Source organism: Drosophila sechellia, chromosome X, assembly GCF_004382195.2.
Source record: "Drosophila sechellia strain sech25 chromosome X, ASM438219v1, whole genome shotgun sequence".
Classification (NCBI taxonomy): domain Eukaryota; kingdom Metazoa; phylum Arthropoda; class Insecta; order Diptera; family Drosophilidae; genus Drosophila; species Drosophila sechellia.
This window is the reverse complement of record NC_045954.1, coordinates 135723-207811: the sequence shown is the minus strand read 5'-3', so window position 1 is coordinate 207811 and position 72089 is coordinate 135723. Positions and strand designations below refer to the sequence as shown.

At 32.9% G+C, this 72089-nt stretch overlaps 1 protein-coding gene across 3 annotated transcripts; it reads right to left on the bottom strand.

Moving 5' to 3' along the window:
• Nucleotides 1-37146: 37146 nt before the first annotated feature.
• Nucleotides 37147-58969, bottom strand: LOC6620585. 3 transcript variants are annotated; one of them, XM_002044755.2, is made up of 8 exons: nucleotides 58640-58967; nucleotides 48706-48746; nucleotides 38510-39650; nucleotides 38275-38450; nucleotides 37939-38212; nucleotides 37581-37875; nucleotides 37379-37494; nucleotides 37147-37318 (listed from the first exon to the last, which is right to left on the bottom strand). In XM_002044755.2, exons 3-8 carry the CDS (start codon nucleotides 39642-39644, stop codon nucleotides 37167-37169), a joined length of 2148 nt encoding a protein of 715 aa, XP_002044791.1. In that variant the 5' UTR covers nucleotides 39645-39650; nucleotides 48706-48746; nucleotides 58640-58967; the 3' UTR covers nucleotides 37147-37166. The 3 variants fall into 3 exon arrangements, with proteins under 3 accessions (XP_002044791.1, XP_032582236.1, XP_032582237.1); XM_032726345.1 differs by having other exon boundaries at nucleotides 37147-37494; nucleotides 58640-58969; XM_032726346.1 differs by having other exon boundaries at nucleotides 37147-37494; nucleotides 48706-48743; nucleotides 58640-58969.
• Between the last annotated feature and the right edge of the window lie 13120 nt (nucleotides 58970-72089).

The window sequence follows — 72089 nt, the reverse complement described above, 5'->3', positions numbered from 1 at the left end:
AAACGGAAAAAAAGTTTCAAAAAATCGGATATTTACAAACGGGGTTTTCTCCATAACTTGGCCAAAAAAGATATTACCGCTAAAGTGAAGACTGATTTGTACTGCCAATAAACATATCTAAGTATCCCTATCACTATTTTTAGAATTTTCAAAAATAAAAATTTTAACACATTTTCGGATTTTTGATAAGGGGTACCATCATTAAAATTTGCGAAAATGGCAAAAAATTTTAATTTCCATTTTTGAATACAGGTCGATAGAGAATTTTGTTACGAATTCAACGAGGTATGGCATTTCACTTTTGGACAACTATTCTTAATGCTATTAAGAAAATACAGATTATTTTTTACTAAAAATAAACAGAAAAAAATTTGCCAAAAATCTGATATTTACAAACGGAGTTTTCTCCATAACTTGGCCAAAAAAGATATTACCGCTAAAGTGAAGACTGATTTGTACTGCCAATAAACATGGCTAACTACCCCTATCACTATTTTTATTATTATCAAAAATAAAAATTGTAGCACATTTTCGCATTTTTGATAAGGGGTACCATCATTAAAATTTGCGAAAAATGGCAAAAAATTTTAATTACCATTTTTGAATACAGGTTGATAGAGAATTTTGTTACGAATTCAACGAGGTATGGCATTTCACTTTTGGACAACTATTCTTAATGCTATTAAGAAAATACAGATTCTTTTTTACTAAAAATAAACGGAAAAAAAGTTTCCAAAAATCGGATATTTACAAACGGGGTTTTCTCCATAACTTGGCCAAAAAAGATATTACCGCTAAAGTGAAGACTGATTTGTACTGCCAATAAACATGGCTAACTATCCCTATCACTATTTTTATTATTATCAAAATAAAAATGTTAGCACATTTTCGCATTTTTGATAAGGGGTACCATCATTAAAATTTGCGAAAAATGGCAAAAAATTTTAATTTCCATTTTTGAATACAGGTCGATAGAGAATTTTGTTACGAATTCAACGAGGTATGGCATTTCACTGTTGGACACCAATTTTTTATGCTATTGAGAAAATACAGATTCCTTTTTACTAAAAATAAACGGAAAAAAAGTTTCAAAAAATCGGATATTTACAAACGGGGTTTTCTCCATAACTTGGCCAAAAAAGATATTACCGCTAAAGTGAAGACTGATTTGTACTGCCAATAAACATATCTAAGTATCCCTATCACTATTTTTAGAATTTTCAAATATAAAAATTTTAACACATTTTCGGATTTTTGATAAGGGGTACCATCATTAAAATTTGCGAAAATGGCAAAAAATTTTAATTTCCATTTTTGAATACAGGTCGATAGAGAATTTTGTTACGAATTCAACGAGGTATGGCATTTCACTTTTGGACAACTATTCTTAATGCTATTAAGAAAATACAGATTCTTTTTTACTAAAAATAAACGGAAAAAAAGTTTCCAAAAATCGGATATTTACAAACGGGGTTTTCTCCATAACTTGGCCAAAAAAGATATTACCGCTAAAGTGAAGACTGATTTGTACTGCCAATAAACATAACTAACTATCCCTATCACTATTTTTATTATTATCAAAAATAAAAATGTTAGCACATTTTCGCATTTTTGATAAGGGGTACCATCATTAAAATTTGCGAAAAATGGCAAAAAATTTTAATTTCCATTTTTGAATACAGGTCGATAGAGAATTTTGTTACGAATTCAACGAGGTATGGCATTTCACTGTTGGACACCAATTTTTTATGCTATTGAGAAAATACAGATTCCTTTTTACTAAAAATAAACGGAAAAAAAGTTTCAAAAAATCGGATATTTACAAACGGGGTTTTCTCCATAACTTGGCCAAAAAAGATATTACCGCTAAAGTGAAGACTGATTTGTACTGCCAATAAACATATCTAAGTATCCCTATCACTATTTTTAGAATTTTCAAATATAAAAATTTTAACACATTTTCGGATTTTTGATAAGGGGTACCATCATTAAAATTTGCGAAAATGGCAAAAAATTTTAATTTCCATTTTTGAATACAGGTCGATAGAGAATTTTGTTACGAATTCAACGAGGTATGGCATTTCACTTTTGGACAACTATTCTTAATGCTATTAAGAAAATACAGATTATTTTTTACTAAAAATAAACAGAAAAAAATTTGCCAAAAATCTGATATTTACAAACGGAGTTTTCTCCATAACTTGGCCAAAAAAGATATTACCGCTAAAGTGAAGACTGATTTGTACTGCCAATAAACATAACTAACTATCCCTATCACTATTTTTATTATTATCAAAAATAAAAATTTTAGCACATTTTCGCATTTTTGATAAGGGGTATCATCATTAAAATTTGCAAAAATCGGATATTTACAAACGGGGTTTTCTCCATAACTTGGCCAAAAAAGATATTACCGCTAAAGTGAAGACTGATTTGTACTGCCAATAAACATGGCTAACTACCCCTATCACTATTTTTATTATTATCAAAAATAAAAATTGTAGCACATTTTCGCATTTTTGATAAGGGGTACCATCATTAAAATTTGCGAAAAATGGCAAAAAATTTTAATTACCATTTTTGAATACAGGTTGATAGAGAATTTTGTTACGAATTCAACGAGGTATGGCATTTCACTTTTGGACAACTATTCTTAATGCTATTAAGAAAATACAGATTCTTTTTTACTAAAAATAAACGGAAAAAAAGTTTCCAAAAATCTGATATTTACAAACGGGGTTTTCTCCATAACTTGGCCAAAAAAGATATTACCGCTAAAGTGAAGACTGATTTGTACTGCCAATAAACATATCTAAGTATCCCTATCACTATTTTTAGAATTTTCAAAAATAAAAATTTTAGCACATTTTCGCATTTTTGATAAGGGGTACCATCATTAAAATTTGCGAAAAATGGCAACAAATTTTAATTTCCATTTTTGAATACAGGTCGATAGAGAATTTTGTTACGAATTCAACGAGGTATGGCATTTCACTTTTGGACAACTATTCTTAATGCTATTAAGAAAATATAGATTATTTTTTACTAAAAATAAACAGAAAAAAATTTGACAAAAATCTGATATTTACAAACGGGGTTTTCTCCATAACTTGGACAAAATAGATATTACCGCTAAAATTAAGACTGATTTGTTCTGCCAATAAACATAACTAACTATCCCTATCACTATTTTTATTATTATCAAAAATAAAAATTTTAGCACATTTTCGCATTTTTGATAAGGGGTACCATCATTAAAATTTGCGAAAAATGGCAAAAAATTTTAATTTCCATTTTTGAATACAGGTCGATAGAGAATTTTGTTACGAATTCAACGAGGTATGGCATTTCACTGTTGGACACCAATTTTTTATGCTATTGAGAAAATACAGATTCTTTTTTACTAAAAATAAACGGAAAAAAGTTTCCAAAAATCGGATATTTACAAACGGGGTTTTCTCCATAACTTGGCCAAAAAAGATATTACCGCTAAAATGAAGACTGATTTGTACTGCCAATTAACATAACTAACTATCCCTATCACTATTTTTATTATTATCAAAAATAAAAATGTTAGCACATTTTCGCATTTTTGATAAGGCGTACCATCATTAAAATTTGCGAAAATGGCAAAAAATTTTAATTACCATTTTTGAATACAGGTCGATAGAGAATTTTGTTACGAATTCAACGAGGTATGGCATTTCACTGTTGGACACCAATTTTTTATGCTATTGAGAAAATACAGATTCTTTTTTACTAAAAATAAACGGAAAAAAAGTTTCCAAAAATCGGATATTTACAAACGGGGTTTTCTCCATAACTTGGCCAAAAAAGATATTACCGCTAAAATGAAGACTGATTTGTACTGTCAATTAACATAACTAACTATCCCTATCACTATTTTTATTATTATCAAAAATAAAAATTTTAGCACATTTTCGCATTTTTGATAAGGGGTACCATCATTAAAATTTGCGAAAAATGGCAAAAAATTTTAATTTCCATTTTTGAATACAGGTCGATAGAGAATTTTGTTACGAATTCAACGAGGTATGGCATTTCACTTTTGGACAACTATTCTTAATGCTATTAAGAAAATACAGATTCTTTTTTACTAAAAATAAACAGAAAAAAATTTGACAAAAATCTGATATTTACAAACGGGGTTTTCTCCATAACTTGGACAAAAAAGATATTACCGCTAAAATTAAGACTGATTTGTACTGCCAATAAACATAACTAACTATCCCTATCACTATTTTTATTATTATCAAAAATAAAAATTTTAGCACATTTTCGCATTTTTGATAAGGGGTACCATCATTAAAATTTGCGAAAAATGGCAAAAAATTTTAATTTCCATTTTTGAATACAGGTCGATAGAGAATTTTGTTACGAATTCAACGAGGTATGGCATTTCACTTTTGGACAACTATTCTTAATGCTATTAAGAAAATATAGATTATTTTTTACTAAAAATAAACAGAAAAAAATTTGACAAAAATCTGATATTTACAAACGGGGTTTTCTCCATAACTTGGACAAAAAAGATATTACCGCTAAAATTAAGACTGATTTGTACTGCCAATAAACATAACTAACTATCCCTATCACTATTTTTATTATTATCAAAAATAAAAATTTAGCACATTTTCGCATTTTTGATAAGGGGTACCATCATTAAAATTTGCGAAAAATGGCAAAAAATTTTAATTTCCATTTTTGAATACAGGTCGATAGGGAATTTTGTTACGAATTCAACGAGGTATTGCATTTCACTGTTTTACACCAATTTTTTATGATATTGAGAAAATACAGATTCTTTTTTACTAAAAATAAACGGAAAAAAAGTTTCCAAAAATCAGATATTTACAAACGGGGTTTTTTCCATAACTTGGCCAAAAAAGATATTACCGCTAAAATGAAGACTGATTTGTACTGCCAATAAACATAACTAACTATCCCTATCACTATTTTTATTATTATCAAAAATAAAAATTTTAGCACATTTTCGCATTTTTGATAAAGGGTACCATCATTAAAATTTGCGAAAAATGCAAAAAAATTTTAATTTCCATTTTTGAATACAGGTCGATGGGAATTTTGTTACGAATTCAACGAGGTATGGCATTTCACTTTTGGACAACTATTCTTAATGCTATTAAGAAAATACAGATTATTTTTTACTAAAAATAAACAGAAAAAAATTTGCCAAAAATCTGATATTTACAAACGGAGTTTTCTCCATAACTTGGCCAAAAAAGATATTACCGCTTAAGTGAAGACTGATTTGTACTGCCAATAAACATAACTGACTATCCCTATCACTATTTTTATTATTATCAAAAATAAAAATTTTAGCACATTTTCGCAGTTTTGATAAAGGGTACCATCATTAAAATTTGCGAAAAATGCAAAAAAATTTTAATTTCCATTTTTGAATACAGGTCGATGGGAATTTTGTTACGAATTCAACGAGGTATGGCATTTCACTTTTGGACAACTATTCTTAATGCTATTAAGAAAATACAGATTATTATTTACTAAAAATAAACAAAAAAAAAAATATGCCAAAAATCTGATATTTACAAACGGAGTTTTCTCCATAACTTGGCCAAAAAAGATATTACCGCTTAAGTGAAGACTGATTTGTACTGCCAATAAACATAACTGACTATCCCTATCACTATTTTTGGAATTATCAAAAATAAAAATTTTAACACATTTTCGTATTTTTGATATGGGCTACCATCATTAAAATTTGCGAAAAATGGCAAAAAATTTTAATTTCCATTTTTGAATACAGGTCGATGGGAATTTTGTTACGAATTCAACGAGGTATGGCATTTCACTTTTGGACAACTATTCTTAATGCTATTGAGAAAATACAGATTCTTTTTTACTAAAAATAAACGGAAAAAAAGGTTCCAAAAATCGGATATTTACAAACGGGGTTTTCTCCATAACTTGGCCAAAAAAGATATTACCGCTAAAATGAAGACTGATTTGTACTTCCAATAAACATGGCTAACTATCCCTATCACTATTTTTATTATTATCAAAAATAAAAATTTTAACACATTTTCGGATTTTTGATAAGGGGTACCATCATTAAAATTTGCGAAAAATGGCAAAAAAATTTTAATTTCCATTTTTGAATACAGGTCGATGGGAATTTTGTTACGAATTCAACGAGGTATGGCATTTCACTTTTGGACAACTATTCTTAATGCTATTGAGAAAATACAGATTCTTTTTTACTAAAAATAAACGGAAAAAAAGGTTCCAAAAATCGGATATTTACAAACGGGGTTTTCTCCATAACTTGGCCAAAAAAGATATTACCGCTAAAATGAAGACTGATTTGTACTGCCAATAAACATAACTAACTATCCCTATCACTATTTTTATTATTATCAAAAATAAAAATTTTAACACATTTTCGGATTTTTGATAAGGGGTACCATCATTAAAATTTGCGAAAAATGGCAAAAAATTTGAATTACCATTTTTGAATACAGGTTGATAGAGAATTTTGTTACGAATTCAACGAGGTATGGCATTTCACTTTTGGACAACTATTCTTAATGCTATTAAGAAAATACAGATTCTTTTTTACTAAAAATAAACGGAAAAAAAGTTTCCAAAAATCGGATATTTACAAACGGGGTTTTCTCCATAACTTGGCCAAAAAAGATATTACCGCTAAAGTGAAGACTGATTTGTACTGCCAATAAACATGGCTAACTATCCCTATCACTATTTTTATTATTATCAAAAATAAAAATGTTAGCACATTTTCGCATTTTTTTATTAAATTAAAAGTTGCGAAAAATGGCAACAAATTTTAATTTCCATTTTTGAATACAGGTCGATAGGGAATTTTGTTACGAATTCAACGAGGCATGGCATTTCACTTTTGGACAACTATTCTTAATGCTATTAAGAAAATATAGATTATTTTTTACTAAAAATAAACAGAAAAAAATTTGACAAAAATCTGATATTTACAAACGGGGTTTTCTCCATAACTTGGACAAAAAAGATATTACCGCTAAAGTGAAGACTGATATGTACTGCCAATAAACATGGCTAACTACCCCTATCACTATTTTTATTATTATCAAAAATAAAAATTGTAGCACATTTTCGCATTTTTGATAAGGGGTACCATCATTAAAATTTGCGAAAAATGGCAAAAAATTTTAATTACCATTTTTGAATACAGGTTGATAGAGAATTTTGTTACGAATTCAACGAGGTATGGCATTTCACTTTTGGACAACTATTCTTAATGCTATTAAGAAAATACAGATTCTTTTTTACTAAAAATAAACGGAAAAAAAGTTTCCAAAAATCGGATATTTACAAACGGGGTTTTCTCCATAACTTGGCCAAAAAAGATATTACCGCTAAAGTGAAGACTGATTTGTACTGCCAATAAACATGGCTAACTATCCCTATCACTATTTTTATTATTATCAAAAATAAAAATGTTAGCACATTTTCGCATTTTTGATAAGGCGTACCATTATTAAAATTTGCAAAAATGGCAAAAAATTTTAATTACCATTTTTGAATACAGGTCGATGGGAATTTTGTTACGAATTCAACGAGGTATTGCATTTCACTGTTTTACACCAATTTTTTATGATATTGAGAAAATACAGATTCTTTTTTACTAAAAATAAACGGAAAAAAAGGTTCCAAAAATCGGATATTTACAAACGGGGTTTTCTCCATAACTTGGCCAAAAAAGATATTACCGCTAAAATGAAGACTGATTTGTACTGCCAATAAACATAACTAACTATCCCTATCACTATTTTTATTATTATCAAAAATAAAAATTTTAGCACATTTTCGCATTTTTGATAAGGGGTATCATCATTAAAATTTGCAAAAATCGGATATTTACAAACGGGGTTTTCTCCATAACTTGGCCAAAAAAGATATTACCGCTAAAGTGCAGACTGATTTGTACTGCCAATAAACATGGCTAACTATCCCTATCACTATTTTTATTATTATCAAAAATAAAAATGTTAGCACATTTTCGCATTTTTTTATTAAATTAAAATTTGCGAAAAATGGCAACAAATTTTAATTTCCATTTTTGAATACAGGTCGATAGAGAATTTTGTTACGAATTCAACGAGGTATGGCATTTCACTTTTGGACAACTATTCTTAATGCTATTAAGAAAATATAGATTATTTTTTACTAAAAATAAACAGAAAAAAATTTGACAAAAATCTGATATTTGCAAACGGGGTTTTCTCCATAACTTGGACAAAAAAGATATTACCGCTAAAATTAAGACTGATTTGTACTGCCAATTAACATAACTAACTATCCCTATCACTATTTTTATTATTATCAAAAATAAAAATGTTAGCACATTTTCGCATTTTTGATAAGGGGTACCATCATTAAAATTTGCGAAAAATGGCAAAAAAATTTTAATTTCCATTTTTGAATACAGGTCGATGGGAATTTTGTTACGAATTCAATTATCAAAAACAGAAATTTTAACACATTTTCGCATTTTTGATAAGGGGTACCATCATTAAAATTTGCGAAAAATGGCAAAAAAATTTAATTACCATTTTTGAATACAGGTTGATAGAGAATTTTGTTACGAATTCAACGAGGTATGGCATTTCACTTTTGGACAACTATTCTTAATGCTATTAAGAAAATACAGATTCTTTTTTACTAAAAATAAACGGAAAAAAAGTTTCCAAAAATCGGATATTTACAAACGGGGTTTTCTCCATAACTTGGCCAAAAAAGATATTACCGCTAAAGTGAAGACTGATTTGTACTGCCAATAAACATGGCTAACTATCCCTATCACTATTTTTATTATTATTAAAAATAAAAATTTTAGCACATTTTCGCATTTTGATAAGGGGTACGTACCATCATTAAAATTTGCGAAAAATGGAAAAAAATTTTAATTTCCATTTTTGAATACAGGTCGATAGAGAATTTTGTTACGAATTCAACGAGGTATGGCATTTCACTTTTGGACAACTATTCTTAATGCTATTAAGAAAATATAGATTATTTTTTACTAAAAATAAACAGAAAAAAATTTGACAAAAATCTGATATTTACAAACGGGGTTTTCTCCATAACTTGGACAAAAAAGATATTACCGCTAAAATTAAGACTGATTTGTACTGCCAATAAACATAACTAACTATCCCTATCACTATTTTTATTATTATCAAAAATAAAAATTTTAGCACATTTTCGCATTTTTGATAAGGGGTACCATCATTAAAATTTGCGAAAAATGGCAAAAAATTTTAATTTCCATTTTTGAATACAGGTCGATAGGGAATTTTGTTACGAATTCAACGAGGTATGGCATTTCACTGTTGGACACCAATTTTTTATGCTATTGAGAAAATACAGATTCTTTTTTACTAAAAATAAACGGAAAAAAAGTTTCAAAAAATCGGATATTTACAAACGGGGTTTTCTCCATAACTTGGCCAAAAAAGATATTACCGCTAAAGTGAAGACTGATTTGTACTGCCAATAAACATGGCTAACTATCCCTATCACTATTTTTATTATTATCAAAAATAAAAATTTTAGCACATTTTCGCATTTTTGATAAGGGGTACGTACCATCATTAAAATTTGCGAAAAATGGAAAAAAATTTTAATTTCCATTTTTGAATACAGGTCGATAGAGAATTTTGTTACGAATTCAACGAGGTATGGCATTTCACTTTTGGACAACTATTCTTAATGCTATTAAGAAAATATAGATTATTTTTTACTAAAAATAAACAGAAAAAAATTTGACAAAAATCTGATATTTACAAACGGGGTTTTCTCCATAACTTGGACAAAAAAGATATTACCGCTAAAATTAAGACTGATTTGTACTGCCAATAAACATAACTAACTATCCCTATCACTATTTTTATTATTATCAAAAATAAAAATTTTAGCACATTTTCGCATTTTTGATAAGGGGTACCATCATTAAAATTTGCGAAAAATGGCAAAAAATTTTAATTTCCATTTTTGACTACAGGTCGATAGGGAATTTTGTTACGAATTCAACGAGGTATTGCATTTCACTGTTTTACACCAATTTTTTATGATATTGAGAAAATACAGATTCTTTTTTACTAAAAATAAACGGAAAAAAAGTTTCCAAAAATCAGATATTTACAAACGGGGTTTTTTCCATAACTTGGCCAAAAAAGATATTACCGCTAAAATGAAGACTGATTTGTACTGCCAATAAACATAACTAACTATCCCTATCACTATTTTTATTATTATCAAAAATAAAAATTTTAGCACATTTTCGCATTTTTGATAAAGGGTACCATCATTAAAATTTGCGAAAAATGCAAAAAAATTTTAATTTCCATTTTTGAATACAGGTCGATGGGAATTTTGTTACGAATTCAACGAGGTATGGCATTTCACTTTTGGACAACTATTCTTAATGCTATTAAGAAAATACAGATTATTTTTTACTAAAAATAAACAGAAAAAAATTTGCCAAAAATCTGATATTTACAAACGGAGTTTTCTCCATAACTTGGCCAAAAAAGATATTACCGCTAAAGTGAAGACTGATTTGTACTGCCAATAAACATAACTGACTATCCCTATCACTATTTTTATTATTATCAAAAATAAAAATGTTAGCACATTTTCGCATTTTTGATAAAGGGTACCATCATTAAAATTTGCGAAAAATGCAAAAAAATTTTAATTTCCATTTTTGAATACAGGTCGATGGGAATTTTGTTACGAATTCAACGAGGTATGGCATTTCACTTTTGGACAACTATTCTTAATGCTATTAAGAAAATACAGATTATTATTTACTAAAAATAACCAAAAAAAAAAATATGCCAAAAATCTGATATTTACAAACGGAGTTTTCTCCATAACTTGGCCAAAAAAGATATTACCGCTTAAGTGAAGACTGATTTGTACTGCCAATAAACATAACTGACTATCCCTATCACTATTTTTAGAATTATCAAAAATAAAAATTTTAACACATTTTCGTATTTTTGATATGGGGTACCATCATTAAAATTTGCGAAAAATGGCAAAAAATTTTAATTTCCATTTTTGAATACAGGTCGATGGGAATTTTGTTACGAATTCAACGAGGTATGCCATTTCACTTTTGGACAACTATTCTTAATGCTATTGAGAAAATACAGATTCTTTTTTACTAAAAATAAACGGAAAAAAAGTTTCCAAAAATCGGATATTTACAAACGGGGTTTTCTCCATAACTTGGCCAAAAAAGATATTACCGCTAAAGTGAAGACTGATTTGTACTGCCAATAAACATGGATAAGTATCCCTATCACTATTTTTATTATTATCAAAAATAAAAATTTTAGCACATTTTCGCATTTTTGATAAGGGGTACCATCATTAAAATTTGCGAAAAATGGCAAAAAATTTTAATTTCCATTTTTGAATACAGGTCGATAGAGAATTTTGTTACGAATTCAACGAGGTATGGCATTTCACTGTTGGACACCAATTTTTTATGCTATTGAGAAAATACAGATTCTTTTTTACTAACAATAAACGGAAAAAAAGTTTCCAAAAATCGGATATTTACAAATGGGGTTTTCTCCATAACTTGGCCAAAAAAGATATTACCGCTAATATGAAGACTGATTTGTACTGCCAATTAACATAACTAACTATCCCTATCACTATTTTTATTATTATCAAAAATAAAAATTTTAGCACATTTTCGCATTTTTGATAAGGCGTCCCATCATTAAAATTTGCGAAAAATGGCAAAAAATTTTAATTACGATTTTTGAATACAGGTCGATAGAGAATTTTGTTACGAATTCAACGAGGTATGGCATTTCACTGTTGGAAACCAATTTTTTATGCTATTGAGAAAATACAGATTCTTTTTTACTAAAAATAAACGGAAAAAAAGTTCCAAAAAATCGGATATTTACAAACGGGGTTTTCTCCATAACTTGGCCAAAAAAGATACTACCGCTAAAGTGAAGACTGATTTGTACTGCCAATAAACATAACTAACTATCCCTATCACTATTTTTATTATTATCAAAAATAAAAATTGTAGCACATTTTCGCATTTTTGATAAGGGGTACCATCATTAAAATTTGCGAAAAATGGCAAAAAATTTTAATTTCCATTTTTGAATACAGGTCGATGGGAATTTTGTTACGAATTCAACGAGGTATGGCATTTCACTGTTTTACACCAATTTTTTATGCTATTGAGAAAATACAGATTCTTTTTTACTAAAAATAAACGGAAAAAAAGTTTCCAAAAATCAGATATTTACAAACGGGGTTTTTTCCATAACTTGGACAAAAAAGATATTACCGCTAAAATTAAGACTGATTTGTTCTGCCAATAAACATAACTAACTATCCCTATCACTATTTTTATTATTATCAAAAATAAAAATTTTAGCACATTTTCGCATTTTTGATAAGGGGTACCATCATTAAAATTGGCGAAAAATGGCAAAAAATTTTAATTTCCATTTTTGAATACAGGTCGATAGAGAATTTTGTTACGAATTCAACGAGGTATGGCATTTCACTGTTGGACACCAATTTTTTATGCTATTGAGAAAATACAGATTCTTTTTTACTAACAATAAACGGAAAAAAAGTTTCCAAAAATCGGATATTTACAAACGGGGTTTTCTCCATAACTTGGCCAAAAAAGATATTACCGCTAATATGAAGACTGATTTGTACTGCCAATTAACATAACTAACTATCCCTATCACTATTTTTATTATTATCAAAAATAAAAATTTTAGCACATTTTCGCATTTTTGATAAGGCGTCCCATCATTAAAATTTGCGAAAAATGGCAACAAATTTTAATTACCATTTTTGAATACAGGTCGATAGAGAATTTTGTTACGAATTCAACGAGGTATGGCATTTCACTGTTGGAAACCAATTTTTTATGCTATTGAGAAAATACAGATTCTTTTTTACTAAAAATAAACGGAAAAAAAGTTTCAAAAAATCGGATATTTACAAACGGGGTTTTCTCCATAACTTGGCCAAAAAAGATATTACCGCTAAAGTGAAGACTGATTTGTACTGCCAATAAACATAACTAACTATCCCTATCACTATTTTTATTATTATCAAAAATAAAAATTTTAGCACATTTTCGCATTTTTGATAAGGGTTACCATCATTAAAATTTGCGAAAAATGGCAAAAAATTTTAATTTCCATTTTTGAATACAGGTCGATGGGAATTTTGTTACGAATTCAACGAGGTATGGCATTTCACTGTTTTACACCAATTTTTTATGCTATTGAGAAAATACAGATTCTTTTTTACTAAAAATAAACGGAAAAAAAGTTTCCAAAAATCAGATATTTACAAACGGGGTTTTTTCCATAACTTGGCCAAAAAAGATATTACCGCTAAAATGAAGACTGATTTGTACTGCCAATAAACATAACTAACTATCCCTATCACTATTTTTATTATTATCAAAAATAAAAATTTTAGCACATTTTCGCATTTTTGATAAAGGGTACCATCATTAAAATTTGCGAAAAATGCAAAAAAATTTTAATTTCCATTTTTGAATACAGGTCGATAGAGAATTTTGTTACGAATTCAACGAGGTATGGCATTTCACTGTTGGACACCAATTTTTTATGCTATTGAGAAAATACAGATTCTTTTTTACTAAAAATAAACGGAAAAAAAGTTTCAAAAAATCAGATATTTACAAACGGAGTTTTCTCCATAACTTGGCCAAAAAAGATATTACCGCTTAGGTGAAGACTGATTTGTACTGCCAATAAACATAACTGACTATCCCTATCACTATTTTTATTATTATCAAAAATAAAAATGTTAGCACATTTTCGCATTTTTGATAAAGGGTACCATCATTAAAATTTGCGAAAAATGCAAAAAAATTTTAATTTCCATTTTTGAATACAGGTCGATGGGAATTTTGTTACGAATTCAACGAGGTATGGCATTTCACTTTTGGACAACTATTCTAAATGCTATTAAGAAAATACAGATTATTATTTACTAAAAATAAACAGAAAAAAATTTGCCAAAAATCTGATATTTACAAACGGAGTTTTCTCCATAACTTGGCCAAAAAAGATATTACCGCTTAAGTGAAGACTGATTTGTACTGCCAATAAACATAACTGACTATCCCTATCACTATTTTTAGAATTATGAAAAATAAAAATTTTAACACATTTTCGTATTTTTGATATGGGGTACCATCATTAAAATTTGCGAAAAATGGCAAAAAATTTTAATTTCCATTTTTGAATACAGGTCGATGGGAATTTTGTTACGAATTCAACGAGGTATGGCATTTCACTTTTGGACAACTATTCTTAATGCTATTGAGAAAATACAGATTCTTTTTTACTAAAAATAAACGGAAAAAAAGGTTCCAAAAATCGGATATTTACAAACGGGGTTTTCTCCATAACTTGGCCAAAAAAGATATTACCGCTAAAATGAAGACTGATTTGTACTGCCAATAAACATGGCTAACTATCCCTATCACTATTTTTATTATTATCAAAAATAAAAATTTTAACACATTTTCGGATTTTTGATAAGGGGTACCATCATTAAAATTTGCGAAAAATGGCAAACAAATTTTAATTTCCATTTTTGAATACAGGTCGATGGGAATTTTGTTACGAATTCAACGAGGTATGGCATTTCACTTTTGGACAACTATTCTAAATGCTATTAAGAAAATACAGATTATTATTTACTAAAAATAAACAGAAAAAAATTTGCCAAAAATCTGATATTTACAAACGGAGTTTTCTCCATAACTTGGCCAAAAAAGATATTACCGCTTAAGTGAAGACTGATTTGTACTGCCAATAAACATAACTGACTATCCCTATCACTATTTTTAGAATTATCAAAAATAAAAATTTTAACACATTTTCGTATTTTTGATATGGGGTACCATCATTAAAATTTGCGAAAAATGGCAAAAAATTTTAATTTCCATTTTTGAATACAGGTCGATGGGAATTTTGTTACGAATTCAACGAGGTATGGCATTTCACTTTTGGACAACTATTCTTAATGCTATTGAGAAAATACAGATTCTTTTTTACTAAAAATAAACGGAAAAAAAGGTTCCAAAAATCGGATATTTACAAACGGGGTTTTCTCCATAACTTGGCCAAAAAAGATATTACCGCTAAAATGAAGACTGATTTGTACTGCCAATAAACATGGCTAACTATCCCTATCACTATTTTTATTATTATCAAAAATAAAAATTTTAACACATTTTCGGATTTTTGATAAGGGGTACCATCATTAAAATTTGCGAAAAATGGCAAACAAATTTTAATTTCCATTTTTGAATACAGGTCGATGGGAATTTTGTTACGAATTCAACGAGGTATGGCATTTCACTTTTGGACAACTATTCTTAATGCTATTGAGAAAATACAGATTCTTTTTTACTAAAAATAAACGGAAAAAAAGTTTCCAAAAATCGGATATTTACAAACGGGGTTTTCTCCATAACTTGGCCAAAAAAGATATTACCGCTAAACTGAAGACTGATTTGTACTGCCAATAAACATAGCTAACTATCCCTATCACTATTTTTATAATTATCAAAAACAAAAATTTTAACACATTTTCGCATTTTTGATATTTCAAATAAATTTCATTAAAATTTGCGAAAAATGGAAAAAAATTTTAATTTCCATTTTTGAATACAGGTCAATAGGAAATTTTGTTACGAATTCAACGAGGTATGGCATTTCACTGTTTTACACCAATTTTTTATGCTATTGAGAAAATACAGATTCTTTTTTACTAACAATAAACGGAAAAAAAGTTTCCAAAAATCGGATATTTACAAACGGGGTTTTCTCCATAATTTGGCCAAAACAGATATTACCGCTAAAGTGAAGACTGATTTGTACTGCCAATAAACATAGCTAACCATCCCTATCACTATTTTTAGAATTATCAAAAACAAAAATTTTAACACATTTTCGCATTTTTGATAAAGGGTACCATCATTAAAATTTGCGAAAAATGCAAAAAAATTTTAATTTCCATTTTTGAATACAGGTCGATGGGAATTTTGTTACGAATTCAACGAGGTATGGCATTTCACTTTTGGACAACTATTCTTAATGCTATTAAGAAAATACAGATTATTTTTTACTAAAAATAAACAGAAAAAATTTGCCAAAAATCTGATATTTACAAACGGAGTTTTCTCCATAACTTGGCCAAAAAAGATATTACCGCTAAAGTGAAGACTGATTTGTACTGCCAATAAACATAACTGACTATCCCTATCACTATTTTTATTAATTTCAAAAATAAAAATTTTAGCACATTTTCGCATTTTTGATAAAGGGTACCATCATTAAAATTTGCGAAAAATTGCAAAAAATTTTAATTTCCATTTTTGAATACAGGTCAATAGGAAATTTTGTTACGAATTCAACGAGGTATGGCATTTCACTTTTGGACACCAATTTTTTATGCTATTGAGAAAATACAGATTCTTTTTTACTAAAAATAAACCGAAAAAAAGTTTCAAAAAATCAGATATTTACAAACGGAGTTTTCTCCATAACTTGGCCAAAAAAGATATTACCGCTTAAGTGAAGACTGATTTGTACTGCCAATAAACATAACTAACTATCACTATTTTTATTATTATCAAAAAAAAAATTTTAGCACATTTTCGCATTTTTGATAAGGGGTACCATCCTTAAAATTTTCTAAAATGGCAAAAAATTTTAATTTCCATTTTTGAATACAGGTCTATAGGGAATTTTGTTACGAATTCAACGAGGTATGGCATTTCACTGTTGGACTCCAATTTTTTATGCTATTGAGAAAATACAGATTCTTTTTTACTAAAAAAAATTGCCAAAAATCGTATATTTACAAACGGGGTTTTCTCCATAACTTGGCCAAAAAAGATATTACCGCTAAAGTGAAGACTGATTTGTACTGCCAATAAACATGGCTAACTATCCCTATCACTATTTTTATTATTATCAAAAATAAAAATTGTAGCACATTTTCGCATTTTTGATATTTCAAATAAATTTCATTAAAATTTGCGAAAAATGGAAAAAAATTTTAATTTCCATTTTTGAATACAGGTCAATAGGAAATTTTGTTACGAATTCAACGAGGTATGGCATTTCACTGTTTTACACCAATTTTTTATGCTATTGAGAAAATACAGATTCTTTTTTACTAACAATAAACGGAAAAAAAGTTTCCAAAAATCGGATATTTACAAACGGGGTTTTCTCCATAACTTGGCCAAAAAAGATATTACCGCTAAAATGAAGACTGATTTGTACTGCCAATAAACATAACTAACTATCCCTATCACTATTTTTATTATTATCAAAAATAAAAATTGTAGCACATTTTCGCATTTTTGATAAGGGGTACCATCATTAAAATTTGCGAAAAATGGAAAAAAATTTTAATTTCCATTTTTGAATACAGGTCGATGGGAATTTTGTTACGACTTCAACGAGGTATAGCATTTCACTGTTTTACACGAATTTTTTATGCTATTGAGAAAATACAGATTCTTTTTTACTAAAAATAAACGGAAAAAAAGTTTCCAAAAATCGGATATTTACAAACGGGGTTTTCTCCATAACTTGGCCAAAAAAGATATTACCGCTAAAGTGAAGACTGATTTGTACTGCCAATAAACATGGCTAACTATCCCTATCACTATTTTTATTATTATCAAAAATAAAAATTGTAGCACATTTTCGCATTTTTGATAAGGGGTACCATCATTAAAATTTGCGAAAAATGGAAAAAAATTTTAATTTCCATTTTTGAATACAGGTCGATGGGAATTTTGTTACGACTTCAACGAGGTATAGCATTTCACTGTTTTACACGAATTTTTTATGCTATTGAGAAAATACAGATTCTTTTTTACTAAAAATAAACGGAAAAAAAGTTTCCAAAAATCGGATATTTACAAACGGGGTTTTCTCCATAACTTGGCCAAAAAAGATATTACCGCTAAAGTGAAGACTGATTTGTACTGCCAATAAACATGGCTAACTATCCCTATCACTATTTTTATTATTATCAAAAATAAAAATTGTAGCACATTTTCGCATTTTTGATAAGGGGTACCATCATTAAAATTTGCGAAAAATGGAAAAAAATTTTAATTTCCATTTTTGAATACAGGTCAATAGGAAATTTTGTTACGAATTCAACGAGGTATGGCATTTCACTGTTTTACACCAATTTTTTATGCTATTGAGAAAATACAGATTCTTTTTTACTAAAAATAAACGGAAAAAAAGTTTCCAAAAATCGGATATTTACAAACGGGGTTTTCTCCATAACTTGGCCAAAATAGATATTACCGCTAAAATTAAGACTGATTTGTACTGCCAATAAACATAGCTAACCATCCCTATCACTATTTTTAGAATTATCAAAAACAAAAATTTTAACACATTTTCGCATTTTTGATAAAGGGTACCATCATTAAAATTTGCGAAAAATGCAAAAAAATTTTAATTTCCATTTTTGAATACAGGTCGATGGGAATTTTGTTACGAATTCAACGAGGTATGGCATTTCACTTTTGGACAACTATTCTTAATGCTATTGAGAAAATACAGATTCTTTTTTACTAAAAATAAACGGAAAAAAAGGTTCCAAAAATCGGATATTTACAAACGGGGTTTTCTCCATAACTTGGCCAAAAAAGATATTACCGCTAAAATGAAGACTGATTTGTACTGCCAATAAACATGGCTAACTATCCCTATCACTATTTTTATTATTATCAAAAATAAAAATTTTAACACATTTTCGGATTTTTGATAAGGGGTACCATCATTAAAATTTGCGAAAAATGGCAAACAAATTTTAATTTCCATTTTTGAATACAGGTCGATGGGAATTTTGTTACGAATTCAACGAGGTATGGCATTTCACTTTTGGACAACTATTCTAAATGCTATTAAGAAAATACAGATTATTATTTACTAAAAATAAACAGAAAAAAATTTGCCAAAAATCTGATATTTACAAACGGAGTTTTCTCCATAACTTGGCCAAAAAAGATATTACCGCTTAAGTGAAGACTGATTTGTACTGCCAATAAACATAACTGACTATCCCTATCACTATTTTTAGAATTATCAAAAATAAAAATTTTAACACATTTTCGTATTTTTGATATGGGGTACCATCATTAAAATTTGCGAAAAATGGCAAAAAATTTTAATTTCCATTTTTGAATACAGGTCGATGGGAATTTTGTTACGAATTCAACGAGGTATGGCATTTCACTTTTGGACAACTATTCTTAATGCTATTGAGAAAATACAGATTCTTTTTTACTAAAAATAAACGGAAAAAAAGGTTCCAAAAATCGGATATTTACAAACGGGGTTTTCTCCATAACTTGGCCAAAAAAGATATTACCGCTAAAATGAAGACTGATTTGTACTGCCAATAAACATGGCTAACTATCCCTATCACTATTTTTATTATTATCAAAAATAAAAATTTTAACACATTTTCGGATTTTTGATAAGGGGTACCATCATTAAAATTTGCGAAAAATGGCAAACAAATTTTAATTTCCATTTTTGAATACAGGTCGATGGGAATTTTGTTACGAATTCAACGAGGTATGGCATTTCACTTTTGGACAACTATTCTTAATGCTATTGAGAAAATACAGATTCTTTTTTACTAAAAATAAACGGAAAAAAAGTTTCCAAAAATCGGATATTTACAAACGGGGTTTTCTCCATAACTTGGCCAAAAAAGATATTACCGCTAAACTGAAGACTGATTTGTACTGCCAATAAACATAGCTAACTATCCCTATCACTATTTTTATAATTATCAAAAACAAAAATTTTAACACATTTTCGCATTTTTGATATTTCAAATAAATTTCATTAAAATTTGCGAAAAATGGAAAAAAATTTTAATTTCCATTTTTGAATACAGGTCAATAGGAAATTTTGTTACGAATTCAACGAGGTATGGCATTTCACTGTTTTACACCAATTTTTTATGCTATTGAGAAAATACAGATTCTTTTTTACTAACAATAAACGGAAAAAAAGTTTCCAAAAATCGGATATTTACAAACGGGGTTTTCTCCATAATTTGGCCAAAACAGATATTACCGCTAAAGTGAAGACTGATTTGTACTGCCAATAAACATAGCTAACCATCCCTATCACTATTTTTAGAATTATCAAAAACAAAAATTTTAACACATTTTCGCATTTTTGATAAAGGGTACCATCATTAAAATTTGCGAAAAATGCAAAAAAATTTTAATTTCCATTTTTGAATACAGGTCGATGGGAATTTTGTTACGAATTCAACGAGGTATGGCATTTCACTTTTGGACAACTATTCTTAATGCTATTAAGAAAATACACATTATTTTTTACTAAAAATAAACAGAAAAAATTTGCCAAAAATCTGATATTTACAAACGGAGTTTTCTCCATAACTTGGCCAAAAAAGATATTACCGCTAAAGTGAAGACTGATTTGTACTGCCAATAAACATAACTGACTATCCCTATCACTATTTTTATTAATTTCAAAAATAAAAATTTTAGCACATTTTCGCATTTTTGATAAAGGGTACCATCATTAAAATTTGCGAAAAATTGCAAAAAATTTTAATTTCCATTTTTGAATACAGGTCAATAGGAAATTTTGTTACGAATTCAACGAGGTATGGCATTTCACTTTTGGACACCAATTTTTTATGCTATTGAGAAAATACAGATTCTTTTTTACTAAAAATAAACGGAAAAAAAGTTTCAAAAAATCAGATATTTACAAACGGAGTTTTCTCCATAACTTGGCCAAAAAAGATATTACCGCTTAAGTGAAGACTGATTTGTACTGCCAATAAACATAACTGACTATCCCTATCAATATTTTTATTATTATCAAAAATAAAAATGTTAGCACATTTTCGCATTTTTGATAAAGGGTACCATCATTAAAATTTGCGAAAAATGGAAAAAAATTTTAATTTCCATTTTTGAATACAGGTCAATAGGAAATTTTGTTACGAATTCAACGAGGTATGGCATTTCACTGTTTTACACCAATTTTTTATGCTATTGAGAAAATACAGATTCTTTTTTACTAAAAATAAACGGAAAAAAAGTTTCCAAAAATCGGATATTTACAAACGGGGTTTTCTCCATAACTTGGCCAAAATAGATATTACCGCTAAAATTAAGACTGATTTGTTCTGCCAATAAACATAACTAACTATCCCTATCACTATTTTTATTATTATCAAAAATAAAAATTTTAGCACATTTTCGCATTTTTGATATAGGGGAACCATCATTAAAATTTGCGAAAAATGGCAAAAAATTTTAATTTCCATTTTTGAATACAGGTCGATAGAGAATTTTGTTACGAATTCAACGAGGTATGGCATTTCACTGTTGGACACCAATTTTTTATGCTATTGAGAAAATACAGATTCTTTTTTACTAAAAATAAACGGAAAAAAAGTTTCCAAAAATCGGATATTTACAAACGGGGTTTTCTCCATAATTTGGCCAAAACAGATATTACCGCTAAAGTGAAGACTGATTTGTACTGCCAATAAACATAGCTAACCATCCCTATCACTATTTTTAGAATTATCAAAAACAAAAATTTTAACACATTTTCGCATTTTTGATAAGGGGTATCATCATTAAAATTTGCAAAAAATGGCAAAAAATTTTAATTTCCATTTTTGACTACAGGTCGATAGAGAATTTTGGTACGAATTCAACGAGGTATGGCATTTCACTTTTGGACAACTATTCTTAATGCTATTAAGAAAATACAGATAATTTTTTACTAAAAATAAACAGAAAAAAATTTGCCAAAAATCGAATATTTACAAACGGGGTTTTCTCCATAATTGGCCAAAAAAGATATTACCGCTAAAATGAAGACTGATTTGTACTGCCAATAAACATAACTAACTATCCCTATCACTATTTTTATTATTATCAAAAATAAAAATTGTAGCACATTTTCGCATTTTTGATAAGGGGTACCATCATTAAAATTTGCGAAAAATGGAAAAAAATTTTAATTTCCATTTTTGAATACAGGTCGATGGGAATTTTGTTACGACTTCAACGAGGTATAGCATTTCACTGTTTTACACGAATTTTTTATGCTATTGAGAAAATACAGATTCTTTTTTACTAAAAATAAACGGAAAAAAAGTTTCCAAAAATCGGATATTTACAAACGGGGTTTTCTCCATAACTTGGCCAAAAAAGATATTACCGCTAAAGTGAAGACTGATTTGTACTGCCAATAAACATGGCTAACTATCCCTATCACTATTTTTATTATTATCAAAAATAAAAATTGTAGCACATTTTCGCATTTTTGATAAGGGGTACCATCATTAAAATTTGCGAAAAATGGAAAAAAATTTTAATTTCCATTTTTGAATACAGGTCAATAGGAAATTTTGTTACGAATTCAACGAGGTATGGCATTTCACTGTTTTACACCAATTTTTTATGCTATTGAGAAAATACAGATTCTTTTTTACTAAAAATAAACGGAAAAAAAGTTTCCAAAAATCGGATATTTACAAACGGGGTTTTCTCCATAACTTGGCCAAAATAGATATTACCGCTAAAATTAAGACTGATTTGTTCTGCCAATAAACATAACTAACTATCCCTATCACTATTTTTATTATTATCAAAAATAAAAATTTTAGCACATTTTCGCATTTTTGATATAGGGGAACCATCATTAAAATTTGCGAAAAATGGCAAAAAATTTTAATTTCCATTTTTGAATACAGGTCGATAGAGAATTTTGTTACGAATTCAACGAGGTATGGCATTTCACTGTTGGACACCAATTTTTTATGCTATTGAGAAAATACAGATTCTTTTTTACTAAAAATAAACGGAAAAAAAGTTTCCAAAAATCGGATATTTACAAACGGGGTTTTCTCCATAATTTGGCCAAAACAGATATTACCGCTAAAGTGAAGACTGATTTGTACTGCCAATAAACATAGCTAACCATCCCTATCACTATTTTTAGAATTATCAAAAACAAAAATTTTAACACATTTTCGCATTTTTGATAAGGGGTATCATCATTAAAATTTGCAAAAAATGGCAAAAAATTTTAATTTCCATTTTTGACTACAGGTCGATAGAGAATTTTGGTACGAATTCAACGAGGTATGGCATTTCACTTTTGGACAACTATTCTTAATGCTATTAAGAAAATACAGATAATTTTTTACTAAAAATAAACAGAAAAAAATTTGCCAAAAATCGAATATTTACAAACGGGGTTTTCTCCATAATTGGCCAAAAAAGATATTACCGCTAAAATGAAGACTGATTTGTACTGCCAATAAACATAACTAACTATCCCTATCACTATTTTTATTATTATCAAAAATAAAAATTGTAGCACATTTTCGCATTTTTGATAAGGGGTACCATCATTAAAATTTGCGAAAAATGGAAAAAAATTTTAATTTCCATTTTTGAATACAGGTCGATGGGAATTTTGTTACGACTTCAACGAGGTATAGCATTTCACTGTTTTACACGAATTTTTTATGCTATTGAGAAAATACAGATTCTTTTTTACTAAAAATAAACGGAAAAAAAGTTTCCAAAAATCGGATATTTACAAACGGGGTTTTCTCCATAACTTGGCCAAAAAAGATATTACCGCTAAAGTGAAGACTGATTTGTACTGCCAATAAACATGGCTAACTATCCCTATCACTATTTTTATTATTATCAAAAATAAAAATTGTAGCACATTTTCGCATTTTTGATAAGGGGTACCATCATTAAAATTTGCGAAAAATGGAAAAAAATTTTAATTTCCATTTTTGAATACAGGTCGATGGGAATTTTGTTACGACTTCAACGAGGTATAGCATTTCACTGTTTATGGCAAAAAATTTTAATTTCCATTTTTGAATACAGGTCGATAGGGAATTTTGTTACGAATTCAACGAGGTATGGCATTTCACTGGTGGACACCAATTTTTATGCTATTGAGAAAATACAGATTCTTTTTTATTAAAAATAAACAGAAAAAAATTTGCCAAAAATCTGATATTTGCAAACGGGGTTTTCTCCATAACTTATCCAAAAAAGATATTACCGCTAAAATGAAGACTGATTTGTACTGCCAATAAACATAACCAACTATCCCTATCACTATTTTTATTATTATCAAAAATAAAAATTTTAGCACATTTTCGCATTTTTGATAAGGGGTACCATCCTTAAAATTTTCTAAAATGGCAAAAAATTTTAATTTCCATTTTTGAATACAGGTCGATAGAGAATTTTGTTACGAATTCAACGAGGTATGGCATTTCACTTTTGGACACCAATTTTTTATGCTATTGAGAAAATACAGAATCTTTTTTACTAAAAATAAACGGAAAAAAAGTTTCCAAAAATCGGATATTTACAAACGGGGTTTTTTCCATAACTTGGCCAAAAAAGATATTACCGCTAAAATGAAGACTGATTTGTACTGCCAATAAACATAACTAACTATCACTATTTTTATTATTATCAAAAAAAAAATTTTAGCACATTTTCGCATTTTTGATAAGGGGTACCATCCTTAAAATTTTCTAAAATGGCAAAAAATTTTAATTTCCATTTTTGAATACAGGTCTATAGGGAATTTTGTTACGAATTCAACGAGGTATGGCATTTCACTGTTGGACTCCAATTTTTTATGCTATTGAGAAAATACAGATTCTTTTTTACTAAAAAAAATTGCCAAAAATCGTATATTTACAAACGGGGTTTTCTCCATAACTTGGCCAAAAAAGATATTACCGCTAAAGTGAAGACTGATTTGTACTGCCAATAAACATGGCTAACTATCCCTATCACTATTTTTATTATTATCAAAAATAAAAATTGTAGCACATTTTCGCATTTTTGATAAGGGGTACCATCATTAAAATTTGCAAAAAATGGCAAAAACTTTTAATTTCCATTTTTGAATACAGGTCGATAGAGAATTTTGTTACGAATTCAACGAGGTATGGCATTTCACTTTTGGACAACTATTCTTAATGCTATTGAGAAAATACAGATTCTTTTTTACTAAAAATAAACGGAAAAAAATTTGCCAAAAATCTGATATTTACAAACGGGGTTTTCTCCATAACTTGGCCAAAAAAGATAACCATCCCTATCACTATTTTTATAATTATCAAAAACAAAAATTTTAACACATTTTCGCATTTTTGATAAGGGGTACCATCATTAAAATTTGCAAAAAATGGCAAAAAATTTTAATTTCCATTTTTGAATACAGGTCGATAGAGAATTTTGTTACGAATTCAACGAGGTATGGCATTTCACTTTTGGACAACTATTCTTAATGCTATTAAGAAAATACAGATAATTTTTTACTAAAAATAAACAGAAAAAAATTTGCCAAAAATCTGATATTTACAAACGGGGTTTTCTCCATAAGATATTACCGCTAAAGTGAAGACTGATTTGTACTGCCAATAAACATAACTAACTATCCCTATCACTATTTTTATTATTATCAAAAATAAAAATTTTAGCGCATTTTCGCATTTTTGATAAGGGGTACCATCATTAAAATTTGCGAAAAATGGCAAAAAATTTTAATTTCCATTTTTAAATACAGGTCGATAGAGAATTTTGTTACGAATTCAACGAGGTATGGCATTTCACTGTTTTACACCAATTTTTTATGCTATTGAGAAAATACAGATTCTTTTTTACTAAAAATAAACGGAAAAAAATTTGCAAAAAATCTGATATTTACAAACGGGGTTTTTTCCATAACTTGGCCAAAAAAGATTATTAAAATTTGCGAAAAGGTCGATAGGGAATTTTGTTACGAATTCAACGAGGTATGGCAATTCACTGTTTTACACCAATTTTTTATGCTATTGAGAAAATACAGATTCTTTTTTACTAAAAATAAACGGAAAAAAATTTGCAAAAAATCTGATATTTACAAACGGGGTTTTTTCCATAACTTGGCCAAAAAAGATTATTAAAATTTGCGAAAAATGGCAAAAAAATTTTAATTTCCATTTTTGAATACAGGTCGATGGGAATTTTGTTACGAATTCAACGAGGTATGGCATTTCACTTTTGGACAACTATTCTTAATGCTATTGAGAAAATACAGATTCTTTTTTACTAAAAATAAACGGAAAAAAAGTTTCCAAAAATCGGATATTTACAAACGGGGTTTTCTCCATAACTTGGCCAAAAAAGATATTACCGCTAAAGTGAAGACTGATTTGTACTGCCAATAAACATGGCTAACTATCCCTATCACTATTTTTATTATTATCAAAAATAAAAATTGTAGCACATTTTCGCATTTTTGATAAGGGGTACCATCATTAAAATTTGCAAAAAATGGCAAAAACTTTTAATTTCCATTTTTGAATACAGGTCGATAGAGAATTTTGTTACGAATTCAACGAGGTATGGCATTTCACTTTTGGACAACTATTCTTAATGCTATTGAGAAAATACAGATTCTTTTTTACTAAAAATAAACGGAAAAAAATTTGCAAAAAATCTGATATTTACAAACGGGGTTTTTTCCATAACTTGGCCAAAAAAGATTATTAAAATTTGCGAAAAATGGCAAAAAATTTTAATTTCCATTTTTGAATACAGGTCGATAGGGAATTTTGTTACGAATTCAACGAGGTATGGCATTTCACTGGTGGACACCAATTTTTATGCTATTGAGAAAATACAGATTCTTTTTTATTAAAAATAAACAGAAAAAAATTTGCCAAAAATCTGATATTTGCAAACGGGGTTTTCTCCATAACTTATCCAAAAAAGATATTACCGCTAAAATGAAGACTGATTTGTACTGCCAATAAACATAACCAACTATCCCTATCACTATTTTTATTATTATCAAAAATAAAAATTTTAGCACATTTTCGCATTTTTGATAAGGGGTACCATCCTTAAAATTTTCTAAAATGGCAAAAAATTTTAATTTCCATTTTTGAATACAGGTCGATAGAGAATTTTGTTACGAATTCAACGAGGTATGGCATTTCACTTTTGGACACCAATTTTTTATGCTATTGAGAAAATACAGAATCTTTTTTACTAAAAATAAACGGAAAAAAAGTTTCCAAAAATCGGATATTTACAAACGGGGTTTTTTCCATAACTTGGCCAAAAAAGATATTACCGCTAAAATGAAGACTGATTTGTACTGCCAATAAACATAACTAACTATCACTATTTTTATTATTATCAAAAAAAAAATTTTAGCACATTTTCGCATTTTTGATAAGGGGTACCATCCTTAAAATTTTCTAAAATGGCAAAAAATTTTAATTTCCATTTTTGAATACAGGTCTATAGGGAATTTTGTTACGAATTCAACGAGGTATGGCATTTCACTGTTGGACTCCAATTTTTTATGCTATTGAGAAAATACAGATTCTTTTTTACTAAAAAAAATTGCCAAAAATCGTATATTTACAAACGGGGTTTTCTCCATAGCTTGGCCAAAAAAGATATTACCGCTAAAGTGAAGACTGATTTGTACTGCCAATAAACATAGCTAACTATCCCTTTCACTATTTTTAGGGAATTTTGTTACGAATTTAACGAGGTAGGGCATTTCACTTTTGGACACCAATTTTTTACTGAAAAAAATTGCCAAAAATCTGATATTTACAAACGGGGTTTTCTCCATAACTTGGCCAAAAAAGATATTACTATTTTTAGGGAATTTTGTTACGAATTTAACGAGGTAGGGCATTTCACTTTTGGACACCAATTTTTTACTGAAAAAAATTGCCAAAAATCTGATATTTACAAACGGGGTTTTCTCCATAACTTGGCCAAAAAAGATATTACCGCTAAAGTGAAGACTGATTTGTACTGCCAATAAACATAGTTAACTATCACTATTTTTATAATTATGAAAAATAAAAATTTTAACACATTTTCGGATTTTTGATAAGGGTCAAAAATGGCAAAAAATTTTAATTTCCATTTTTGAATACAGGTCGATAGGGAATTTTGTTACGAGGTAGGGCATTTCACTTTTAGACAACTATTCTTAATGCTATTGAGAAAATACAGATTCTTTTTTACTAAAAATAAACAAAAAAAAAATTGCCAAGAATCTGATATTTACAAACGGGGTTTTCTCCATAACTTGGCCAAAAAAGATATTACCGCTAAAGTGAAAACTGATTTGTACTGCCAATAAACATAGCCAACTATCCCTATCACTACTTTTATAATTATCAAAAACAAAAATTTTAACACATTTTCGCATCATTAAAAGTTGCGAAAAATGGCAAAAAATTTTAATTTCCATTTTTGAATACAGGTTGATAGGCAATTTTGTTACGAATTCAACGAGGTATGACATTTTACTTTTGGACATCAATTTTTAATGCTATTGAGAAAATACAGAATCTTTTTTACTAAAAATAAACGGAAAAAAAGTTTCCAAAAATCGGATATTTACAATCGGGGTTTTTTCCATAACTTGGCCAAAAAAGATATTACCGCTAAAATGAAGACTGATTTGTACTGCCAATAAACATAACTAACTATCCCTATCACTATTTTTATTATTATCAAAAAAAAATTTTAGCACATTTTCGCATTTTTGATAAGTACCATCCTTAAAATTTTCTAAAATGGCAAAAAATTTTAATTTCCATTTTTGAATACAGGTCTATAGGGAATTTTGTTACGAATTCAACGAGGTATGGCATTTCACTGTTGGACTCCAATTTTTTATGCTATTGAGAAAATACAGATTCTTTTTTACTAAAAAAAATTGCCAAAAATCGTATATTTACAAACGGGGTTTTCTCCATAGCTTGGCCAAAAAAGATATTACCGCTAAAGTGAAGACTGATTTGTACTGCCAATAAACATAGCTAACTATCCCTTTCACTATTTTTAGGGAATTTTGTTACGAATTTAACGAGGTAGGGCATTTCACTTTCGGACATCAATTTTTAATGCTATTGAGAAAATACAGATTCTTTTTTACTAAAAATAAACAAAAAAAAAAAATTGCCAAAAATCTGATATTTACAAACGGGGTTTTCTCCATAACTTGGCCAAAACAGATATTACCGCTAAAGTGAAGACTGATTTGTACTGCCAATAAACATAGCTAACTATCCCTATCACTATTTTTATTATTATCAAAAATAAAAATTTTAACACATTTTCGCATTTTTGATAAGGGGTACCATCATTAAAATTTGCAAAAATGGCAAAAAATGTTAATTTCCATTTTTGAATACAGGTCAATAGGGAATTTTGTTACGAATTCAACGAGGTATGGCATTTCACTTTTGGACATCAACTTTTAATGCTATTGAGAAAATACAGATTCTTTTTTACTAAAAATAAACAGAAAAAAAATTGCCAAGAATCTGATATTTTCAAACGGGGTTTTCTCCATAACTTGGCCAAAAAAGATATTACCGCTAAAGTGAAAACTGATTTGTACTGCCAATAAACTTAGCTAACTATCCCTTTCACTATTTTTAGGGAATTTTGTTACGAATTTAACGAGGTAGGGCATTTCACTTTTGGACACAAATTTTTTACTGAAAAAAATTGCCAAAAATCTGATATTTACAAACGGGGTTTTCTCCATAACTTGGCCAAAAAAGATATTACCGCTAAAGTGAAGACTGATTTGTACTGCCAATAAACATAGCTAACTATCCCTTTCACTATTTTTAGGGAATTTTGTTACGAATTTAACGAGGTAGGGCATTTCACTTTCGGACATCAATTTTTAATTCTATTGAGAAAATACAGATTCTTTTTTACTAAAAATAAACAAAAAAAAAAAATTGCCAAAAATCTGATATTTACAAACGGGGTTTTCTCCATAACTTGGCCAAAACAGATATTACCGCTAAAGTGAAAACTGATTTGTACTGCCAATAAACATAGCCAACTATCCCTATCACTACTTTTATAATTATCAAAACCAAAAATTTTAACACATTTTCGCATTTTTGATAAGGGGTACCATCATTAAAATTTGCAAAAATGGCAAAAAATGTTAATTTCCATTTTTGAATACAGGTCAATAGGGAATTTTGTTACGAATTCAACGAGGTATGGCATTTCACTTTTGGACATCAACTTTTAATGCTATTGAGAAAATACAGATTCTTTTTTACTAAAAATAAACAGAAAAAAAATTGCCAAGAATCTGATATTTTCAAACGGGGTTTTCTCCATAACTTGGCCAAAAAAGATATTACCGCTAAAGTGAAAACTGATTTGTACTGCCAATAAACTTAGCTAACTATCCCTTTCACTATTTTTAGGGAATTTTGTTACGAATTTAACGAGGTAGGGCATTTCACTTTTGGACACCAATTTTTTACTGAAAAAAATTGCCAAAAATCTGATATTTACAAACGGGGTTTTCTCCATAACTTGGCCAAAAAAGATATTACTATTTTTAGGGAATTTTGTTACGAATTTAACGAGGTAGGGCATTTCACTTTTGGACACCAATTTTTTACTGAAAAAAATTGCCAAAAATCTGATATTTACAAACGGGGTTTTCTCCATAACTTGGCCAAAAAAGATATTACCGCTAAAGTGAAGACTGATTTGTACTGCCAATAAACATAGTTAACTATCACTATTTTTATAATTATGAAAAATAAAAATTTTAACACATTTTCGGATTTTTGATAAGGGTCAAAAATGGCAAAAAATTTTAATTTCCATTTTTGAATACAGGTCTATAGGGAATTTTGTTACGAATTCAACGAGGTATGGCATTTCACTGTTGGACTCCAATTTTTTATGCTATTGAGAAAATACAGATTCTTTTTTACTAAAAAAAATTGCCAAAAATCGTATATTTACAAACGGGGTTTTCTCCATAGCTTGGCCAAAAAAGATATTACCGCTAAAGTGAAGACTGATTTGTACTGCCAATAAACATAGCTAACTATCCCTTTCACTATTTTTAGGGAATTTTGTTACGAATTTAACGAGGTAGGGCATTTCACTTTTGGACACCAATTTTTTACTGAAAAAAATTGCCAAAAATCTGATATTTACAAACGGGGTTTTCTCCATAACTTGGCCAAAAAAGATATTACTATTTTTAGGGAATTTTGTTACGAATTTAACGAGGTAGGGCATTTCACTTTTGGACACCAATTTTTTACTGAAAAAAATTGCCAAAAATCTGATATTTACAAACGGGGTTTTCTCCATAACTTGGCCAAAAAAGATATTACCGCTAAAGTGAAGACTGATTTGTACTGCCAATAAACATAGTTAACTATCACTATTTTTATAATTATGAAAAATAAAAATTTTAACACATTTTCGGATTTTTGATAAGGGTCAAAAATGGCAAAAAATTTTAATTTCCATTTTGAATACAGGTCGATAGGGAATTTTGTTACGAGGTAGGGCATTTCACTTTTAGACAACTATTCTTAATGCTATTGAGAAAATACAGATTCTTTTTTACTAAAAATAAACAAAAAAAAAATTGCCAAGAATCTGATATTTACAAACGGGGTTTTCTCCATAACTTGGCCAAAAAAGATATTACCGCTAAAGTGAAAACTGATTTGTACTGCCAATAAACATAGCCAACTATCCCTATCACTACTTTTATAATTATCAAAAACAAAAATTTTAACACATTTTCGCATCATTAAAAGTTGCGAAAAATGGCAAAAAATTTTAATTTCCATTTTTGAATACAGGTTGATAGGCAATTTTGTTACGAATTCAACGAGGTATGACATTTTACTTTTGGACATCAATTTTTAATGCTATTGAGAAAATACAGAATCTTTTTTACTAAAAATAAACGGAAAAAAAGTTTCCAAAAATCGGATATTTACAATCGGGGTTTTTTCCATAACTTGGCCAAAAAAGATATTACCGCTAAAATGAAGACTGATTTGTACTGCCAATAAACATAACTAACTATCCCTATCACTATTTTTATTATTATCAAAAAAAAATTTTAGCACATTTTCGCATTTTTGATAAGTACCATCCTTAAAATTTTCTAAAATGGCAAAAAATTTTAATTTCCATTTTTGAATACAGGTCTATAGGGAATTTTGTTACGAATTCAACGAGGTATGGCATTTCACTGTTGGACTCCAATTTTTTATGCTATTGAGAAAATACAGATTCTTTTTTACTAAAAAAAATTGCCAAAAATCGTATATTTACAAACGGGGTTTTCTCCATAGCTTGGCCAAAAAAGATATTACCGCTAAAGTGAAGACTGATTTGTACTGCCAATAAACATAGCTAACTATCCCTTTCACTATTTTTAGGGAATTTTGTTACGAATTTAACGAGGTAGGGCATTTCACTTTCGGACATCAATTTTTAATGCTATTGAGAAAATACAGATTCTTTTTTACTAAAAATAAACAAAAAAAAAAAATTGCCAAAAATCTGATATTTACAAACGGGGTTTTCTCCATAACTTGGCCAAAACAGATATTACCGCTAAAGTGAAGACTGATTTGTACTGCCAATAAACATAGCTAACTATCCCTATCACTATTTTTATTATTATCAAAAATAAAAATTTTAACACATTTTCGCATTTTTGATAAGGGGTACCATCATTAAAATTTGCAAAAATGGCAAAAAATGTTAATTTCCATTTTTGAATACAGGTCAATAGGGAATTTTGTTACGAATTCAACGAGGTATGGCATTTCACTTTTGGACATCAACTTTTAATGCTATTGAGAAAATACAGATTCTTTTTTACTAAAAATAAACAGAAAAAAAATTGCCAAGAATCTGATATTTTCAAACGGGGTTTTCTCCATAACTTGGCCAAAAAAGATATTACCGCTAAAGTGAAAACTGATTTGTACTGCCAATAAACTTAGCTAACTATCCCTTTCACTATTTTTAGGGAATTTTGTTACGAATTTAACGAGGTAGGGCATTTCACTTTTGGACACAAATTTTTTACTGAAAAAAATTGCCAAAAATCTGATATTTACAAACGGGGTTTTCTCCATAACTTGGCCAAAAAAGATATTACCGCTAAAGTGAAGACTGATTTGTACTGCCAATAAACATAGCTAACTATCCCTTTCACTATTTTTAGGGAATTTTGTTACGAATTTAACGAGGTAGGGCATTTCACTTTCGGACATCAATTTTTAATTCTATTGAGAAAATACAGATTCTTTTTTACTAAAAATAAACAAAAAAAAAAAATTGCCAAAAATCTGATATTTACAAACGGGGTTTTCTCCATAACTTGGCCAAAACAGATATTACCGCTAAAGTGAAAACTGATTTGTACTGCCAATAAACATAGCCAACTATCCCTATCACTACTTTTATAATTATCAAAACCAAAAATTTTAACACATTTTCGCATTTTTGATAAGGGGTACCATCATTAAAATTTGCAAAAATGGCAAAAAATGTTAATTTCCATTTTTGAATACAGGTCAATAGGGAATTTTGTTACGAATTCAACGAGGTATGGCATTTCACTTTTGGACATCAACTTTTAATGCTATTGAGAAAATACAGATTCTTTTTTACTAAAAATAAACAGAAAAAAAATTGCCAAGAATCTGATATTTTCAAACGGGGTTTTCTCCATAACTTGGCCAAAAAAGATATTACCGCTAAAGTGAAAACTGATTTGTACTGCCAATAAACTTAGCTAACTATCCCTTTCACTATTTTTAGGGAATTTTGTTACGAATTTAACGAGGTAGGGCATTTCACTTTTGGACACAAATTTTTTACTGAAAAAAATTGCCAAAAATCTGATATTTACAAACGGGGTTTTCTCCATAACTTGGCCAAAAAAGATATTACCGCTAAAGTGAAGACTGATTTGTACTGCCAATAAACATAGCTAACTATCCCTTTCACTATTTTTAGGGAATTTTGTTACGAATTTAACGAGGTAGGGCATTTCACTTTCGGACATCAATTTTTAATTCTATTGAGAAAATACAGATTCTTTTTTACTAAAAATAAACAAAAAAAAAAAATTGCCAAAAATCTGATATTTACAAACGGGGTTTTCTCCATAACTTGGCCAAAACAGATATTACCGCTAAAGTGAAAACTGATTTGTACTGCCAATAAACATAGCCAACTATCCCTATCACTACTTTTATAATTATCAAAACCAAAAATTTTAACACATTTTCGCATCATTAAAAGTTGCGAAAAATGGCAAAAAATTTTAATTTCCATTTTTGAATACAGGTCGATAGGCAATTTTGTTACGAATTCAACGAGGTATGACATTTTACTTTTGGACATCAATTTTTAATGCTATTGAGAAAATACAGAATCTTTTTTACTAAAAATAAACGGAAAAAAAGTTTCCAAAAATCGGATATTTACAAACGGGGTTTTTTCCATAACTTGGCCAAAAAAGATATTACCGCTAAAATGAAGACTGATTTGTACTGCCAATAAACATAACTAACTATCCCTATCACTATTTTTATTATTATCAAAAAAAAATTTTAGCACATTTTCGCATTTTTGATAAGGGGTACCATCATTATAATTTGCTAAAATTAAAAAAATTTAATTTCCATTTTTGAATACAGGTCAATAGGGAATTTTGTTACGAATTCAACGAGGTATGGCATTTCACTTTTGGACACCAATTTTTTATGCTATTGAGAAAATACAGAATCTTTTTTACTAAAAATAAACAGAAAAAAAATTGCCAAGAATCTGATATTTTCAAACGGGGTTTTCTCCATAACTTGGCCAAAAAAGATATTACCGCTAAAGTGAAAACTGATTTGTACTGCCAATAAACTTAGCTAACTATCCCTTTCACTATTTTTAGGGAATTTTGTTACGAATTTAACGAGGTAGGGCATTTCACTTTTGGACACAAATTTTTTACTGAAAAAAATTGCCAAAAATCTGATATTTATAAACGGGGTTTTCTCCATAACTTGGCCAAAAAAGATATTACCGCTAAAGTGAAGACTGATTTGCACTGCCAATAAACATAGTTAACTATCACTATTTTTATAATTATGAAAAATAAAAATTTTAACACATTTTCGGATTTTTGATAAGGGTCAAAAATGGCAAAAAATTTTAATTTCCATTTTTGAATACAGGTCGAAATGGAATTTTGTTACGAGTTCAACGACGTAGGGCATTTCACTACAACTATTCTTAATGCTATTGAGAAAATACAGATTCTTTTTTACTAAAAATAAACGGAAAAAAAGTTTCAAAAAATCGGATATTTACAAACGGGGTTTTCTCCATAACTTGGCCAAAAAAGATATTACCGCTAGAGTGAAAACTGATTTTTACTGCCAATAAACATAGCTAACTATCCCTTTCACTATTTTTAGGGAATTTTGTTACGAATTTAACGAGGTAGGGCATTTCACTTTTGGACACCAATTTTTTACTGAAAAAAATTGCCAAAAATCTGATATTTACAAACGGTGTTTTCCCCATAACTTGGCCAAAAAAGATATTACCGCTAAAGTGAAGACTGATTTGTACTGCCAATAAACATAGCTAACTATCCCTATCACTATTTTTATAATTATCAAAAATAAAAATTTTAACACATTTTCGGATTTTTGATAAGGGGTACCATCATTAAAATTTGCGAAAAATGGCAAAAAATTGTAATTTCCATTTTTGAATACAGGTCGATAGGGAATTTTGATACGAATTCAACGATGTAGGGCATTTCACTTTTGGACAACTATTCTTAATGCTATTGAGAAAATACAGATTCTTTTTTACTAAAAATAAACAGAAAAAAATTTGCCAAAAATCGAATATTTACAAACGGGGTTTTCTCCATAATTGGCCAAAAAAGATATTACCGCTAAAATGAAGACTGATTTGTACTGCCAATAAACATAACTAACTATCCCTATCACTATTTTTATTATTATCAAAAATAAAAATTGTAGCACATTTTCGCATTTTTGATAAGGGGTACCATCATTAAAATTTGCGAAAAATGGCAAAAAATTGTAATTTCCATTTTTGAATACAGGTCGATAGGGAATTTTGATACGAATTCAACGATGTAGGGCATTTCACTTTTGGACAACTATTCTTAATGCTATTGAGAAAATACAGATTCTTTTTTACTAAAAATAAACAGAGAAAAAATTGCCAAAATTCTGATATTTACAAACGGGGTTTTCTCCATAACTTGGCCAAAAAAGATTTTACCGCTAGAGTGAAAACTAGAGCTAGAGTGAAATATGTTTTTTTTTCTTTATTATCAAAAATAATTTAAATTAAATAAATGCAATACAATTAAGCACAATTTCATTAATATGTCATCGATGAAATTTTTCTTGTCTCTGGTTTTCATCAGTTGCGCTTTTTTGCTTTTGTTTGATGTTCACTGTGTTCAGTTTAAAATTAAATAAATGTGGGCTCATGTGAGTACGTAAATAATTGTGGATTTGGATGAGTGTATAAGTGAGTTCTTTAAGTGCGAGTGTGTGCGGCTGCAGTCTCTATAGAAGTTACAAAAGGGATCATGATCCATCTTTCTATCTCTCTCACTCATTGCCAAGGACCGGTTTTGTTTTACCCTTTTGCAACTTTATAGAAAGTACGGGCTCGCAGCTTATTTCCTTCTTGTTTTCATTTTTCCGTTTACTAATTTGCAACGAAAGTGTGCTCCTCTGCGATTGTGTCTCTACTACGACCTTTTTTCTTTTCTTTGCTCTCTAAGAATTTTATATTTTATGCTTTAAGTCTAAATAAATATTAAAAAATAAATTGTATTTTAAATTAATAATTTATATGAATATCAAAAAAAAAAAACAAAAAATTATACGGTTGTCTGTAATTTGTGAGTGAGCCAAAGACATTGAAATATATGTGTGTGTGTGTATGAGAGAAAACGGAGAGAGCGTATGTGAGTGACAATCGTGTTGTGTACTTTCTTTTTGTTTTCTTTCTTTTTTTCCCTACTTTTTCTTGATCCTTCAACTTATGCTACGATCTTGTGGGGCTGCATCCACTTCTTCATGTAGTAGCAGAATAAAGTTGAAATGTAAAGCAGGATCATCAGCGCGCAGGTGACCGCGAGAGCTAGGACTGATGTCTTCGTGGGGCACGGCTCGATAATGGTAACAGTTTTGTCTAGATGTAATATAAGGTACGTAAGGCGCTGACAAAACGATTTCGTTTTTTCACACTCACCTTTGGCGAAGTCTGTGCTGGGATCTGCCTTAAAGAACTCGCGCTTTTCATCGCCGAAGTCTAAAACGAGGATCTCCTGCGAGATGTTCATATCATCCTCGCTCTTGGTATCGTTGCTGTAAAAAAAAACATTTTTAATGTGAAGTTGCATACATTTTAGTTCATAAAAAATTTAGCGAATAATTCCTAAGTTCCCACATACCTCTCGATAGAGCGACGACGCCGTCTGCCCAAAGATTCGAATGACTCCATGTTCCATTCGCACACAGCCGGCTCACATGGACCCAAGCAGTACTTGACATTGCATTGGAAAATCACGCCGTAGCTCTCCGTGAATCGGAATGCCTCGTATGTAGATTGCAGAGCATTACCGTCAGCGGTGAAGCCGGGGAAGATGGTGGGATCAGTGGGGCAGCCGTCGTCGTCGATGATCTTAAAGCTGGTGCGGGCGTCCTTAGCCATAGCCACACAAGATCGAGCAAAAATGCCATAGGGAGCTATGCGTTATAGGTATTAATAAATAAAGCAGGTGAGGAAAAGCCACATTAATCAAAACTTACTGTCTTCAGGAATCTCGATGCGGAAATTAAGTCGATCTCCAATACGCACAGTCTCCACCTCACGTTGTCGGGTGTCCAGGATGCGGATCCTTGGTGGTGGAGCCTCCGGAGACGAATTTATATGGATCATCTCCGGGTCACGGATCGGCATCATACCGAAGGTGATATTCTTTGAGCTCATATCGTAAGTGCACTTAACCTTATAGATCTTGTCGGCCTTGGTCATTACCACGCTGTGATGCTGCAAAACCACTGTGTTGGAGTAGACACCGGTCTGGATAACGCGAATATGTCGTTAACATATTAAATCGTTCATATGATTAATAACTCATTTACCACACTTTGCGTGTTACAATCCTGTCCAGCCATGGTCAAATCCAACCGAAAAGCATCTGAGTTAATAACATCGATGTTGCAGGTCTCCGAGCGTCCCAAAGCATAAATGCGTCCATTGAACGGCTTGTTGGTGCGGACCTGCACGGCAATTCTAGTGTCCTTGCAGTGCACAGAAACTTAGGGAGGAAAAGATACTATCAGCTAAGCATGTCTTAATATATTTAAAAAAGCTAACCATCATAGCAAGTTCCGGTCTTGTCACAATTAACGTCATTGCGGGTTAAGTTGGTCAGGTTGGGATCTTCAATGGTGTCTAGGCTAACGGGTAGAGTATCGATTTTATCAAGAGTTCCCGGTGGTGATCCAGCTCCCAAACCGGCGGCCTTCTCGCACTGATTTTCAAAGTACTGACCAATGGGCTCACCATGATCGATCAGTGGGCGCTCATGGTTCAAATACGTGGATGGACCATCAGGCAGGGTCTTATGATCCAAATGATATAGCCTACAGTTGTACTGGGATCCTTGGGGTTGACCCAGGTACAGGAAGGAGCGGCACAGGAACTCAGATTCAATTTCACATGCCAAACGGCAGGCGGATTCTGAGGTCACTTGGAGTTCCTTGTCAGTATAGTAGTGCAGACCAACGTATTGAGCCACCTTCTCTTCGGAGACCCCCATTTTTTGGGAATTGCCAAACGAACGATTATTTTTACAGGCCTGAACCGGCTTTAAGCACAGATTCTCAAAGTAATCCGTACCCTGAGCATCCACTAGTTGAACAAACTGTCCAGAGCTGCGTCTATCCGAATCACTGAGCACACACTTCATGTTGTTATAATCATACTCCACAGATCGGCATACAAATCGCCTTTCGTTGAGGCAAGCTGATAAACAGGCCTCTTTTGTACTGGTGTATATTAGTGCATTGTCCAGGCCGCGGATCACCTTGTTTGGAACCCTCTCGAAACTCCACGGTCGGTGGCACACATTCTCGCTGCGCAGCTGCAATTTTACCATGTAGTACATGTTTGCGCTTCTTTGCGGAGCTGCCGAAGGATTGGCTGCGGAGGAATCGTTCTGCAATTGACAGTGGGTCTCTTGCGAAGGCGACAAAGGGTTAACTACAAAACTAAAGGCCGCCGCTTGGCAATCTGCCTCCTCGCGACACCATCCTTGACACTCATAGAGTGAAAGGTTTTTCACGCTGTAATACGTGTTGCCCGGAAAATCAAAGTCCGTTAGCTTTTCAAATGCCATACGGGCATTGATCTGTTCAGGCAAAGTCACCAGGACGACCACCACGGCGCAGAGAAGTAGGGGGCCCCTGTGCATCGAAGATCGATCACCTTTACTTTGGGTTGACTGCATTGCGATCTGTAAAATGAAAAATGTTGGGCTTAAACGGATCTATAAAAAACAAGAGAGAATGCTATAGTCTAGTTTCACGACTATCAGATACCCGTAACTCATATAAATGATATGAATATTAAATAAACAAATAATTTTAATTATCATTTTATTCTCAACATTAAAGCTTTTTTAGTTCCACAGATCCCGACGTTCATACAGACGGACACGGTCAGTTCGACCGCCTATCGATCCTGATCAAGAGTATATATACGTTATATGGTTGAAAACGCTTCCTTCTGCCTGTTACATTCTTTTCAACGAATCTAGTATTTCATTTTACTCTACGAATAACGGGTATGAAAATGGGGAATATTTTACATCGAAAAGGAAGATTTTTTACAAAATATGTTGTAGAACTGAGTTCTCTTGTTCCCATACATTTTTTATTCCCCAATGTTAAGTAATTGGTACTGCTGCATTTTCTCACCTTTCTGGACACAATCCCGACTCTTTTGTTTCACATCTCTCAGAGTGCTGATAGCCTTCACTTATATGGTGAATCCATAGATCAAGAATGGGGATTATACTTAATGGAGGGGCACAGTAGTTAGTACCTTTTGTTTAACGTAGTGCAGTGACTACTACTTCCGCCATCAGACTGACCCATTACACGCTTAACTAAGCGCCAAACCACTGAACCACCGAACCAACAAAATGTAAGCCTCAATAACTCTTTTCCCCTTTTTTATGCACAGCTAAAACAGTACTTTGACTCAAGTAATTGCACCAGACATCATCCCACATCCCCGACTACATAAAACTCTAACCTTCTAGAGACTTAAATGAGCTGAACGCGGGGAAAAGAGATTCATCTTATTGCCAAGGTGCGGTTAGAGCTCCAAACAGCCGACTCTATTTCGCAAATTCTATTATTTGGACTACCAGCAGCAACTCCAATCCAAGTCTCTGGCAAAACAACTTTTTAGCATTTTTGTGGTTTCCGTTGGTGCAGGCAGCAGCAAATTGCTTTTTGCGGGCAAATAGTTAATCTTCATCATCAGAAATCCCAACCAATTAAGTTCGGATGATGCCTATTGCGGTTCAGGGGATGGACATTCAGGTGTACAAGGAACTTTTGGTGCAATATGGAACATTGTCATTTGCAAATAAGTCGGTGGTCTTCAGTGTGGGAGCGAAGATAGTTATCATATGTTAATTCTGTACACGTAAGCATAAATTATAATATTTATAATTAATAATTTGGTTCTCACGCAGCATTATTCATTTAATGGTCTACAAATTTGCTTACCTATTAAGCAAATATTCAATTGCCAACCTTAGGGACAAAATCAAATTGATTCACACACACCAAGTCATGAATTACTTTCCAGTCTGGTCAGTCTGTCTAATGCCAATGACCACCGTTTTCCTATGAAATAGACTTGTGCGGAGGCATTAGCATCTGGGCAGGTATATTAACAATAGGAATTCTACTAACAAAATCCTTAAGCTATACGGAACACTCAAGACCAGGACCTTGATTGCAAGTAGTCCTCGGCACTGAGTATAGTATACGAGCGGATAGTGGCCAAGAGCAAGCCGATACCCAAAAAAAAAACAGTTGGAAACTGTTAAAATAGTTTTTTTCAGGAATTTAAATTGGGATCAAGTCATGTTTTTCAATATAAGATTAAATTTTTTGTGTTACATTTTTAATACTCTATTATAACACATAACAACTATTTCTTCCTGTGCATAGAGAATTTGGAATGGAACACGATGTCAGAGCAACGAATTCTTTTTTGCCAGTGTCAGATGTTGCCCGATGTCGGCCGGTCCGATTGCAGCAACATCGACAACAACAGCAGACAAGAAAGTTTCTCCAAGTTGTACGAAATAGGTGGCAAAAACAGCGAGGAATGCCCGTTGAAGCTGCAACATTAGATCCCCTCGAAAGCACAACTGCGAGAGCGACCAGAGCATCTGAAACAAGAGCAATAACAGCCGCTGCAGCCAGCAGCACTGCTAGCAGCTACCCAATGGGAGCTATTTGTCGTTGCACCAGCTGCAACACGAGTAGTTTTCTGCAGCAGCAGCAACATAAGCGGTTGCTTTCTTGTTGCTTGCTTAAAAAATGAAAAAGAAAACTATATAGTCGAGTGCTATGACTATTAAATACCCGTTACTTAACTAATCAATTTTAAAACTAGAACAACTTTGGATGTATGGGGCAAATGTACATATGTAAATCGCTCTTCCAATCCGCAACAATGCGATGGCCTAAGCCATGTCGATGGCCTTTTTTGTGGCATTAAAGTGAGTGAGGCAAGGGTAAGCAAACAAATTGGACCGCTCACCAACAGATGCATGCACGGCGGGCATGATTGGGTCAATATGGGTGATTGTAAAAATAAAAACAAGAGGGAATGCTATAGTCAAGTTCCCCGAAAAAATAATCCCATCTGCATTAAGAAATTTTGTCGTGTAGATACCACATCTGAATCCACAATATAGATTAAGTCCTACAGTAAAAGATGACAAATAATTTTGAGTGTCTAAATATTTCTTCGTTTTGCTTACTGTAGGTATGGTATAGAGTTTATAAAGTTTAGAAAGGTCACAACTCTACAATGAAAACTGTTCCGTGTTTACTACGAATTATAATTATATGGTAGAGTACTGGAGATCGATGGACTGTAGGACTGTTTCTCATCAGCTGGTGGTTGGGCCATCTCGTCTTCTCTGCTGTTCTTCGGTTTATTCTTGGGGCCAGTGGCGCGTACTTGACTACCCAGTAATCAAGAAAATTTGCAGTTACGACAGAGATCGCGAAAAGAAGAGAAGAATGAGAGGAACGGGAATGAGATGGAATTGAATCGAATCGTATATGAAGGGGAAGAGAGGTCTCTCGTACAGTGATCTTTGAAGGGTTATTATTAGACGCGCCGACTTTTACCATCTTAATCTATCCATTCTTATTCTTGGTTAAGACCCCTAATTGCAACACAAGGGGAAATCGGAGAACAACGTACATATGCATGGGCAGTTACAAATAATAATAATGGAATAATTTTAGAGTGTATGCAAAAAAACACATCAAAGGGACAACGGTCAGTGAAAGTAGCTTAGCCAAATATGCAATGAGAGACTGCCAATTCCAAGAGCATCTAAAATATCAGTCACAGGGACGGCAGTTTAAGGCGTGCGATAAGAGTGCCAATTTTTTAAACAGACTTGCAAAGACCTCACCTCTAGAATTTTCATATTTAAACTTAACTTTCTAGCTTGAAAAGTTCCTGAGACCTTCATACGGATAAACCGACGAACAGACTAACGGACATGGGCAGACTGTATATATACACTGTATATGGCGAGAAATGCTTCCTTCTACGTATTGTATACTTTTTATACCAATTGACTCCACGGGTACGTTTTTCCCTTTTCTTCCCTGTTCCAATTTTCTTCTGCAAAAGTATCTACATATCGTTTATACTATATTAGATCAAACAAAAACACCTCCTGATGAGGTAAAAACATATGACAATCGCTTGATTAAAGATTGGATATCAACTTACATATGCGAAAAACGATTTTGCACTTGATATATGACTATAACTATAAGAAGTTTACTCATTCGACAGGCTTCATTAGAAAATGACCGGGTCGACAAGTAAATATTTTAAAAATTCTTTCTCGATTTATTTACGTTATGGTGGCACCTCTCTCCCTTTATTTTGCAATTATGTAACTTTCAATCACCCGTTGTCTTATAGATGCCGTCTGCAAATGTGCAACCAAGTAAAGTTGAAGCACCTGGCATGAACTATGCGTGCCGCAACTTACCTTTTTTTATGTATTTTTTCTATCTCTATGTGTATATTTATGTATATATGATAATGCTTTTTTAATAGATGTGCGAAGGGGCAATAATTACTATCGAACAATGGAAGTGGTGGCCATCTTTTCCGTGGCCAGCTGAATTTACCCAAGAGTTTCCCCATTTCCCAGGGCATTCTCATTCCTACTCTTAGTTAGTGCAGTTAATCCAGTTTTTAATTTTAATTAATTACTTTTAATCGTTTAAATATAGAAAAAAAAACTATTTTGACATTGTTGTTAAACTGGAGTTGTAAAGTTTAAAATCACTGCCTCATTGCTGAAAAAAGGGCAAACAAAGATCGTAATAGTAGCAATAAGACAAAGGCGATTGCGAATTTTCACAATATTCTTAAGGTATGGGCAAAATAGTTGCAGCTGCTTTTCTCTTCGTTTGGTGGTTGCCCCTTGTTGTCATTTCTTTTGGTTAGAACCGGATATTTATTGCATAACAAGTCAGCAGAAACGATATCCCATTCTGGAGAACCTGCCTCAAGGTTGATGCAGCGCACACATAACAACATGTGAAGAGTTATTTAAAAGTGCTGCTCAATCGCCGATGAAGGCAACAAGATATGCAATTTAGAAGTCTCGGGGAAGCCATGGATGGCACCCGGTTCAAAACCTTGTAGTCAGCCGATGTAACGTGCAACATTCAGCAGAATACAAAAAGAAATCCAAAGATCCCAAACATTACTTCGCCAAGGTATATATGTACATATAGATTTTTTTTGTTCTATTTTAGTTATCCCACTCCAAGAGAATAGGAGCACATATACTCCGTCTTTGGCCTCACTCATTTTGACATCAATAGCTTTTTCGCCAGAAACTACTGAAAAACAAAATGGGAACATAAAACGGATGAATACCTAAATAGGTAAAAAGAGACTTAGAAAATTGTAAGAATAAAATCTAAAATTAAAAGCCTTTTCAAGTATAATCACTTCTGAAAATTTTTACGAATCTAAAACATGAGTTCTCCCCCAGCTTTTCTAGTATCTTTGATACATTTTTCGAACAGTGTAGCAAGTGGGCAAGAGACTTTTTATTCTTGGAATCAGGATGGGATAGAGGGCATTTTGGTCTCGGGTCTTTCGCGGAAGTTAAGCAACAAAAGCTATTAGCCAAAGAGAATGGGAATGAATTCAAGTTGGCTTGAAAGACGGATATGGGAAGATAGGTTTGTAGAGAGAGGCTGAGAGTCAGAAAACAAAGATGAGAATGAGGAGGAGTAGAGAATTGAGGTTGGCAACAAAGAGCAGGAGTCATTAGAGGCGCATTTGAGGCCTTGGAATGTGTCTGATCCGAAGAAGCCCAAGTAACTCTCTCTTGGAAGACCGAAAGCTGAAAACTTCAACCTCATCTGCAGCTTTAAAATCAGGTTTCTAGTGGCTGGTTTAAGAACGTTGCATGATTTATGGCAATTATGAGGAACAACCACGCTAGAGAAAATATTATGATGACACAGGAGAAAGGAGCAGAAAACAGCAAAATCCAAGCGCGAGTTTTAAAATTTTACAAGTAATTGCAATTGTGGGACCTAAGATGTAGGCATGGTTAGGAAAATTAGCACTGGAATGCCCGATGAATACAGAGAGAAATCCAAATAAAATAGACCTTATAAACGAAGTTACCCAACAGATGGGTTGGGAATCTAATTGGGTGAACATCGTTGTTCTACGTTCCCCGGTTAGTTTTCTAGTATGCTGCATTAGCCAATTATTTTTGGCTCGTGCTCATTATCTTATGTCAACATGTGCAAACACATCTGCATATGGATAACATATTAGGATGTAAGCCTGGCGGCAGACAAGCCCGGAATCACAATCGGTCAGGATTGAAAATAGTTTTAGCTTTAAAGGAAAACAAGGCACACAGCTGGTCACGTCGCCCTATTTTAATACCCGTTACTCGTAGAATAAAAGGGTATACTCGATTCGTTGAAAAGATCATATGTAACAGATAGAAAGAAGCGTTTCCGACCATATAAAGTATATGTATACATATATTCTTGATCAGGATCAATAGCCGAGTCGATATGGCCATGTATGTCTGAACTCGGAATCATAAAATCTAGAAAGTTGAGAATAAATATTCAGATTTCAGAGACATAGACAAGCGCAAATTTGTTTCCAAACGTGTGGGTATGACATCTGATAAATGTTTTAATATATTTTCAATTTTTTATTACTCTAGTTTATTTCTATAGATTTTCCAAAAAACTTTTTTGCACGCCCACAAACCGCCCGAAACTGCCTCGCTCAGACCTTTGATATTTTTTTTCAACCGATATTCTGGTTCGCACTTCCACTAACTGAGTAACGGGTGCCTGATAGTCGGGGAACTCGGGCAACTTGCACAGCAAGACAAAGAGGATATAAAATTAATTGAATGCCAATGTCGGTACTGACTTAAAAATATTATTAGTTTAAATGGTCTAGAATTGGCTAGATTGTTTAATTTCAATCAGTGTCAAATTAATAATAATAATACTGTTCATTGAAGCTAAGCTTCATTGCTGGCTAACGGAGAAAAACTACGTCAAACGATACTTTTGTCCCGCTGCTAACTGTTAATAGCGATTAGGCCAAATTACCATTAATTATGGACTATTATTGGAAAGATACCAGCGTCGAACTGAAACGCTATCGCGAGGTAAATGCAAATTTTTGCGTTGCAGGTGAAAATAAGATTCATTCGAGGAAGAAGAAGATAGATAAACAAGTCAAACAAAAACATGACGCCCAAAAGAATTCAGCATGCTAAGTAGGTCGGACGGGCAGAGCTATTTTTTTAAGTAGACTATAACCGCATGCGAATGCGAGCCGTTAGTTGACCTGATTACTTACCATTTGTATGAGCAATGGAGTAAGGTTGCGGCCTGAGGTAACCATAATTTTACTGATACAAAGTACATATATTTCTTTCCGCAAACAGCACAAACCACTTTGCTAAAAAATACATTTGAAGCTCACCAATGACAAGTTAATCTATGTCAATTCGTTGTTTTAAAAACCACCGACAAGTTTCGATCAAATAATGCATGTTAAACTTTATCACATTTTACCTAGGTTTTAGAAAACTTGGGTATCTGAAAAGTGGTTTGCCAACCTTCGAAGCTTCCTTCTGCCTTCTATTTTAATAAATCACACCCAATAGCTGTATAAGAACTTGAGTGCTGGGAAGCGCGTAAAAATTGGTGCATGGGACGGGAACGCGGTTACTTGGACACATACACACAAATCTATCGTGAATACCAACATTTCACTAGGGGCGGATTCAGTTTTGGAAGAACATTGTGCCGTTTCGGCATTTGAGTTGGGTTAGACGGATATTCAATTGGGCTTACTTCTGTCTGCCGATCTTTGACATTTGTTCACCTGAATGTTGTTTCTTTTTGAGACTGGGAAGCTTGGAATATTTCCATTTCACAAAAGGTTTATTTTTAGGCGTACATAGTTAGTATTCGGACAAAAAACGATCGGATCACGGCAATCAGTACCTAAACCCTTTTTGTTATATGAAACATTTTCACTTCAACTATGTTCTATATATATTATATTTTATGTCTAGAATAATCATTAAATTTTCTTGTTTTCCGGCGACCTAATCCAAAATAATTCCAACTGTCCTACCACAGTTCACCTCCCAACTACGTGCTTTGTCAACATTTTTCCACCACATTTGTAGCTGGAAATTTTTTTCCGTTTCATTTATTATGCTCACCGCTGTTTGCACGACCTAAGACAATCTGGCCTAGAGAGACCGCTGAGTACAAAATTTCCAACCGAGGAACAACCTCATTCACATGCCACTCAGGCTATTTGGATTTGAAATTCGATTTGGCGTTGGACATGGCCAGAGGAGGTGCAGAACGGGAGGGGATGGTTGGATGTGGTGAAATCGCAGGAAGCCGACATACGACCGCGATCTTCAAGAGCTGTAACTTTGGGCCTAACAGTACAACAAATTTCTTCTCTCTTCATTTGTAAATAAGAGAGAACGCTTAAATCGGGCTTGTCGTCTATTAGATACCGGAACAGAAGGACGGAAATAGCAATATATACCCGGCTAGCGATCTTGATCAAGAATATATATTCTTTATAGATATACTAGCTTTTTACTTTACGAAAGGCGAATATGGTACAGGTAAGAAAGAAATATTAATATATCAAATATGTAAGGCTATGTAGATTTTCATTAATATAGAGTGAGTGGGTTTGTTTTATAACATCGGACGAATTTTGAACTAAAATGTTTATGCTTAGCAGAAAATGTAGAAAACATTAATTTGCTTATGTCGGCAAAATTGCTTGCAGTGTATAACAAATTTGACACAATATAAAAAATATATATGTATACGCCGTCTCTGTATTACCAGCAGCCGATATAGCCATGTCCGTTTGCAGTCCGTCCGTTTCTACGAAAACTAGTCTCTCAGACTTAAATTTTTAAAACTGTCTGCATAAGACTTTCCCAAAAATCTTTTTATTGCAGATAGTATATGTACATGAAGGTCAGATGTTACTGCATTAAACCAAATATGTGTAAATATATATATTTTAATATAAATACAAACAGTCGAAAGCCTTAGTTGTTAAAATCCATTATTTGGCTAATCATAGAAAATTATAGAAATGTAATTAATTAAAATAGAAACAAATAGTCAAAATACTTGGTTGTTAAAAATCCATTATTTGGGTAATCATAGTAAAATTGACAGGTTTCGTATACTTTATGAAGTTGAAATCGTTTTCATCCACTAATCACATATTTTTCAACGAGAACAGTATACCCTATAAGTCAAAGAATATCATGTATGTATAAATACAAAAAAGAAATCAGAGTAGACCTTTTCAGTTAGCTATACACATATCGATAAGCATGTTTTGCCTTGGTTCGTGAAAGCGTGAGCGACATGCTAAGAATTCAATAAGTTAAATACAATAAATTTGGTGAAAGCGAGATCTTTGGTGCGGAAAAGTGAGGATTCGTTGCCCCCAGCAAAAGGTGTGTTGCTGCTTGGCCTTGCCTCCGCCACTCACAATTCCGTCATCGTTTTTCTTTCGGACTTTTCTATTGATCTCATTTCGCCGAAAAACTGGTTGTAATAAAACACTCACAAAAAAATTGACTTCTATTAAGACAAAGCGTCTTCAAGCAAAACAATAACTAAAAGTCAATAAAATGTTTGCTTCCTTACCTGATTTCTTTTTCGATTAGTCTTTTGTTTAACGTCTTCTACTGAAAGAACAAACAGAAAGTAATAGTAAGCAGACATAGAAAAAAATAAAGAATAATTTGATAAGTGAGTCAAAATAAATAAATGTTATACAATTCCAATGCTTAATTTAAAGAATTTTAATTTTATCAATGAAAAAAAGAAAAGAATGTATATATGCATGTTCATTAATAAAATCAGACAACTGCAATACGCGTTACCATATGACCAATAACAATATAAAATGTATAATTAACATATGTTTGTGCTATGAAAAAAGTGTTATGAAGATAGCAAAAACTTAACTTAAACTTAATAAATAGTGGACCTTATGATCTTCTCAAAACCCATTGACTACAACATGGGTTTGCTTGCTGTAACTAAAACTGGAGACCAAAATAAGAGGTCCCTGATTGAAATTTCCATTAGGGAAAGCTTGCGCGATATCTTTGTTCTTTGTTGTGTTGGCTTTTTTAAAGTTTAGCTTTTCTTTGTTGTTTCGGCGTTTGCGTGTGTGCGGGTCGGGTATGTATACGTATGCCTATATAATGACATCAGATCTTATGGCTCCTTCGGTTTGGGTGTTTAACTACAATTTGAGTCACGTTTCATTACTCGTGATGCCAGACAGTAATCACTTGATTTCACAAGCGGCTTTTTTGTCCCAAGAAGTGGCTAGTTGCCAGTTGCTCTTTGTGTAGCCGTTCTTGCTGCTGCTGCTACCACCAGATGAGACACGAAAAGCCGGCCAACTGGTTGGTCAACAGACCTTGGCCAAATGGTGCTACTAAAAGAAGCAACAAGATGGCAAACAAATCTTGTTAGGCAAGTACAAAAGTAAGATCACGGTAGCAACAGCTGGAACACGAATTTTTCAATGGACTGTGTTATTTAGGGTTCATATATAAAGCTTCGTTTTAAAATTGTCGGGACGAAAAAAAAATTTATTTGTTTACAAAAATAAAAATCAATAATAAGTTTTTTTTTACTTTGAAAATTAAAAATAATTTTACAAAAACACCTCGATCGAGGCAAAAAACAAGGGACAAACGAAACTTCAACTTACAAAAAATCAGATAACATTTTTTGTAACTAGACTTTAATTAGTTCTTGACATATCAATACACCATATAAATTTTCTCATTTAGTTAAGTTACCACAATTTGGCTTTATCTCGACCAGCCTTTAAATTTCAAATACCAAAAACCATTATAATCCCTAAGATCCGTTGCCGCCATGATTTGGTTTTGCACTGAGCAGCTATGTTTTTTGTTGCGTTTACTCTGCTCGCACAATGTTGAGAGCAGAAAGAACTAAAAATAGAAAGCACATGCCTGTGTTAGTAAATACAAGGATAAAATACTTAAGGATATACATATGTGTACACATACACATCGGATATGGCTGTATGTGCACAAAAGAGCCGCTGGCTTTTGAATACAGAGAGAGCCTGGAGCCAGGTCTAAAAGCTGCACGAAAAAATCGTGTTCATAAAATCGCATCTTCGTACTCTAATGTTTTTGGATAAAGGCACACGGCAGGATCGAATCCGATAGCGACCTGACCAAGAATATATAGGATCGTCTACTGATTACATACTTTTCATCAAATTTGGTATACAATTTAATCTGAAAGTAACAGGCTTAAAAACATTGCGGCATTGCATATGTAAAATAAAATATAAGTCGGCCTTTTTTGATAAAATAAAAAGAATTTGTTATGGCCCCAGATTTTCTTAGTGAACATGACGAACCAGTTCGTGCCCTCTGAGGATTTAATGTTGTCTATGGATTTAATTTGGTTTTATGCTGCGATCTCGTGACGCTTGTCATTGAACCACTTAAATGTGGAAAAAGAGAGGTTATAGGAGTAAAAGAAGAGAATAAAATTAGACCAAGGGGGGCCTGGGCTCAAATTGGCAGAGATGTCAGGAATAATTAATTAACATGGCTCCCCGGGCAGTCGCCATCGGATGCGGCCGATATATTGCTGTTGTTTATATTCCACATCATACGTGGCTACGATAGTAGCCAATGGACCCACCGCTGGCGTCTCCTGTGTACGAGATTTCTATGCTGAACGTTTTCCACTGTCTAATATTGCGGTTGCATTTTCATCGCCTCGACTTGGTTTTTTCTAATTTGCGGTTAACCGCAAAAGAAGGTCCAAAGAAAATTGAGCGAAAGACACAATCCATTTACATTTCTTGTGTACCTTTCTTATTTCAAAATTTGTATATTTTTGTAGGTTTACGAAAATTCTATAAAACGCTGTGCGTTCTTTTAAACCTCTTTTCCTAACGAATACATATAAATAGTCATAGTCGATGGATGGGTCGATTGAGTGTTTGAAAAAAAGACCATATAAATTGACATGTAGGCGATGGGTTTTCAGGTTAGTCGTGGAGTAAAAAGGTATACTTGATTCAGGAAGAAGAAGCGATTGATCAGGATTAACGGAGTTGAGTTGATCTGGCCGTGTCCGCATTAACGCTGACATCTTGGGAACTATAAAAGCTAGAAAGTTAGAATGAGACATGCAGAAAGGGAAAGTTTATTTCAGAAAATTGCACTCTAACGCGCACAGGCCGCAAGTTTATTATATTATTCTTCAAAATAATATTGAAATTACTCCCTTGCTCACCCACTAGCTGAGTATCTCAACTATAGGGTTTTTTCTTATTAGTTTTGCCTTTTATGAATTTTTAACGTAAACTCGCATTTCTTCACCTTTCTTCATTATTTAATTTTACATAGCGTGTACCACAGCATCCGATGCTATGCGTTCTTTTTTAACAATTAACAAAAAACTAAAATTTGAAGGCACAGAACGACAACAGTCGGCCAAAGTCAAGTCATCCAAGTCGGCCTCCACTTTCAAGTAGGTTAATTTTGACCGGTTTGTATTCTTGTTGTCTCTTTCTCTTTCTTAAGCGTTAGTAGAAAAACTTCTTTGTTTGTCTGTGGTCGCTGATGTTCCACATTGAGACTGCTGACTACAGACCACGCAGTTTTTTGACTAACCGAAGTCAAATTTGCTTTAATGCGGGGTATATGGTGCATGCGCTTTCCCTTTGATTTTTACTCGTTGAGTAAAAGGGTATACTAGATTCGCTGAAAAGTATGTAGCAGGCAGAAGGAACCGGTTCCACCCATATAAAGTATATATATTCCTGATCAGAATCATGAATAATCCTGATCATGAATATATGTACTTTATATGGCGGAAACGGTTCCTTCTACCTGTTCCATACTTTTCACACAATGGCAATCTTCTCAAGCAAACTTGCGTTGCACCTAATCTGCTTTCTTAATCTTTCTACCTTTTATAGACAGATGCACACATCTTTAATACTTATTTTCTTTGACTTTAAAAACTTGTCTAATTGATTGTTAGCTTACTTTTAATTGGTTTCTTATAATCTTAGACCCATAAATGAATGTTTGTCACCTGAAAAGAATGCCAAACAGTATTCAGCGTTATGGGTGTTTGTGGGCGTTAGGTACTTGATATGGCAAAACTTTGAAATACATCTTTTAGAAGGCGTCAAGGATTTAAAACGTTGGGGCGATCTGACTATGAATCTATAGTAAACTAATTCAATTGCAGAAGTCAATGTATTCATACGTTTTATAAGCCCCAAGCATTTTACCGTCATTCTAGATAACCAAGCCTTTACATTTTATTTACGAAACGATTCTGATCACTCAACGACTTCTTTTATGTTTTCTTTTGAGTACTGCTAAGATCTATTAAAGATACTAGCTAACATGGGATGGCTTGATATACTATTTGCGAGTACATAATGGGAATAAAAGAGAAATAGACCTTAATGACAGGACATAGCAATTCATTCTACTAAGTAGTTCAAGATGATCGGCCACAATTACAATCTAGTTGGTAGAGGGTTTAGGGGGGACGGATGGCAAAGGCTTATAACTTGAATTGACATAACGTTGGCTTTGGTCCACATTGAAATGGAAAAATCGCCCTTAGCACTAAAGGAATAAAAATCTCAAAATTAAATTTTAAATAATTTCCTTCACATGTTTGAGCTTAAGAAAAAAAAAGATTCTTTCAGTTTAAGTATTCGTATTCTATAAATTTTAAGCATTAACTTAGTCCATCTTTTATTCTTAGGACCAATAAAATTATAAATATGTTTCTTGTCTTGTTTTTGTCGAGCATTTGCCAAGTGCACTTTCTATAGGGGTCCGGATATTCAGTCGGTGGTACCTTAGTATTGGTCGCCACTTTAGCATAAAACATAAATAGCAATTACACTGAATCTTACAGTCTGAGAAACCAGTGGGCTGGATGGCCTGCATGAAAAATGCAAATGCTAGGCGATGTCGGTCTTTGTTTCTGGAGTGGCCAACCCATGTGGGGAGATCCATAAATGGCGATCCCATCTCAGACGATGATGATGATCTTTAGCCGAATTTGATTTGTAAAATAGCTACGGCGCCTTTTTGGAAACCTGATATGGGTCTGAGATCGTAGAGTGCACTTTTAACATAGTTGAAAATAGTAACAGCTGCAATGCAATAATTTTATATCCATCAGGATTTATTTCTATTCATAAATAAGAATTCCAGTTCTGTCCGTCTATTATGGTCTAATTGCTAAATTTGACTATATTCAACATTCTGATCATGAGTAACATTGTGTTACCCCTTCCTTCAAAAAGATTGCAAAAGGTTCAATAATTTTGTCTCAATTCTTTGTTGTAAAATATTAACATTGATTTAAGAGTTAGAGATTTGAAACTGTTGTCAAACGCGCAGTATGAATCTTGTGCCATTCATACTGAAAAATGGCACTGTTTTTAAAATCATTTAAATCAAAAAAGCCGTAGACAACGCTCTCATAACATAGTCATAAGCACCGTTTCATCAAAAAAATGTTTTCTCTGCTCTCTACGTCTGTCTTTACGTTCGTGCTCAGCTGTTTGTTATTTCTTTTGACGCTGTTATGTTGATGTTGCTTTATATTGCTGATTTACGTCTTAAGAAAATTTTTTGTTACAGAGGTCTTTAAAAAATGGGTTAGATCTGAGAAAGGGGAACCAGATGTGACGTTGTGTGACAATTTGTACCGAACAATGCCTGCTTTGTTGAACCTTTACTGTTACTTTGCTTGCCTTTTAACTTTTTGTTTTGTTTTTTTTTTTCATCTCTTTGTTATTATACCCGTTTTTTTTGTAGATTGAATGAGTATTCTAGATTCGTTGAAAAGTATGTAACAGGCAGAAGGAAGCTTTTCTTACTATATAAGGTATATATATTCTTGATCGGGATCAATATGATTGAGTATGAGTATAAGAGCAACTCACAGTCACACCCACACTTTTAGACCAACTTTAAATTTGTTTTAATTTTTTCCCCCAATTTCTACCGGTATTCAAAAAAATATTGGAGTTTCTGCATCACACGTCCAGCTGAGTAACGGGTATCGGATAGTTGAGGAACTCGACAAAAGCATTCTCTCTTCTTTTTTTCTCATTTTATTCCCCAAAAAATGTTGTTCACAAAAAATTCTATTTCCAGTCAAATCATCTTAATCGTTTTCATTCGATTTTCTTTTAGATTCTTCTTGTGGCCGTTTACAAGAGAAAATAGTTGAAATAGTTAAAAATTCAAGTTGTAGCATTCAGCGCTTCTCAGTGATCATTTTCTCTTCTCTGATTCTGGTTCCATAAAAACATGTTTCCTTTGGCATCTTTCAGCTGCGTAACGGTAACTACTAGGAGGTAGATACACAGATACAAAGATACACTACATTTGCTAATTCGACTTATATACATAGAATGTTAATGTACAGGCCCCCTAACACAGAACTATATAGCATGTTGCCACACCCACCTGTGGGTTAAAATCATTCGGGTTGATAATTTTCCAACGACGAAAAGATTTGCATGCAATATGCTGAGTAATTAAAGCAACAGCGAACGGCGAAAAGTCAGCGGTGTAACATGCTCGCAATTAAGGTGGAAAATAAATAATTAATTGACCGTATTGCTAGTCGCCATTTTAAGACACAAAAAACAAAATACTCCAAACACAAACGCGAATTAAAATAGCTTGAGAAAGCGAAGCAGTAACTAAAAATGTTCCTATTAAACTAAACGGCTATTTCTATGGAAAAGCAAGTGCCCTGCATGGCTGTATTTTTATCGTATTTTAGATTCCGGGGGAGCGTAAAATACAGATGGAGATAAACCTCATCTTCCAAAGGGAACAATCATTCGCGCACTCCAGAAACACACTTTCCATCGCTTTACCCTTCTTCAATAGCCATTTGCATACGCATGACGCTTGTAATTAACTCTTATTCGTTGTGAACTCATTAAAACAAGTACCAAGTATAGTGAACTGGAGCCCAGCCCACCAGAACCGGAAAATAAAGAACAGAGAACAAGGTGTATGAACCTTATCGGCGGCACTCACGCACCCAAGAAAAACTCATGTCTTACCCAACTTGTTTTGCCCTGTACGTTCAGTACACCGAAAAACAGTTGGAATGCGTCGAAGTGAGAACTTGAAATTTATAATAAAGACCAGAAAAACAAAATGAGAACACTTTCACACGTTCACCGGTTACATTTTTGTTTATTATGGAAATAAAATCTTTCTTTCAGCATCTGACCAATAATTTAAATTTTAAAGTTTTATTTACGCCGAAAAAAACACTAGAATGAAAGCTAGACAAGTCGAAGCTTACATACCCTTTACCCAAAGGTAAATATTTTGAAAAAAAGAGAATGGTAAAGTGAAGTTTATTCATGAGAAATAACAAGAAAGCTAAATTTTGTCTTTTTTTAAAGTTTGTTTAACCTGCAATAACAAGAATAGACCCTTTCGGTCTTTGACTTTTAAAAATTGGGAGATTACTTTGCGTAGAAGAAAACGGACATTGATATTAACTCGTATATTAGAATATGTCTCTTTTTACAAAACGTATGGTATCTTCAGAACGTGTTTTGTATTTAATGTTTGTACACTACCTCTTCATAGGTATTTTGACAATATTTTTTGTGTGTATGTACATACATGTAATACATGTAATTGTATCAAATCAAAAAAATAAAGATCCGAACACACATATCGTTAACTTTTTTTCGTGCCGCAACGAAACAGCTGTATGTGTTCTAACTAAAAATTATTTCGTTTTAATCAAAACGCGAAATATGGGTTTGGGCCCTTAAGCAAAAATAACCGTTAAAATAAGACAGATTCTTTAACGAGGTATTGGCTGCCTTTGATGTAGCACAGTTATTAGTGTTTTCGTTATATTTCCATAAAAAAACAAAAAAATTCGTTTGGATCGACGGCACAAGTGCTAGGTCATCGACGTCATCGTCATCATGATCACGCGTTTATTTGGTGATATTACCATCGATCAAACGATGGGCCCAATTAGATTTGGAACAGTTTTTGTGGTATTTTCTATATAGCAAGAAAATATAAAATACGAATGACCACAGACCCAGTTCCTAAGAATTTCGTTTCATAGGCCTCCACGCAAGTAAGTCTAAAATTTTTATCTGTAATAATAGTATATCTGCAAATGAATTCGATGCGCACCAGGATTTGGTGGTGTGAATATACCCTTAGAGAACAACTTTAAAAATGTCAATACCCTTAAACAGTTTACATAGCACCCTAGAAACCGTTTTTGCTGGATTTCGCCAGTCTAAGTACACAAAAGCCAATTTCTTCAGAATCCACTTGCGCCATCTTTCGTCATTAATACCCACTCCAGCTTGTATCGTTTCATCATTTTCTAACAGCCCCTCAAAACATCAAGTGTTTAATGAAAAGGTACACTCTGCCCATTCGCATAGAAAATTTCTAACTCCATTTGTGTAGTGTCATGCGTATGGGCTGAACAAGTGCCTCCAATTGAATATAAGACGACCCACATAGGTAATATGGGGAAGAGCAAATCTGTGCCAAGCCAAGCGGAGCAAGCCAAAAAGAAGGCCATCAAAGTGGGGCACTAATGAAATCTAAGATGCTAGTGCGGGAAGTCAAGAACACGATAAGTCTTGTTCACTATTTTCACTTTGGGCTTAGCTAGTTAGCGTTTAGTGTTAGATCTATGTTTTGCATTATTTTTTTTGTATACCCGTTACTCATAGGTATGCAAGCTTTAAAGAATACTAGACCAGTTGATTAAGCCATTTTAAACCTTTGAAAAAAAATTATGATAGTTTAGGTAATTCTCGCGCAACCCTTGCTTACATACCGCAAATACCACCTACAAACACGCAAAAACCGTCACAAATTTTTTTTTTTGTTATAAGGTGCTTTTAATGTCATTGCATGACCAATAACGTTTTTGCTTGTAAATGAATACATATCTACATACGTCGTTATGTAGAATATCACCTGGAGTATATCTGTAGGAAAAAATAGTTTAATGGTTAACGGGTATCTTACAGTCGAGATACTTGACTTCGGCGTTTTTCTTGTTTTTCTTTTCTTTTTGGGTCAACTTTGAACACGCATTGGAAAGGAGAAATGTGCCGAGTAAGTTGAGGGTTTAAAGTGGAAATCCGTCTTTAATGAGGAGAAATTTTTTCCTGCCTCCATTGATGGATTGCAAGACTGGTTTAATGGCGCTGTCGCTGATTTGCATCGCGGCAAGACATTAAATGATGTTGGATGCTAATGTCTACCCCTTGGGGTCTGCATTTCGGTTCTTTGATTGCCGTTTTTCTTTACCAAAGTGCCGAAGTTTTTTCTGCCTACAGGTTCTAGGTTCCATTTCCGAAATCACACTTAATGACTCCATTCCACTCCATTTCATATGTTCTGTATTTTCTGTTTTTTTTTCGATTCTAGTTCACATATTTATTAGTACAGTAGAGAGGTCACTCTTATGCCAGATTAATACGCTATTTCCGGAACGATAGAAACAACAAAGTTTTCATTCGAGCCGAGTTTGTTTTATTACTAAGAAACCTATTAATACAAACGCCAAGTAACTGGGAGCTCACTAGAAATGAGGATTGGGTTTTCTTGTTGTGTCCGGTATATTTTTCTGTTTCTTAAAATTTCCAAACGTTTTTCCAGCTTTTCTCTTGGCTGCGCTTTTAATGCGTTTCTCATGCTCTCTGGCCGTTGCTTTATTTTTTCTGTCCACACGCACAAGAACATGGGCCACTGCTTAATGAATGGGGTGACCATACCGCTGGGTAATAACGGTTAACTGCGTTAACGGCTTTACCAGAAAATCTAAAAACCGTCAACATCTTAGAAGCGAAGAGGTTACACCCCACTTGCCACTTAAAATTTCAGATTTACATAGTCTTTTATACAATTTAGTACCATTTTAAAGTTTCATTTTGCATAGTGTTGTCATGTATATAATTTGGTAATTCGAACAATCTTAAATTGTTCTATTTCTCATCTCAATTAGTTGGTCCCACTGAAATCCCCAGCAAAATATATTAGATGGGCATCCTATCGTAACTAGCAATGTATTCAAAATATTTTTTATTTTAAAAAATATTTATTTAAAACTATCATAATAAAAAATTACTTATACATATGTATGTATTCATTTTTCCTTTAATCTCTTTCAACGAAACTCCGATATCAGTTTCGTTAGCGTTTTCTTCTTTGCTTTTTAATTTTTTACCTTTCATTGGCCTGACAAATATGTGTATGGAATAGATGTAACAAAAAGGAACGTTACAAAAGTTCATAATTTTTTTTATTTGGCCGTTTACATATATGTGACAGACATGGCCGGATTAAATTGGCAAGTCAAGGTACTTGACTATACCGTTCGCTGTTTGATTTTATTTTAATTTTTGTACAATCTGTCTATTACTTTTAAATGTTTTTATTCACTTTTGTTGAAAATATATCCCTTTTATCTTTTTTGCCTTCGTTCCTGGTCTTACCTCTGTAATATATACGTATATGCTCAGTATTTATTGCACAAATTATCTGGCTCGTGGCCTTAATCCTCTAACGAATGTTTTTTAGTGTGTTTTGCACTTTCACAGTTTGTGTTTTGTATTATTATTGTGGTTATTCACTTGGGATGGTGTTCACTTGATAAAATCGCAGCTGCAAGGAGTGGAATTTTTCACACACGCGATTAACAAAAAAAAAAGAAGTACAGAATATTGCTACGCTGCTGATGCTCCGCTGGTGATTGGCGATGACCTTCTAGCTAAAAACTCGAGCGGTGCGAGGTGTTAGCACTTCAATTGCATCACGCGCAATGGCTGCTGTTGACGCTTGAGCCTCACTTTTATGCCTTTCTCAGCAGTCCGATCCATCCAAGAAGAAGAACCACCCAAGCCCATACAAAAAACCCGAATACGAATCCGACACACGAAGAGCGGAAAAGAACGGATGGAGAAAGCAGCAGCACAGCATAGCACAAACCCCATTTCCACGGCACTCACACATACACAAAACAGTGCACTCACACGCTTCAGCGATCGTACACTAAAACACAATACATATTTCTTTAATTTTCCATATAAGCCTGAAGATTAGGTGGATGTTGCAGTTTTGATGACAGTCAATCAATGTACAAAAATTACATGTTATAGCTTTTACAAAAATGTACATGTAAATCTCCTAAACAGGTTATCTAAGTCAAATCAGTTCTTTAAAAGCCACTTGAAAAAAGAGATAGAATAATAAATTGTTTTCTGTGTATTTAAGAAGTGAGAGACCGATTTGAAAGAAGCCCCTCGAATGTTTAAACTCTCTTTTCACTTGTAAGGTAAGCAAGCGGTGAGCTGGTAGGTTTAAAGGGGAATGGGTGAGGCTTTGTAGCATTGAACTTGAATGAGAGGCAGGCACAGAGCGACCTTCTTCTTCTTTTACAACGGCACCTGTTCCCAGAGTTATTTCTTTTTAGAGTGACTAACGCTCATAAACAAACATATGAAAATATTGTTAAATTCTGCTCAAGTTGAAATTAAACGAGTAACGGCTATAAATATACGTTGTTTATATTCTTCTGTAACTACATTTAGCAAGGTGAAAGCCCTTAGTTTTATTATTTATATTTTAATCTTAGAGTGTTTTATTTTAAAGATTTTTTATCATTTTACCTTTTTTTTGTTAATATAATATATATATAATAGAATATAACAGAATATATAATGTCCTTTTTTAGTAATTACTGGGGAAAATTATTCTTCCATAAGAAGGCTAATACAACACAAGTTCTATAAAAAGCTTAAAACCAGCCAGACCGATGTTTTTTGGGATGGCACTAGCATGAGCTCAACGCGCTCATTAAACTGGGTCATTATGGACAGATTTTGATCCAAAGTGCGAAACGGAATGAAGCTAAACCAAACAGCATTATATTTAAACTCGTTCGGTAAAAATGCTTATTTGGCGTTAGGAGCACATATTTGCATTATATGGTACATTATTAGACGCCAGAGCCGATAGAGCAGGGGCAATGAAGAACATCTACATTGGTAAAGCGAGATATAAAGAAAATAAATATTTAAACTGACTATTATGGCGTTGGAAAAGTTAGTAAACTGGGAAAATTATCTTGAAATTATTTATTTATATTTTTCGGTTATAGAAATCTTTGTCCAAAAATAATAAAAAAAAGCTTTTTTAATATTTAATAACGTGTAATAACTAAACATCTTAATGAAAATAAAATAAAATTGTATAATTCTTATATGTCCAATTATATTAAATACACAGGAGAAGAATACACTACAAGAAGATAGCACCCTCCCAGAGGATATAATGATTTCAGTCAAAAGTTTGCAAAGCAGTACAGAAGACATTTGCTACTATATAAAGTATATATATTCCAGATCAGTATCAGCAGTCGAGTCGATATCGGCAAATCCGTCTATTGGTTTGCATGAATCTTTCTCAAAAATCTTCCTTCATAGATAGATAGATAGAATGCTGTCGTAGAGCAGCCAAAGGAACAGACGGAATATAATAATAATATTAGCTTCGGCATGTCGATGTATTATATCATCACTATACATATATAATTTAAATATTTCTTTCTCTGTTTTAATGATTAAACAACGAGCAGTAGGAACTTATCCAAAGTCCCCCAACCTTTCAGGTGATTGGCCACGGTGTGATTGCCAAACTTTGTACAACTGCTAAAAGTGAGCGCTAAGAGTTACCTAGCAGTGAAATTTCATTCGCCTTTTCTTTTCCGCAAAATTACTCACTCCCCTTCTCAATGTGTTTAATTATAGCAGCACTTATAATTATAACAATCAAGCAACATGAATGGTTTTCAAAATCAAGCTTGAAAGAAATAGAAAATAAAAAATCCTGATAATCCGCATATCTATCCGTATGAGATCTCGGGAACCATTCAATGATTCATATATGATCCTCAGCTGTCTATAAGGGCGTGTAATATTTTGCTTTTGTGCATATTTCGCCTTTTCTAGGATTCAAAACTACAACAGAGCTTAATCTTGTCCTCTTAAGAAGAACTCACAGGATTAATGTAAGTTAATAATGCTTAAAAATGCCCACAATCATTGCTCATCTGCGTCGAAAATGGAATTTCTGTTTGTAGACCGCTTCCAGGTGTCTACTAAGACAGGGCTCAAGTCTTCCTCTGTCGGTTATCACTTTCTTTGCCATTCCTCACACCTTTGCGCTAAGAACCGGCTATTCCGTTTTTCCGAAAACAAAACGGCCAAAAAGCCATTACCAACACAATCAGGCATCGTGGCTAATTAGCGCCTTTAAAGGCAACGGAAAAAACGGACAAGCATGAATGCACTGGGAAAAATTAGGCTAAGTGGTTTTGAATATAAAAGGGATAAAAAAGGAAAACACCTAACCATTGATCTGTAGTGTAGTAATACTTCTGCTTAGAAAGTTACAATCAGTACTGGCCAAGCTTACAGGCATATTAAAGCCATTTACTTTCAGGGCTTACAGAGAGCGCGAAGAATACGCCCGAATGGTGGGCTGGGAGGATCAAAATTAAGGAACTGGGAATCATTTATCAAGCCTGTGTATAATCCAATACAAGTGATTAGCATGGATTAGGAACTTTGATTTATCTGAACCGGAGATCACTGAGAGGGTCTGAGTGGCAGACATGGACCATTTAGGAATTTTACCAATTTGTTTGGCCAATTATCTTTCTATTTTACATATCAATTCTTGGACAGAGTCCCACATGATGAAAGTAAGGATGGCAAAACTGTGATTGCAGTTTTACATTGATCCAATTATAATGAAAATTCCGGAGACATGCGAAGCGCACATCGATCATAATTTGCGACATGGTAAAAAAAATTTAAACGCAAAGAAAAATCAGCATAATATGAGGAAAAAGTGAAATGCCCTGGAATTCATGGAGGCGGGGCTGAAAGGAGAAGGAGCAGGAAGAAGCTCGCTGGTCAATTAATGGAAAAGATAATGATGATAATGTTTTACCATGAATTGCAGAGACGGTCTTTCGCACACTGGGCATTAGAATTAAGCTGTAACTTCGGAACAAAATTTAATGCATAGCTCGCAAGACAGCCAAAAAACAAGAGAGAACGCCATAGTAGAATTTCCCGACTATCGGATACCCGTTACTCAGATAGGGGGATTGCAAACAAGAACTGTTACAACTTTTTGGCAAATCGATAAAAATGCGCAAAAAAAATTCAAAAGTGTGGACACCACATCGGCTTGGCTAGTGACCCTATTCACGAATACAATTACTTTCCCCTTATCTGTTACATACTCTTCAAATGTAGTACACCTTTTACTTTATTATATTTCACATTTCAGGGTTTCCTCCATTCTTGTACAAATTTTGTACCTTTTAAAACAGAACAATGAGAAAAAAAAAAATCTTGCAGAAATGTAAGTTCAGAAAAAATTAGAAGAAAGTGGTTGGGAAAGTGTTCTAAATAAGTAAGCTTATCATTGCTAGACTTCTGGCTAACCCATTCGGTATGCCATTTAGGCCAGGAAGACCAACTGGCACAAAACCTCTTGGGTGACAGTTTGACCAGGCGACAACAATTGACCGATTTCCATTTTACTGTAGCCTCCGCAATCCACCCCAATCTCTATCTTTATTTTCCAGCTGCAGTACTCAACATTCAAAACACCCCGCTCCCGGGTTTCACTGTTCGGCAAGACAACTGATAACTGAATGAGACGTTGACCAACAACATGCAACATACAAAACACAGGAAAAAGAAAGTTGATATAAAATTCTCATTGGATTAGTTCTGATTTGACTTTAAATATTGTGTTGTAGAATTATACGTATGCGAAATTTTTATTACTGTGAGTACCAATGATAACAATACTGGTTTTGCGTAATTTCATTTTAACCTAATTATGGATAAATAATTATTGAATATAAAGTTTTTAAATTAAAAAATGAGTGCTCGTAATGCTGCGATTTGGCCTGGCCTGTTCCCAGTAGGTAATGACCTAAATTGCAAACTCGGCTTTAACTTGCGACGACTTCTCAGCAGCATCGGAGTAGGACTTGAATTCAACTTCAGCTTTTACTGTTGTCTTATTGTGTCTGACGTTCCGTTGTTGCTGTTCTGCAAACTGTTGCAAGTTGTAGCTTTTGCTGTTGTGTTTGTTGACTACGTAGTTGTGGCCTATGTGGTATAAAACGTCCGCAGGAATGGTTGTGGTCAAATCTATCACCGAAGCTTTGTTCATTTTAGTACAGAGTTTGACTAACATCACCTAAATTCTAATAATTAATATGCTTATATTATTCTGATTTCAGAGCAGTATATTTTATAAGCAAGTCCTATATACCTGATAAGAAATAGTTTTGGAAGTTTGTAGGGACAATTATCAATGCTTCATAAATTGTTATTAATATATTTCGTATTTTAGGGTATTACAAACTTTGGTCATTTAGGCCAACTCTTTGGTAACCAACCACCGTTTCAACTAGCAAAAACGCGACAGCAGATCTAACTTATTAACATAATCTCAGGCATTGCCATCTCTTTTGCCGGGGTCTCTCATTATGCCTGCCGGTTTAGAGTCTTGGCAAGCCGGGGATTTGGCTACGGTCTTAGTCAGAATCTTAGTGTACGTCGTAGGCTTACTACGACTGACTGGCAGCTCATCATCGGCGGCATCAATTCGCTGGTTGCTGCCTAGCCGGTTGGCGTGCGAAGGCGAACTGTCGGGCACTTAGAAAAATCTTAACCAAATAAAGCGTAGAGGCTTGCTGCCTTTGAGTTTCACAGGGGGAAATAGTTTTTGCTTTCTTTGATGTAGGTACTTTTCTTATTCCCCCAATTGTGTCAAAATACACATGTGTATAAACAAAAAATAAATAAATAAGATAAAACGGAATAAAAATTCTCAAACATTTTCTTAACTTTCAGTGTGCCCGCATGGTTGTCATTTTTGTACCACTGCAACGCAGTCCCATGATGGAATTCTTTCTCTGACTTTTCTTTCTTTGTACTTTACAGTAATTTCTGACTTAATGGCGACTGCCTTGATGCCAAGTAACGGCATTTCTAACCTTTTCATTAGCTTTTAGTTTAAAACTAAAATTTGTCTGCTATTGTGATCCGTTTCTCCCCCGATTTCCAATAACTTTTTATTTGTTCCATCGCTCCGACTTGCTTTTGCCTGGATTGGACTGGATTGGAATCACCATTAAGTGGCATCTTTGGGCGGTTTGTGGGCGTTTTACAAAACAAATTAAAAATATGAAAAACAAGAGAGAATGCTATAGTCGAGTTCCACGACTATCAGATACCCGATACCCAGGTTATTGGGGAATAAAATGAGAAACAATTTAAAAACTGTTCAAAACTGTGGGCGTGACCTGTTTGACTTTAGGATGTTAGAGTGGGCGTGGCAAAAAGTTTTTTGGAAAATCGATAGAAATTTACACGACTAATAAAATTATGAAAATATATTCAACAATTTATTTAAAATGTGGGCGTGGCAGTTTTTACAGGCATTATAATATTAAGTGAAAATTTCCAAAAAATTTCAAAAATGTAGGCGTGGCAGTTTTGTGCGGTTTGTAGGCGTTGGAGTGGGCGTGGCAACATGGGTCAACAAACTTGAGCTGCGGACAGGAGGACGGACAGAAAAAGAGAAACTAAATGTAGCACTTAAAAAAGGTATAAAATGCATTTTCTTTTGATCAAACTAGTAGAAACAATGTTAACATATATTTAAGCTATGTATTACATTAAAATTAAGATTTTTATGCGTGTATTGAAGACTACTTAAAACAAACACACGTTACTCAACTAGTGTCAGTTTGAGAAAAATGAAGATAGATTTTTGTGTTTTATTTAATAATACTAACATTCAATGTTCGGGGAAGGTCTTATCAAGAATATCTTCAACTAATTGTTGGGCTCAGGTGGTTTTCATCTGTTAATGGAGGTAAAATTGCTCGCCTTTTTGTGGACATGGCCTGTTTTGTCGACTTAATGGTATTGATGAAAATTTCACTTCAAAAAATGGGCACAGGCCGCTTTTACGACTTGGATTTGTGCTCAAACTTCCATTATTTTTCTATTACCTTTCTTTTCGGAGCTTCTCTTCGTTTAACAATTATTGCTTTTTTAAGCTTTTGTTTGCACTTGATTTTATTTTAATGTCTGGCGTGTTTACCTGCTTTCTTGCCACGGTCATCTCCGCAACCAGCCAGACTTACTTTCATTGCGCCAAAAATAATGCCAAATATAACTAATGGCTTCTCCAACTGATTTCACTCAAGTTTTTCGTGTTTCGACCCGAAATACAAGGTTCTTTTTTGGCTAAGATAATCTTCTCATCAACTTCGTAAAGCTTTAAAAGCGGAAGGCTTATGAAGGGCAATTGATTTCTAACTCGAAGCTCGAAGTTGGGGTTCTTCAAAGAAGAGTTTCAAGTAAATGGGCGAAAGTGGTTAAGCTGGACAGACAAATCAACACTCTTTTCGAAAATGCAGATAAAGTAGATATTATATATATATTATATATATATGTTCCACAAATAAAGGGCCAAATTAATCGATTGTTTGATGTTATTTAAGCCCTGTTAGGAATCTTTCCCTTAAGTCAGCTTGAATTTTCTGCGAAGTAATGGCTTCTAAGTAATAGCAGAATTCCAGTTTCTTGTTCTGGACTTTGAACACCGGAAATGCGAGACCAACAAAAGACGGCGAACGAAAAATTACAGAACGAAAAGAACTATAAATCCAAAGAGCGCGGCAAAACGTCTGTGAAGAAAGTGAGAACAGTTATGTAGTGTAACCGATGCCGTTAGATAGCTCCCAACTCTGATTTAGATCCATAACCGAAATCCGGAAACAACAACAATAATGAGTGCTATAGTCAAGTGCCTCGACTACGAGATACCCGTCAGATAATCAATTATATGACGCCGTGATATGTTATACATGCCTATGTTTTTATCTTCAGATGTTAATCGAGGGTTAATGGGTATGCTAGAATCGTTGATAAGTATGTAACAAGAAGAATAAAGCGTTTCCGACCTAGTAAGTTTATACATTCTTAATCTGTATCACTATCCGTGTCGATCCGTATGAACGCCTCGATCTCAGAAACTAAAGCTATTAAGTTGAAACTAAGCATTCAGATTCCAGAGACATAAGCGCAACGTAAATTTTGCCACGCCCACTGTAAGACCCACTAACCGCCCAAAACTTTAACCAGAGAGATTGCTATAGTCGACTTCCCCGACTATCAGATACCAGTTACTCAGCTAGTGGAAATGTGAACGAGAAATTTCAAAATTTAAGAATTTTTGGCAGATTTTTCGCAGATTAATAGAAATTTACAAGACTCATAAAACTATGAAAAAATAGCAAAACATTTTACAAAAGGTGGTGGTTTTGAGATCTCGACGTTAGGATGGACAGACAGGCGGATGGACAGACGAACATGGTCAGATCGACTCGGCTTTTGATCCTGATCAAGAGTAGATATACTTTATGTACTCTACGAGAATCGGATATAAAAATTGCTTGTATTTTTTATTTTATTAATTGTCTTGCCAATTTGGTTACCGAGAACACTTTGGCCACGCCCAAAACTGTCACGCCCACACTTCTGAAAATTTGTTTAATTTTTTTTAATTTGATTACTTTTTCTACATTTCTTTTGATATGCCAGAAAAGTAATTAAATATCTCGTTCAGACTCCCATGATTTTTGGGGAAATAGAGTCTGGAGTGTTATACCCGTAACTCGTTTCCGACCATATAAAGTATATATATTCGTGATCAGGGTCAATAGCCGAGTCGATCTGATCATTTCCGTCTGCCCGTCCGTATGAACGTCAGAATATCAAAAACTAAAAAAGCTACAGGTGTGTTTACTCATGTGGCCACGACCACACAAGCCGCCCAAAACTGTCAAGCCCACTCTTTTTAAAAATGCTTCAGTATTTTTTATTTTACAGTAGTTTTGTAAATTTCTACCGATTTGCTAGAAAACTTCTTGCCACGCCCACAATTTTGAAAATGTTCTGATATTTTTTTATAAGTCTTGTGAATATCTGGTGACTCCTCAAAAAACTATTTGCTATTAGCATGAACATTAAATTCAATTTTATGTTTGGAATTTTTCGCCGAATTTAGCATACGTTTTGACTGTACGTGTGACGTATAGATTTACAGGATAATAACAAGGAAAAACACAAGGCCAACACTGTCCAAATCTATAGGCCATATTTTTGAAGGGTTAAACTTTCTTTTCCAATAAAAAAGCCAAAAAAGCGATACTTGTAACGAGTAGATAAGTCTACGCAGTCCTCTGACGAAAGTTTTCTCCCACAAACAGCATCTGTCGCCATCGGCGCTCGGATTCCATCTCCCTAAGTTAAAGAAAAATAGCTTGATTTTTGTAATTGTTGTTGTAAGTGTTTTAACGCACTAGTGCGTTAAAATAAAATAATACATAAAGCTACCAATACCCAATACCTAAAAAAAAAAACGATTGGTGGCTAACGAACTCTCGTCATTGAATCACGTTTTATTCACACTTTTTTTGCATTCTGTTAAACAGATTTTCCCATCATCACATTTCAACCACTTGGAGAAGGAGGAATAGGCACAAACAATGCTAGATAACTAGATGAAGTTGGGAAAAGAGCCACGAGAAGAATGAGTCTCTGATCAGCAATTGGCAAATGAAAGTGATTTCTAAAACATAATTTGGTTGGACTTTAAAGCTCGGTAAATTTATATTTACTTTAAAGTCTAAGGGAAACAAGAGAACGCTATAGTCGAGTTCTCCGACTATCAGATACCCGTTACTCAGCTGGTGAAAGCGGAAACGAGAAATTTCTACACTTTTCTGTCATATCGACATTTTTTAAAATGTTCTCGGAACAATAGAAATTGGCAAGTTAAATAAAGCAAAAAAAAAACAAAAAGAGCGAATTTTAAATGTATGGCGTATAACTTTTAAAACAGTATCAGCGACTTTCATTCGAAAAGAAAACACAAAAACCCCAAGATTCTTTGCGGTTTTAGTTTACATACCTCACAGACAGGATGAGAACACAGCAATAAATATGTTTGACTTCGTCTCAAATGTATTAGTATTAGGTAAACTTGAAATTGTGTGCGGTGCATCTTATCTCTTTGTGGGTCCCCTCCAACAATTTTCTTGTGCTTTGAGTCGAATCTTGTTGCGATCTGCGATAAATGACAGAAAAAGAAAAAACACTTTGGATCACTTTGAAGCATGAAGATTGAGGTGGAATTTAAGCCATCCCTTACATTTCCTGTCCTCCAATCAGAGCAGAAGTGTTTATGAACTGTTAGAGTTAACTAACTAAATCGGAGCACTAACACTTAAATATAATGATGAATTGAAAAGATATATTATCAATTTAATATCTCAACATATTCTCATTCTCATTCTTTCAACGGTTACGACGTCATAAAAAATGTTGTCTGTGATATACATGGTTTTAGTTTTGTGCGATTTATCCACATTTGCTACAGCAAAGTCTTTACCCATGACCCATTTTAACTCCAACCTCCCGATTTCACTCCCCTTTTTCGCTTATCCGGCAACTAAATATGGCAAAAACACCTTTTGGTGCCACATCTCTTGACAGTTCTTGGGTGGAATTGACACCGCCCAAATGGGGAACAATTTCTACTGACACAAACTTACAGGGAATATCAGCCCTTTTAAAGATAAAAAAAAAAAAACAAAGAAAGAATGCTATATTCTTGTCCCCGACTATCAGATACCCGTTACTCAGCTAGTGTGAACGCGTACGCAAAATTTAATCATTTTTCTAGGATATTGGGGAATAAAATGAGAAAAAATTTAAAAAGTTTTTTAACGTGTGGGCGTGGCAGTTTTGGGCGGTTTTAGAGCGTTGGCCAATATTTTTTTGCAAATCGATAGAAATTTACAAGACAAATAACAATGTGAAAAAATATCAACACATTTTTCAAAAGGCGTGACACTTTGGTGCGGTTTGTGGGCGTTAGAGCATCTGATTCCTGAATCTCGACCATCTAGCTTTTATAGTTCTTGAGATCTCGCCGTTCATACGGACAGACTGACATGGTCAGATCGACTCGGCTTTTGGTTCTGATCAGGAATATATACACTTTAACGCTTCCTTCTGCCTGTTACATACCTTTTAACGAATCTAATATACCCTTTTACTCTACGAATAACGGGTATAATTAAGGTAGAGAAGAGGACAGCAGTATCGGCCCCTAAAAATTATGCCTTTAAAGATTATAATTGTTATGCACAAATCTTGTATGTCAAAGGCGAGAGTCCATAAAGTTCATATCAATGACCAAATTATAAGGCAGAGAAGAGGACAGCAGTATCGGCCCCTAAAAATTATGCCTTTAAAGATTATAATTGTTATGCACAAATCTTGTATATCAAAGGCGAGAGTCCATAAAGTCCATATCAATGACCAAATGCTATTTCATGTACCTATTCAAGTTCCAGGTTTTAATTTGAAAAACATCCCGACGTTATACAGAGTCTAATCTACACTAAAAAAAAGCCCAAAACTAATATATTTATAGATTATTAATGATGGCCGACGGTTAAGGTTCAACTGCTGGTAACAAATAATGAATTCCTCAGCGACTTCCATTTGCGTACCAGTTGCATGTAAAACATAACCCGAACTGGGTCATAGTCGTCATCACTGTTTTTATGTTAAAGTAAGATGTAAAGTAAAACCCGAGAGAGAACATAATTGTAGATTTCCTAGACTATTTGATACCCTTTACTGAGCTAGTAGTAGTAAGACAAACTGGCACTGCATTTACATCACTAAAGTCAGCTTGCTGTTCAAGAAATTGTATACTTTAAAGGTTCTGAACCACTGCCTTTAATCTGTCAAATACTTCTAACGAATCTAGTATATTCTTTTACTCTAAAAGTAACGGGTATACAACGGGTTTGGGTCGGGTGTAGGGGTACCATGTGTAATCCTATTTGATTGCACTTCGGGTGTCACATATAGTGAGCGTCGGAATTTGAGCAAATATGCGCATTAGGGCATTCAGACTGCCTCCTGGTTACCTCCTGATCTCATGAGCACCACGATTCACTGAGGAAAAACATGATTACAAAGTTAAATCTTTAAGAAAAAAATCCAAAAAGTCCAAAAATATTAATATTGACGGAGAACTCTGTCAATAAAAACTTTGGAGCCGAATGGATTTTAGGACATCTTATCTAACACACTCATAGCTTACAATGGCTAGACAACTTTTTGCTGTGTGTCGCAATAAATACATTTCTTGATCTTATTATGCGCGGTTGTATTATAACGGTCCGCAATTACCATTCACCGCTACCAAGGCGAGCAGCTCGAGCAGCGCCCGCTGCTAATGTGGATCGTTCGCGGATAGTCTGATGTCGCAGTACCCCGTTCCGGGTAATTCCCTTAGCCCCGCTAAGCCCCTTCCTTTGCCACTAACCCACTCGGAACCTCGGGCCGTTTGCCAACAGGTAATTAGTAATTTTCATGGAGCACCTCCCGCACCATTGCTGTAAAGTCTCTCTGCTAACTTGGCATAGTGTCGTTGTTCTCGTTTTAATATTATGTGTATTATTATTATCTCGTTGCTTGTCTTTGTTTAAGTTGAAGCCCCCGTTCTTTACACGCCTCCAGACATTTTCACTGAGAAAATGCTATTGGCTTAAAATGGTTAAATATAAATATATATTTTATTTTTTATCAAAAAACTACGAATACATTAGAATTGCGACCAATGATTCATAATTTTTCTCTTGCGACTTCTAATACCGTATAAAAATCCATTTAACACACTTAAACGTTTTAAACACAACGAAATCTTTACTCCAAGCTAATTTTCTTTAGATCTTCTTTTTTTCATTTTATCTGTTGTATTAGAGGAGCTTTCAGGGCAGCAGCTTCAAAAAACCGCAACAGTTGTGGGTCTCAATTGGCTCAATTACAGTCTTCAACCGTGACGGAAATGGAACAAAAAACTGCACGGGACAAAATGAGACAAAGGTGGAAATGGGGGTGGAGCTGGGAATTTCAGGTTGGAGACCCCAGCAAAATAAATACTGTTGTTTCGGATTTAGAGGCGCTGCGACAAGGGCTTGACATTTGCCGTTGCACATTTTTTGCCCTAATAAAATAATTTTAGACAATTTGCCAGGTATTGATTTCTGCGCTACCCTTTAAATTTTGTATCATTTCCTAAGATCAGACAATATAGTATTCACTTTCGCACTCTCCTAATGCGCTTCGTCATTACGTGGACTGTCATCCACAGTGATTTTGTAAGACAATCGATAACAAATCGAAACTGGTCTGGACTTCAAACTTTGAGGTTGAAAAATAAGACCTCAGGATCAATATAATGTCTTGATTTTCTGCGCAATCATTCTAGATACTGGCCCAGGGCTTTTTGATTGGGCTTACTGGTTAGACTGCAAATAATAAGGGTCCAAAGTAGCCAGCTTTCATGTCTGGTTAGGAAAGATTACCGGCTTTGTTTTCTGCTTGAATATCTCAGAAATATGGGTCCATATTTCCAGAAGCAAATAAGTTGTCAGATACTTTGATGATAATTTGGTTAATAATACACCTTACTCCTAGAGTAAACGAGTAATATAGAATCGTTGAGAAGTATGTATTCAAGAGGTAGAATAAAACGAATCCGATCCTATATTCTAAAACCGGCTAACAAGCCGAATTAATCTGTCCCTTTCCGCTTGTGTGTCCATATGGACGCTGTGATCTTGGAAACTAAAAGAGGGACGTTGCCACGCCCACTCTAACTCCCCAAAAGATTTCAGGCTGAATCCTACACTTACTTGCGGTTTTTACAATAAAGTTCATCAACTTCATTAAATGGATAACCTCAAGGATG

What these genes read in the sequence shown, in the direction of transcription:
- LOC6620585 (XM_032726345.1), bottom strand. Translation starts at nt 39,644, where the DNA reads ATGCAGTCAACCCAAAGTAAAGGTGATCGATCTTCGATGCACAGGGGC. An exon ending in GACCGGAACTTGCTATGATG is followed by an intron (nt 38,451 to 38,509) that starts GTTAGCTTTTTT and finishes TTCCTCCCTAAG; the next exon opens with TTTCTGTGCACTGCAAGGAC. An exon ending in CGTCGTCGCTCTATCGAGAG is followed by an intron (nt 37,495 to 37,580) that starts GTATGTGGGAAC and finishes TTTTTTTTACAG; the next exon opens with CAACGATACCAAGAGCGAGG.